The sequence below is a fragment of the Vigna unguiculata genome, chromosome 3 (genome assembly GCF_004118075.2).
Source record: "Vigna unguiculata cultivar IT97K-499-35 chromosome 3, ASM411807v1, whole genome shotgun sequence".
Classification (NCBI taxonomy): Eukaryota; Viridiplantae; Streptophyta; class Magnoliopsida; order Fabales; family Fabaceae; genus Vigna; species Vigna unguiculata.
In genome coordinates, this window is record NC_040281.1 from 57,398,966 (window position 1) to 57,459,913 (window position 60,948).

General features: G+C 29.7%; 4 protein-coding genes and 1 long non-coding RNA gene across 5 annotated transcripts; all 5 read left to right on the forward strand.

The window, feature by feature from the left end:
* The first annotated feature begins 12,682 nt into the window (after positions 1-12,682).
* Positions 12,683-18,613, forward strand: LOC114177934 (probable WRKY transcription factor 32). The gene is made up of 5 exons (XM_028063539.1): positions 12,683-13,097; positions 13,190-13,242; positions 14,632-15,332; positions 15,449-15,604; positions 18,027-18,613. Exons 1-5 carry the CDS (start codon positions 12,854-12,856, stop codon positions 18,382-18,384), a joined length of 1,512 nt encoding a protein of 503 aa, XP_027919340.1. The 5' UTR covers positions 12,683-12,853; the 3' UTR covers positions 18,385-18,613.
* Positions 18,614-26,284: 7,671 nt separating this feature from the next.
* Positions 26,285-28,062, forward strand: LOC114176162. Its single transcript, XR_003602973.1, has 3 exons — positions 26,285-26,495; positions 26,602-26,760; positions 27,794-28,062. It is a non-coding gene; the product is annotated as an uncharacterized LOC114176162 (long non-coding RNA).
* A 4,795-nt stretch (positions 28,063-32,857) lies between these two features.
* LOC114179929 (probable GMP synthase [glutamine-hydrolyzing]) lies at positions 32,858-37,218 on the forward strand. Its single transcript, XM_028066438.1, has 5 exons — positions 32,858-34,076; positions 34,685-34,742; positions 34,845-34,928; positions 35,084-35,225; positions 36,262-37,218. The coding sequence occupies exons 1-5, from the start codon at positions 33,611-33,613 to the stop codon at positions 36,628-36,630; spliced, it is 1,119 nt and encodes a 372-aa protein (XP_027922239.1). The 5' UTR covers positions 32,858-33,610; the 3' UTR covers positions 36,631-37,218.
* Positions 37,219-46,814: 9,596 nt separating this feature from the next.
* Positions 46,815-52,363, forward strand: LOC114178397 (leucine aminopeptidase 1-like). The gene is made up of 10 exons (XM_028064262.1): positions 46,815-47,080; positions 47,343-47,757; positions 47,851-48,045; positions 48,193-48,418; positions 49,899-50,025; positions 50,405-50,500; positions 50,691-50,768; positions 51,203-51,263; positions 51,498-51,685; positions 52,006-52,363. The coding sequence occupies exons 1-10, from the start codon at positions 46,892-46,894 to the stop codon at positions 52,141-52,143; spliced, it is 1,713 nt and encodes a 570-aa protein (XP_027920063.1). The 5' UTR covers positions 46,815-46,891; the 3' UTR covers positions 52,144-52,363.
* A 1,656-nt stretch (positions 52,364-54,019) lies between these two features.
* Positions 54,020-57,104, forward strand: LOC114176458. The gene is made up of 7 exons (XM_028061502.1): positions 54,020-54,267; positions 54,616-54,657; positions 55,724-55,806; positions 55,892-55,993; positions 56,094-56,308; positions 56,389-56,483; positions 56,571-57,104. Exons 1-7 carry the CDS (start codon positions 54,126-54,128, stop codon positions 56,822-56,824), a joined length of 933 nt encoding a protein of 310 aa, XP_027917303.1. The 5' UTR covers positions 54,020-54,125; the 3' UTR covers positions 56,825-57,104.
* Positions 57,105-60,948: the final 3,844 nt, after the last annotated feature.

Below are 60,948 nucleotides of genomic sequence, written 5' to 3' on the forward strand. Positions count from 1 at the left end.
ATATATATATATAATATGATAATCTATTTGACATAAAATTCTAATATAAGAAAATGTATATAAAAGAAACAATTTTATTAGCAATCCATAAATATCTAACTTCAATCAAACAAAAACATACAAAAATCATGTAAATCACACAATGATCTACACATCAAAGAATATTTGACGGTCATTTCTTAAAAGATTTGTATTAAGTGTGTGTTACTAGATACTAATATTTGATCTAATCTTGTACTTAAATCTACAATTAAACCTTAGAATAATGAATAAGTAAAATGTCAATGGAACGAGTAGAATACGGATAATAGTTCTCTCATACTCTACCTACTGGATTCATATATATATATATATATATATATATATATATATATATATATATAATGAGTGAGAACTCCTTCTTAAATTTCTCACGACTTCAATCATTAGTAAAAATAAAGAGATATTTGTTAAAATACATGTGTTTACACTTAATATACAAATCAAACAAAAATTTATATATCATATGAACCTTTGCTATCCTAATCATAATTCTCAATAAACATTATCATAGAATATAACTCCTCTAAACAAAACTACAAACAAATATACTAATTAATATTCACTTTTCTTTTACAGAAATTTTCATATTCAACAATTAAAGAAACTAGAAGAAAAAAAAAGAAAAATAATTGTTTAGCTTAAATGAAAATTTAACCGAATTAAGAGTTGAGTTGCATTGCTATTATAAGGAAGAAATATTTTCAATCTAAACCATAAGGTTCATTGTTTATGAATTTTTGTATACATTACTTACCTTTTTTATTTTTACTCAATAATTTTTTTAACTCAATTATATTATTATGAAATTATACAGGTCCTTGATACATGAATTAATTTGACATGCAAACTAGTTAGATAGAAAAACAAATATGTCCCTGAACATGTTTAAACCTTATCATGCATGGAAAAGAAAATATTAATCAATATATACTTAACTGACCTAACTTTAATGTAAGAATGCAAAAAAGGCATTATATTTTACTTTTGTGTTAAGAATCGCAAAAGGGGTTAGGTTTAAGGAGAGAAATTCGGTTCCCTTTTTTACCAGCATTTATGGCTTTCCATTCAGCAGATTGGACTTCCTTGCAATGATATGAAAAATCTCATCATCATCATTATTATAGTAATATAGTAACAAAAAAAAGATTTTTTTTTTTTTTAAATGATTCCCTCAGTTGATATCATGTTACTGCAACACATTCTTTTATAACAACGATAAATAGACATTTCAATCACAAGCGGAGAAAGTGACATGCAGATTCTAATATTTGATATTTCTCCTAAGATAACTTACTTTCTTTTGATGGGAATTGATGTTCCCATGTTCAAAACTTTCATGTAGGATCCCATGCTCATATTTCATTCAATCACAGGTAACTTAAATTTGAGTTCAAGTAAAAATAGAAAGTTTAGTGTAAGTAGAGAACTCATAAATTTATATTAATATAAAATTTTGAGTTTGAGGTCGTGATAATTCTTTATTTAAGTTTGGATTGGATTTTATTGGTGTTGAGTTTTTCTAATAACACTCTTTTAAAATATTCATTAGTGATATCAGATTCTCGAGTTGATAGGAGTTTCAAGCAAGCATATCTCTTGTAGTATAACGATAATATAAGAAGGTCATCATTAAAGTATTCGTGATTGAGAATATTTATGTTAGAAGAGGAATGTATACATGTCCATCCATATAAGGAAGAAGACTTATAAGTTCATTGTCTTAAAGTTCTGAATTGGAGGTAGTGTCAATCATTTGTATAGATTTGAACTTGTCTTAAGTCTCCTTAGTAAAACTTCCACCAAAAGACTCATAAACAAGGGGTTCAACTTTTCAATCTTGTTAAGAACTATGCAATAATTAACTTTCACAACAAGAAAATATCATAATTGACAAAATTTTACGATAGAAAAATCCATCAGTCAAATAACATTTATCAATGAAAAAAAGTTGTCGATCAAATGAATTTACCAACATGTTTTAGAATTTTAGTTACCGATAAATATTTTCATGGATAATGGATTCATCAGTAAAATCCATTAGTAATGCATACTTTTTATTACCAATGAATATTTTTGTTGATAAATTTTATTGGTAAAATGGATGTTAAAGTTCTCACTTTAGCTTTGACCATGTGGTGGTAAAATCTCTTGGATATTGAATCTTTTAAAAATTTGTCAATAAATCCTTGGTAATTACATTTTTGAAAATTCATTTTTAAATCCTTCAGTAATTGTGTTCTTTAAAATCTCTTGATAATTCTGTAGATAAATCACATCGATAAAATAAACATCAATTTTCTTGCCAAATCTAACGAAATATGTGTTATAAATTAGATGGAGACGAGTGAGAAGAAGAATAAGAGAAAAAGAAGGTGGTGGTTGCGACAACAACAATAGTGACGACGACGACAATGATGGACGACAACAACGAGACGATAGACGAATGACAACAACAGAGGAGAGTGAAGGAAAAAGAAGACTAAAGCGTGATATTTATCGACGGAAAAATTTTGTCGATAATTATTGATAGATAATTACCTATTAATTTAGGTCGTTCATAATTATTGACAAATAATTATCAACAAATTTTTTCCTATTAGTAATTACCGACAGTTTTTCTTATCTATTAGTAAAAAAATTTGATAAGCATTTTATTGACGTTTTTTCCTCGTTAATAATTTGGCTTTACCAACAAATTTGTGTGCTTACTAATAGTTTTATTTGTTAATAAGTTTGTTTTTATTTTATAGTATTATATATACCTCTTTAAGTGAAATTAGTCTGACTAACAATGTCATGTAATCCAAAGAATAGATTATTTTTATTTCTCAATGTTGAACTACTTTAAATATTAAATAATTCACATTATCTAAAGTCACTTCAATCAGGCTTGTTATTTATAAAATATAAATGGCTAAGTATAGCTATGGGAAAATCAGGAAAATGAAAAAATAAGTTGACTTATATATATATATATATATATATATATATATATATATATATATATATATATATATATATGTTGACGTTAGAAATGAGTACTTTTTGTAAAAAAAATATGAAAACAAACAGATTCAGGGTGTGTTCCTTTGTGTGGATAGATTTGAGGAAGACTGTGAAGATGAATTTGTGTAGAATTGAGTGGATGAATATGTGTGGTTTATTAGTGGATTTAGAGGGTAAAGTGAGTGGATTTGGAGATAAGTTTTATGAAAGTTAGTGAGAGATTTGATTGATGTGATAAATAAAATAAATTGTGAAAATAGATAGAATTAGAAAGTTAACAAAATATCTTTGATGGAAAAAGATAATGATTTTGTAATTTGATGTTATTAAAATAATTTGAAATGATTAATACAAATTATATGAAATTTAAAAATAAAAAATTTAAATTTTTATGAATGTGAAAAAAGTTATTCAAATAAATTTAAAATTTGTACCTAATTTATACAAAAAAGGTTAAAAAAAATCAACACACACACGACTCTAGTTACGTAACCGGTGCCATACACAGATCACCGCACCAGTTATGTAACCGGTACGCATCCCTTCACTCAGCCAACCATCTTCCTCCCCCCCACACACAAACCAACACTAGTGTCTTCCTACACTCACACACCCAAAACACACACTAACACCGGTGCATTCAGTCGTGCAAAATGTAATTAGAGAACACCACCACACCAGTGCTTGAATTCACCCACACACCACTGCTTGGAAAGGAGCAGCTGGTTCACATGCATGTTTAAAATAAGGGTTAATTTGATAATGTTACCTATAATACACTCAAATCAGCTCACAAATGGGTGGATGGAATAAACGCTGCATCCCGCAAATCGTCACCCGTAAATCGCTACACATACTCTGAAAAGAACACGCGCAAAGGCACAAATCCGTTCGTGCCGATACACATAAACAGTACCATCAGCTTAAAAGAAAATTGCATTAGGAAAAAAAAATTATAATAGTGGGTAAGTGGTGCTTATGATTTATGACTTTGTATCGAAGAAGTTGTGTTTATGGAACACGATTAATCAAGCAAATTTTATATGATAAAAATGATTTTAGCTTGTTTTTCTTTTTCTACTACAAAAAAGTGATCTACATTGAAGATGATTTTAATTTGATTAATGTTTATCATATTGTTTGAACTTGGGCATCACAAATGTGATTTTAAAACTTTATTAACCGAAATCATGTATGCAAAACACGACATCAATTTATTTATTTTTTAATTGAAGCTGTGTCTCACACAGATCACTTTAATTATTTTATTATGAATTAAAGTTGTGTATGACAAATACAATTATTTTCTTTTTATTTAATTTAAATTGTATATGTGAGATTCCCTAATTTATTTTGCAAACCCTTTTATCTCAAACCCTAAATTTCCCTCGATCATCTTCCTTTTCTCCCTCAAATCTCTAACACATCCATTCTCTTTTTGAAAATCCAACACCAATTGAATGATGTATACGAAAGATTCTACCAAAGTCTCCTATGATCGACCTCTTCCTTCAAGTAATATAATTTTTTGTCATTTTACTATGAAGTAATCAATTTCTCTTCCTCTGCATGGAACTCTTTTCTCATTGCATGTGATTTTTCTTCCTTTTTGTTGAAATCAGGCCTTTGTTTGAAATCAGACCATTGATTGTGTAGATAGAATGGATTTTCATGAGTGACACTGTTTAAGGAAAAAGAGTAAATCTAGACAAACTTTATCACACAAGGGAAGCTAATTTAATTTAAATTTTAAGGTCTTATTATTGAATTTATTTATTTTTTGTATGAATGTTGTATGTTTGTTGGAATTTGGAAAGAATCCGCGTGATTTGATCTGAATTGTGAAATTATAGAGTGTGAAGAGAAACTACTGTTTTGGATAGATGAATTGTTGTTTGGATAATTTCTTTTTATCTTAATGGGGTTGGTATGAATGTGATTAAAGAGAGATTGACTTACGAGAAAAGATGACAGTTAAGTGTGTTTGATAATGTATTAGTATGAAATATCATAATTATGTATGGAAGAGTTAGCCTATAAGATGAGAAAGGAATAAGTTTGACTCTGATGTTGTTATGGTAAAACAATTGTTTGGATTTATAGGATTGGATGTTTTTAGTGTGGTATAATAACTTTTTCTTATAAGCCTTAAGGTAATTGAACACTTTAGTTTAGAAGAGATTAAAAACATGTGAATTTGGAATATTGTTGCAAAAACTATGAATATGTTTGACTGGATGTTTGTATTACAATAATGTAGTATTGAATGTGGCATTATATTTGCATTTTTTAGATTTATGGTACGTCTATATGATTATTATAGAGTGTGAATTAGTAGTGCTTTCTGGTGTTGCTAAATAGTTTCCTTGTATACTACTTAAGTTAATTATGATTGTCTGAATTTATCTTTGTTAGTGTATGTGTGTATATGTAAAGTTTTAGTATAGAGTCAAATTAGTATTTCCAAGAGGAAATACTGATTTTGGTTGAGTCCAAGTGTATTAAAAGAGAATTCCGGGAGTGAGACTATCTTGATTCAATTAGTATCTCATTCACATAGAGTTAGATATCTAGGTTGTGTGAGTCGAAGGAGACTCTACTTGACAGACAATATGATATAAAAGAAGATCATACTTAGGGAGTCAGTGGGATTAACCCTGTCATGGCTTAGTTGAGGACAGTAGCTCTGAGTGTTGGAACACCATGGGAGGATTTTGAAGAAAGCAAGACAGGTGTAGAGTTTCATGAGTCTATTCAATACACTAGTTTGCTAGAAGCATAATCTAGAATTATTTAGTTGTTTGAACCGTTGTGGGCTGAGATACAAGGGTTGATACATTGTATTTGATTTGATGAATATGAACTGTATGCATCTTTGGGCTGGTTCATATAAGGAGATTTGATTTTTGAATGAGTTATTGGATTGTAGTAATGAGTTGGTTTAAATAGAAAAAAAGAGAAGGATTAAGTCATGGGTCGAGTTCCATCAAATATTTGTTTAGATAATCTTTATTATAAGTTAGTTATGTTTTCATATTAAGCTTCTTTTATAACTGCATTAAGTGGGCTTTTTTTTCTTACCTTTAAAGATAACGTTGAATGAGTGGATAATTGAGTTGTGATGCATGGAGAAATGAGACAAAATAATTTAAGAACTTATATTTTCTTTCAAAAGTACTTTGATATTTTTTCATATTTATTTTGATTGGTTACTATGTCTAGTGTATCATTTCTTATAATTTTTTTAATGCATTAGTTTACCCTTATTTTTACAAATCTTATTTTATTTGAAAGTTAGTTGGACAACTTTTGTGATAAGATGTTATCTCTTTCTAATTGAGTTTATTCTTTTGAAAGATTAGCTTACCATTGCAATTTTGTGTGTCTTTTATTTATTTTCTTTTGCGTTGATCCTATTTTAAATACGGGAGCATATATAGAAGTTGATATGATGACGATAATAGCACTAGAGCTAGAACGGGGTCACTAAAAGAATAATATAGAAATATATTAGATGTCATATATATATATATATATATATATATATATATATATATATATATATATATATATATATATATATATATATATATATATATATATATATATATATATATCCTTTTGAAAAATTATATTAAAATCTTAGTTCACATACATTTTTTATTTCTGAGTTATGTTCATTACATTTATTTATAATGTAATGTTTTCTAGTATAAGAACTATAATGAAAGTAAGTTTAATTATAATTACCTATATTATTAAAGTGTTAAAATATTATATATATATATATATATATATATATATATATATATATATATATATATATATATAAATAAAAGTACTAAGTGAATGCTTAAAAAAATAGGACTCCTACAATGTATGTTAAGAAATAAATATAATAATAAGATAGAAATATACATAAAAGAAGATTAATTAATCAAATAAAAAATAATAACAATATAGAATAACATTGTGTAAATGAAGAAAAGATTAAAAAAGTTTGGGTTGAAGCACATACAATTTTATTTTTAGAAAAAGAAAATGTCTCATTACACATGATGATTAGAACAATGTTCGGTTATCTTCTAAAATACAACAATTTAACATTTTGTCAAAATGATTAAGTGTAAAAAATGATCTCTGAATTTTATGAACATTAATATTTTAGAAGATAATATAAAATAGAAAACTAAAATCACTTCTTCATAAGCTATTATGTTTATTATGCGATTTCTTATTTATAGATAGATATAAAAGAGTAAATAGTAATAAATAATAATGAATATAATTAAAATAGAATAACAAAATAACAATAAATTTCACTAAAAGAAAATAAATATAATAAAGTTTAAAAAATGTTCTTTCCTTAAAAACAACATTTAACCCTAAAATTTTCTATCTTTAACATAACAATAGTATAATTTATTTATTGGCTAAGTATGTCGTTAGACCTTGAACTTTGATGCAAAATTGAAATTCGTATTTTATTCAAAACTTTGTTACATTTTGGTTTTCAGACATCAAAAATTAATGAATATAATCATTTTAACCCAATTATGTTAAATTTTAGGTTAAATTGTTCTATTGGTCCCAAATTTCGTATGAAAATTTGAATTTGGTCCCTCATTTGAAAAAAGTGTTAAATAGGTCCCTAATTTTGGAAAGTTGTCTCAATGAAGCCCCTTCCGTTAAAAATGCAGAAACGGCGTTAAGAGCACAGTGACGTGGAAATGGTAAACTGAAACGTGTCATTTATATTTAAATTTATTGAAAAACAGTTCAGAATTGCTATATATAACTGCAATTAATCATCCATAAACCCCTGTGTTCATCTTGCTGTGTCTGCGTGTAGGGGAAATGTCGTGTGGACAATGTTCATCCTACAATGGTGGCGGAAATCAAAACCTAAGTGCGTCGTTTTGTGGTGGAAGATGGATAAAGATTCCATACGGTCACTTAGCTAAGGGAATGAAGATGGATTAAACACCCAAAGTGAGCAGTGCCAAAACAACATGAGTCTCCTTCATGAATACACAAACCCCTTCATATCCAAGAAGGAAACAAAAAAGAAAGGAATCTTCTTTACCAAACTCAATAAAATCAAGGAAGCAAGAACCAAAAGTCCAAATAAGCTTGAAAACAGCTCACTCTTTCGCTTTTTATTTAACAAGGCATAAATAAATCATCAAACAAAGAATAATTTGACTCCATGCAAGCATTACAAACCTTCCATGTTAGCAGAAATCAGGCACAGCGGCTGAATCAGCAATACCCAACAAATGAAACTCAAATCCATCAACTTTCTCTCCATCAACCTATGTACTCGATAACTTCAGATCCAAACAAGACCTCCCACCAATACACCATCACAAAAACACCCCAGTACTCTTCCACCACCACCACTATAAATACAAACTCAAATGAACTCAAACCCTCGCGATGCTTCTGTTCGAAAGCCAAGTTTCCAACACCTCCTCCTCCGATTTCAAAAAACCCTAGACGAACCCTGAATCCCAATTTCGCCCTTTCTCTTTTATTACAACCCTTTCACTTTCAGTTTTATTACACAGCTTAATTACAGCTTAATCCCAAAAATATTTTCTTACATCATTTAATAAATTATTTATTAATAACAGTAATTATTAAACCATTTCATATTTCCACGTGTACCACATTCAATATGCCACCTTACTGTTCAGTTCCGTCTACCATTTCCACGTCACTGTGCTCTTAACGCCGTTTCTGCATTTTTAACGGAAGGGGCTTCATTGAGACAACTTTCTAAAATTAGGGACCTATTTAACACTTTTTCCAAATGAGGGACCAAATTCAAATTTTCATACGAAATTTGGGACCAATGGAACAATTTAACCTAAATTTTATGGACATGTTAAACGCGTTTCATCATAACATTTGAGTTATTTACAATGTTTGACATGTTTCCGCTTCAATGTCAACTAAGAAACATGTTTAACACGGTCAAACAAATTTACTGTAATTAGATTAAAAAAACTATACTCATTCATGTTTAAAATTTGAGATTAAAATGTATCCAAATTTCGAACACAGACGATATTCAATTTTTTATCAAAATTAAGATATTAAAAACGTATTTAACCCTTTATTTATTTTAAATTATCATAAACATGTAAAAATAAATAAAAATATAGTATAATATATTAGAGAAACTTACTTTAATCCTTTTTAATATTAGAAAAACCTAATTAAATCTATTAATAAATCTAAACCATTGATTTTGAGAAAGAAAAAAAAAACTTTTTTAAATCCATAAGCTAAAATAAATTAAATTTGAAAAACAAAAAGAAAATGGAGACATTAAGAAGAAGAAAAACCTCCATGGAAGTTGCAAAACCTTATGCTTGGGATCACTGGTTCGTAGTGGATGCCTCCTTTTCCTTTTATTTAATTCTTTAACATTATGCTTCCACTATTATTTAAAATCAAATAACAAAAATGCAACTACATCTCATAAAACACAATATTAATATTTATTTAGGTCAGATTCGTCATCAACTTTGGCATGAGCTAGCTACGAACTTTATTGACTTGGTCGTACCATTTCTAATCCTATCATAGAATATATTATATTCCTCCCCAAACCTCTTTTATGTCAAATCTAACTTTCATTCTACTATACTATAAGTGCTTTTGCCATTAACTATAAAAGTTGGTAAAAAAATACATAATTCAATTACTGCGATTCATTATCTACATTTTTTTTTTTATATTTCATCATCAAAATTGTTAAATTTTTTATATATATAATATGAGTACATTTCAACTTTGTTCTTATTCAAACGAGACGAGCTTATAATAAATTTTCTCTTTAATACTTCTTATATGTTTATAATTTTCTTTTGACCAATATGATATTTCAAATTTTATAGACGGTGCAGTGATGAATCTACGTGTATATCAGAATGTGTTAGTGTATTTCTTATAATTATTATTAAATATATGAAAAAAATTACTTTATTTCTCCTTATCTTGTATATTTAAATTCACAGGTTGCTGATATATGATATAATATATGATAGATATGTGCGTACTTGAAAATACATAAATATAATTGTCTCTATTGACTTAGAAGTTAAAATCCGTCAATAAACAGGTATATTTACAAACCCCGTGATAAAATTAAGTGATATTTGGTGATAATAATTAATATTTTTTTTAATTAATTAATTTTAATTATCAGACATAATCCTTCCCATTATTTTTTGTTCATGGACATGGATAGGTCGACTAATATTGAACAAACTCATTAGTGTCATAATTTGAATTTATTAAAGTAATTTTACTTTAATTAAGTGATTACTATATAACACTGGTTTAAGGTGTTAGACTGCGTGATTGAAGTGGTGTCGACCCTTATTTTGAATAAGACATTATACTCCTTTCTCGTGGTAAAAAATTCAAAGTGTTATTGCATAAATTTCCTATCATACAATATATATATATATATATATATATATATATATATTATTTTAATTCACTTCAAATGTTAAAAGTTGATATTTTGCCCCAAAAATTTATTTTCAAAAATTAATTTTGTTTAAATTTATGTTGTTAATATTTATTTCACTTGTCACATGAAATAATCGGTTAACATCTTATAATCTTAATCACATGATCAAATCTTGAGTGACAATAATTAAACTTTGACAATAAAGAAAGGCAGAGAAAATGTACACATAGGATTCAAGACCGATTAATGCTCCAAAAAGCAAAAGCAAAAAGCTAGTCAAAGAATCGGGAACATTACACTCAAGAACTGACGGCGTCAACCAATCCCTATTTCAACAAACACTGTTAGTAACGGAGGAACAGACGGCGTATGTTAGTTTCTTTCATAGCAGAAGAGAAAACAAAATGAATTAGGACTTCCTTATTTTCTCATTATATTAATATTAAAAATGTTAAACCCATATAAAATAACCTAAAAGATTATAATAATTTTTATTGATAATTATTAATTTCACTTCTATCATTTTTAGAAATTGACATTTTTTTTTGCTGTGCAAATATGAAGAAAATATGTAATAATATAAGAGTAAGATATTTTCTGAATATTTCATAAAAGTATTAAATGAAGTATTAATGTATTTAGCATTTCAATAAAAGAAACGTTGACTGACATATTTTGAATTTATATTGTAAAAGTCTTTATTGACCATCATTATAAGAGTAATTATTGAAGTTAACAAATATAAAATTAGTATTAAATAAAGTCAAATGAGATTACGTTAAATGTTATATAGCTATTTTTATAGTATTAATAGATTAATCCTTTGTTTATATAAGCGTCTTTAATAATAAAGTGGTTGGAAAATTAGTTCATGATGATGTTATTTTTTGGATAGTTACTATAAAGTACATGAGATTATGAAATTGAATGAAAATATTAAATTGTTAACGCATGTAAAATAATTTAAATAAATAATATACACACTAATTGTGTGCAGTTGTTAAAATAAGTTTACTAGTTTTTATAAATAAAAGATAATCTTTTAATTTCTGTTCCAATTTCTTAAAAGATATGAAAAGTGAAACATGTAGGTCATCGAAATTTCTACGTGACATTGAAGTCTTTATAGGTTGAATCTTAGTCCCACGTTAAAGTCTCTTATTAATATTTTTCATGTACATTGTTGTTTATTACTTATTAACTTAAACGCATTCTCTTTCTTATTCGACATATCATATGCCATGTTGGTTTTATTTTTAATTCTTAGTTTAATATATTTTATTCTCTTAATATTTTAAACACCCAATTCAATATTTGAAAAATATAAAAATCTTAATAGCATAAATTTTAATAATATTTTACCACCCTTTATATCTCTAACTAGCTCAATATATTCTCTTTGTCTTTTACATATTAACGGGTGCCTATTTATTAATTTAGGTAAAATTCACAAAAAATTTTATATATATATATATATATATATATATATATATATATATATATATATATATATATATATATATATATATAAACTAAACAACAACTATAAGTATATGAAAAAAACTCTTTTTTAAGTTCTATGATGTATGAACAGAAAAGACTAACCTTAATTTATTTATTAATATTATTTTCAAAAATATTTTTTTTTCTTAACACATCAAATCTTAATTATTCAAAAAATATAAACTACTTCTTCTTGTTGACATATGATATAATTTCTAATAATACTTTTATGTAAATCAGTATATGCTTGTATAATAATTTGAAGAGTGTTTGGGGGTAGTTGAAACCAAATCACCAAAACACATATTTCTCTCTTAAAACAACCATAATTTAATTTTTAAAAGAAATTTAAACAGACTGATGCTTTTATTTTTAATGAAGTATTGTTTTTCTTATTTATATTTAAAGTAATAAATTAATATGTTTCAGTCAAAATAACGTCTTCCTTGGAAAAATGAAAATAATATATATTTTGTTATTATTATTATTAATGTGTAAAAAATTAATTGAACGATTGACACTGGATTGAAGGAAGTTAGAATGTGATTAAGAACACCCCTAAATATTAAACTGTGGTGTTAATAAATATTTTAGTTTTAATAAATGAAACATTGATTAAGTATTGTTGCTAAGGAAAAGAGGCACCTGAGTCAATGCAGGTCAGAGACACGAACCCACACAGCCTCTCCCCCGCAAACTCTCTCTCACACTAACAGTGGCGTTTCTCGAAACTCGAAACGTTTCGCTTTTCCGCACCATAAAACCAGCAACCGTTCCAAACTTCACTCTCTCTCAATCCTCCGCTACTGCGCCATGGCTGAGCGCCGCAGCCCCCAAGCACTCCCAGACCCGCACCCCAAACCAAACGATTCCGACCAAAAACCGCACCACGCCAACCAGACACAACGACTCACCGAATCGCCCTCCGCCGCCGAGTCGCATGGCGGCGAGTTACGAAGTTCCGATGAGCGTCGAACGGAGTCCAATTTAGAAACCCTAGGCGGTGCCGTTGCCTCTTCGGTGCAAACCCTTGCTGTGCAGCACCATCGCAGTGACGGTAATTATTTCGTTCAGCGGTGTCCTTTTTTTCCGCACACATATATGGAAATGAATATTTATATTTCAGTGACTTATTTGTTGATGTGATAGATTTGCACGGGGGCTCTGCTGCGTTGAATTCCAGTGGCAAAGCCGAAAGTAAGGTTAGAGAGCATTTATCTTAGGATATTTAATTTAATTATTTTGGACGAGGTTTTGAGTGTTGTTTTTTTGTGCGATCGTTTGTTGGAAGGGTTTTCTTGTAGTTGTGCTGTGGTTAGGGATTTGGTATGTAGTGCAAGTGTAACCCGTTTGAAGAGTTTTGCTCAGTTGCAATTCTTACCGGTTGCTACTCCTAGGTTAACTGGATCTTTGAATATTGTTTTAAAGAACCTAGTGTTTCGGAAGTGTTATTGTAGCTTTAAGATCTTAACTTCTTGAAAGGTGGAATGAGTTGTGGGTGTTCCTCTGTTTCATAGGTGGTCAGGATGATGATGGTTAGTTTTGAATGAGTAGTCCGAGAACAATACGGAAAAATCATTCCATCCTGGGATTAGAAATTATGAAACTTATTCTAGGAGAATACTTATCAGGCTTCCTGATTTCCCTTTTTATTCGTTTAAAAAGTGTAAGCAAATGCTTTGTAGTTTCAACATAAAAAAAAAAAAGAGTTCACACGTTCCTTTTGAAGTATACTGTTGATGGATTCCATTGAAGGAGCTTGAAACATAAAAAAAAAAAAAGATAAGAAAAATCAAGAATCTAATAACGGGCTGCTGTAATATAAAATTCTATCAAAGGTGCCTGCTGCAACTTAATTGGCTAGTTACAAAATTGAGACCTGAATCTGTGTATTACTCCTGCAAGACACTTGTGAAATTTTTTAGAATACTTTTCTTATCCCTGTGATTTACCCTGCATTTTCCTATTTTATGATGGATTTAGTTCTAAAAAAATACAGTAGATATATAAACCATTCTTGAGCTTTTGTGTAACTTGAAGAATTTAGGTGAATTGATCCTTGATATTCTAGCTACTAAAGCCCGCATGAGTTTGTCTATTATGACCCTTTTTCGTAATTAAGTTGAATTTTAGTATGACAACCAGGTATGGTCGACAATGCACCATGTTCTGTATGGCTTGTGTGTAAACCATTCTTGGGCTTCACTCAACTAAGGGATTTTTTCGGGGGAGGTACTTCGCCCTTTTGATTTTGGAATTTGGCTTCCTAACCCAATTCAGCCTTGGAGCACTGTTGATGGGTTCATAGTTCTATTCTGGTTTGTGTATCAGTGTACAGGACAGTTCAGATTATGCACTACAATATGAAAATGAAACGCACAACTAATTTCCTTAAACTGATTGTAAAAATTAACATAACCCACGTAGAAATTTATGGTACACCGAACAAACATTAACAATTAGTCACTTGATTGCCTTTCGTGAATTAACAATTCCTAAGGTAAAGAAATATTTGTAGTGTTTGAATTAAGCATCTGAAAGTCACATATATTGCACTTCTTTGGAACTAAAGTAGATAATTTCATACTCAGGAGACAGATGCACCTCCTGAAAAAGAAATTATTCAAGGAGGAGAAGCCCAGCCACTTCCAACTCAGACAAATCGGCTTCAGCTGTCTGTGTGTTCAACTCCATTGTCTGAACTGCCACCAACTTCTGTTACACAATCTTTATCATCTGTTTCTAGTCCAACTGTACCCAAACAAAAATTATCTACTCCAAAGGTCAATAATGCACGTTTGCCAGAGGTAGATAAGAAAAGTTCTTCTGGTGGCAAAACCTTATCTGCTGTTTCTGTTGCAAGGTCATCAGCATCTGATGGATATAACTGGCGGAAGTATGGTCAGAAGCAAGTAAAGAGTCCTACAGGTTCTCGAAGCTATTACAGGTGTACTCATTCAGACTGTTGTGCTAAGAAGATTGAATGTTGTGACCATTCAGGTCATGTGATAGAGATTGTTTATAAAAGTGAGCACAGTCATGATCCTCCACTGAAGACTAATTCTCTTAGGGAAAATAAGATTCCGTCTGCCAGCGAACCTATTGTAGAAAAAAGTGTTCCAGATCAGCCTGTCAGACTTCTGAAGGATCCTGATCCATCCATTTCGTCAAAAGAATCTCTGCAAGAAGCACCCTGCAGCACTGATAAGAAACGGCCAAATGCTTCTAGTATCAGTAATGGTAAAGTTATTTTGAAAGAGGAACATGTAAATGAGCCAGAGCCGAAAAAAAGGTAAGTCTGCATATGAACTCAGACTTTACGGGAAAAAAAAGGAAAGATAATAAGCCCATTTTCTTCTAATTGTGGCAGGATAGTATTTAACCTCTTTCCTTTAATTTCATATCCAGAATGAAGAAAGACTTAACAGACATGGATTCTCCTGTAAAACCTGGAAAGAAGCCCAAGTTTGTCATACATGCAGCAGGGGATGTGGGGATATCTGGTGATGGTTATCGATGGCGGAAGTATGGGCAGAAAATGGTGAAGGGAAATCCGCATCCCAGGTGCATGTCTATATATTGCTTACTTTCTGTTTTCTTTTCCTTTTAATCTGTCCAGTCCTTAGCATGTTTTTTATTTTTTGCATTGACAAGTTAGTATCCTTACACAATGTTAGTGAAAAAATAAGTTCTATTTAGATTTAATGGGTGTCAATTTAAAAAAAAAAAATCCGATAAATTGTAGAGTCCAATAAGAAATTGTATTTGGCGTTTATTTGCTTGCATGCAGTTCAAAGTCAATGATGTGCAATTCGAATACATTATTCTAGCTAGTGCTTCTTTTGCCATTTTGGTTAATATTTAATAGTATTGGCCTTCTCTCTCCATACGCACATTTTTTATTTTCCCCTTTTCTGTGGAAGTTCTTTCTAACTGCTGAGGTTCATAATAACCAGAAAACTGTATTTTCTATTATCTTCAGCTGAAAAGCTGTTGACAGCAAAATTTGTACTTAGTTAAAGAAAACTTTGTAGAGTCTAAAATAACTTGAATTATCTGATGAAAATATAGTAGTGGAACTCTTTTTGTGATAATTGGCACAGGTTTTGTTTTGAAATTGAATGTTGTTGTTCATTTGCGCAAAGACAGGCCTTCTTTTTAGGCCTGCTTCCATAGAACATAGTAAAGTCAATTGTCAGAAATTAAAAATTAGTTGAATTTTTATTTCGTTGTTGATCTTTTGAGCGTGACTAAATTATTAGCAACCGCAGATTAGTTTTTCGGTGATTTTTACAAAAAAAAATGTATTGGTGGATTTTTCTAAAGCATTAGGGTGAGTTTGTGCAATAGAAGAGTTGGAGTCTGTGTATACTTTCCTGTCTCTCATGGATGCAAACCTTCAATCAGTTGTAAATAGTAAGTCAAAATATGAGCCAAATACTGATATATTTTCCCTGCATGAAGATTATCTTTTAACAGTCCAATCAGTTTTGGAAGTTTTTTTAACAGCTCTAGCGAGATATTGGGAAGGTCTATTTTCCAACTTGGTTTGGTGTTTCAGATATATTCTGTATTCTGTTTAGATGCATATTCTTAGCTCCTTGGTGCAACAAGTAATGAAAGAAGCATCTTAATTACATAGAACGTTGATGTATTTTTCACTTGATTTTCTATTCTCAAAATCAACTGGAGTCGATATCTTGGGCATACATCTTCTCTTTATTGTCCAAAACCATTTGGATGCTAATTTTCTCTTTTGGTTTTGCATGTCTCGTTTTCAGTTTGAAAATTAAACAGTGTGTTTTAGCATAATTTGGCCTTGAAATTGAGTTTGATATAGAATTAAAGAGAGCTGTTTTCACAAACTCAGTTTGCAAAAGTAATTTAATGGAAATTGGAGTTTACACAGCCTTAGTTTGTGGTTACATCATTTGCTCTACAATAACTATCAGTACATTCCTTCCAAAACAGGGAGGACGAGATTTCTTGTCTTCTTGAGTGAAAGATGTGTTGGTGGGGTGGTGTAGACCACCTCCACCTTTGGTTTTCATTCTTTTTTGATAAGTGCTGCCTCCTATGGGCAAATGGACAAGGACAGATGTCTAAGTGGTGAAGTAGCAATTCTGTAAAATGCAATATGCTAGTCATTTGGGCTTGTTTGAAATTGCTTTTCTATTCTTTTTAAAATTTGGTTTTTACCTTGATTTCAAAACTTGTTTTGGTCCTTTTAGAATATTTTTCCTTGAAATAATAGTCTGAAAATTGTTTGGATGCAGAACTTCTAAAGCAGTTCTTAAAAACCAAAATTAATGAAAAATGTTCCAAATAACTTTCTAACATTCATCTCCTAACCAAATAACTTTCTAACATTCGTCTCCTAAAAGTCTTCACACCAACATGTCTACGCCACTGGAATTGTGATGCTAGGCGGTGGCAGTTTTTCAGTGAGACTACGGTGGGTAGTAAATGAAATGGCGTGTGCGAGCTGTTATAGGGTAAGGTATTGCCATGCCACCAGTAGCCAAAAGTGATGGGGACAGCTGAGTCACCATTGGTATAGAAAAATCCAAACCATTGAGAGCTTCCCAACTTACTCCATGGGAAGAAAAGCAGGTTCGCAGGAATACTTGCGGAGAAGAGAAACACATTTGCGAGAAGAGAATATGAAGACATGAGTTTTAAGTTTCACAAGTTTACAATTTTTACAATGATATACCACTGGTACAAATCACTTTTAAAATCGAATAAGAATAGCTTCAGATTGCTCTGTTTTTCTTTTCCCTTCTTTGGAACATGGAGCCAGTTTTAAAATCTCAAAATAAAATAAGCGAAAATGATTTTTTCTGTTTGTTTCTGAAAAAGTGACCAAACAGCTGCCCCACTCGTCTTCTATATGGCACAGTGACTTCCTCTTTTTTGTTTTTATAATTTGACGATTGAAGTGGTAATCTATTCCTTTGTTGTGATGAGCTGTTGAATTTTTCAGGAACTACTACAGATGCACTTCTGCTGGATGTCCTGTGAGAAAGCACATTGAATCTGCCGTAGATAACTCAGATGCGGTGATTATAACATACAAGGGAGTACACGACCATGACATGCCTGTGCCCAAGAAACGACACGGGCCACCAAGTGCTCCTCTTGTGGCAGCTGCAGCACCCGCGTCCATGAACAGTTTGCAGGTGAAGAAACCCGATTCCCCACAGAAGAAGAAAGTTTCTACTCAATGGTCGGTGGACACGGAAGGAGAACTAACTGGGGAAGCCCTGGAGCTTGGGGGTGAGAAAGCAATGGAATCAGCTCGAACGCTTCTGAGCATAGGTTTTGAAATTAAGCCTTGCTGAATTGATGTTTCAGAAGCCATGCATGCATGCAGTTGTAACTAAATTAATTGGCGGGTGCTTCCCATGTTTATCCTTTCTTGTTTGTTTTTCTTCCCCACGTAGGGTTGGTTGTAGTGGAACAGTTGGTGTGTATTTTTGCTTGTACACCGCTTCAACTTGTCTGAAACAGTTTGCTAGTAGTGGAACAAATATAGAATTGATTGACATCATTTTATTATCATCAGGCTAACACAATCATTTTGCCATTTTCATTTCCTCTTGTTTTCCACTCCATTGCTTAAATGATCCCAGATAAACACTATCACTGCAAATTCCCCAATTTAAACAAGGATTAGTAGACATACCTTACTTTATAATTCTGTTTACTTAATCTGTAATAAAGTTTAGTTATTGTCTTCCCCTGGGGGCGGAGCTTTGATGCGACAGGGACCACGGCCCCCCTCTCCTATTTTTTAAATTATGTATATTTTTTTAATTTTTTAAAATTATATGATCTTTTTAAATTAATGAAAAATTAAATTAGATATTTTTTTATCTTTTTTATAAAGTACAATATTTTAATATTAAAAAATAGTAAAACATAAAATCAAATATGATAAAGAAAAAAAATTATTAAGATAATTTTCATTTTCTCTTTTCATTCTTGAGTTTTTCATATGTTATACTCATCTTTCACCTTTATCTAATTTTTTTTGTAGTCGAAGAAGAAAATAAGTTAAACAAAAATTCATTATTTTTATTCTCATCTTTTATATTTTTTTCTTTCATTTTTAAAGGAAAAAAAGAAGTAATTTTCTCTTGTCTTACTGCTTAATGAAATACTTGTTTAATACTTAGCACTATTTTTTATCTCATGATATTTTGTATATTATTTTTTATGAACATTTTGTATATTATTTTTTATGAACATAGAAGAGTAAGTCATGTATTATATGATTTTTTATAGACAATTTATAAGTGAACTTGATTATCATAATATTTTTTAGTAATTATGTCTCTCAATTTTTTATTAGATTATGATTATTTTTTAGTCTTAAACTTGTTTTTTAAATAGGTATATTGATGAAAAATAAAAGAATAAATTCCTTTTTTAAAATTGATAAAAGAAAAAGTAAAAATCAAAACAACACAATATCGTTGCTCATCACAATGAAATACATGACTCTTGTATCGATATGTGCACATTAGTAAAATGAAAAATGAACATTTTGTAGATAATATGCTTATTTATATTGAAAAAAAAAAATCTGAAAAATTTAGTTATGATTGAATTATTTGATAAGGTCAAGAATATGAAAAAAACGATAGACAAAATATGTGTAGTTTCTTTTATAGTTATAATTATACTAAATTATGTATTTATTTTTATTGAATTAGTGGTAATAATGTTAAATATATAAATTTTAAATATATTATTTTGACTTCTCCAAAAATTTTAGTCAAGATCCGCCACTCTGAATAGTAATTATAATCGTTACTCACACGCTGGTATGTAATAATTTCTACCATTTCAGTTGAGACTAATAGTCATGTAAATGGAACAAATATTAACACTTTACTTTCTAATGTTTTATTTAACGTAGTTTATATAATTTATTAAAATTATAAAGACATGAATGACGTTATTGAAAAATGTGTTGTTATAATTTTGTGACATTTTCTTTATTTATAATTGTTGAAGGAATATTTGATTGAAAAAAAAAAAGAGAAAGCCAAACATATATTATTTAAACTTCATGTAATAGTTAGCTTTTAATTTAAGCCTGCAAACTATGATTAGTTTTAATAGAAAGTGTTAATTAAAGGTTTAAAGGCCTCCTAATCTCATATTATATATATATATATATATATATATATATATATATATATATATATATATATTATTTTCAATTTTGTCTGCGTAATTTAATGTTATGGTTTTGTATGAAGACAACATAATCTAATTCGTTATATTCATTTTAATAATATTAGTGGAAGCACATGTACTATATATAAATGGGTGTCTACTTTTTTTATAATAATAATCAATAAAAATAGATCATAGGAGGATTGTTTCATGTAAAGGTTTTCTGAATTTTTGGTCTTATGTATATAAACATTTTATATATTTAAGTGAAAAAATATTAAATGATAGATAAAATAAAAAAAAGGGGGCCACTAATTTTTTTCTCTACTTCCAAGTCAAAACTACTTAGTTTTTGTTTAATGTTTTGGTGAATATTGTGGTTAATTGTCCTTGGAGTTGGTATTTGGTGGTTGGTAATATAAAACATGGTTAGTGCATATAATATTCCTCATACATTAGCACAACAATTTGACTTGGAAAACCCATACATAAAGAGTTGTGATTTTGTTTGTCTATTCACAAATTTTTTAATAATAACAAATATATATCTACTTGATAATTTATTTTAGTAATATAATAATAAGTATTACAACTTTAAGTTAAAAATAAAACAAATATCATTCAAATATTATTATTTTGAGTTTTTAAGTTGGTTTCTTTTATTAAGTGTAAAAATATATCCATTCCTTTACTTATTGTGATTTACTTTCGCTGAAGTTATACAAAATGACTTTTACAATTTCAAGCATTTTAAAATATTTTTATTTTTCTAGATGTTTTTAATAAAATAATTGTCACGTCCTCTATTTCTATTATACTCATTCATATATAAAGATTTTCATTCTACTTATAGGAAATTATAGATAATTATAGGTATTTATTACATATTATTAGTATCAAATGTGATAATAAACTGAAATTATATTTGAAAATTTTCAAAATAAAATCTACTTAGAACAATAACTACAACAGTCTAGGATAATTCATATCTAAACTAGTTAGAATTAGGTTTTAAATGACTCACCACACTCCAGAGCTATTATCTTCTTCTTAACCTATCATTGCACGTATTTTGATATGATCATCACAGAGAAAAAGGATAAGAAGCACGAAAATAAAACACTAAGGTGAGCTAATGCATTTAAAAGATAAACAAAAATAAAATAAAGGAATGAGATATAAGGAAATAATAACTATCATAAAAGAAATATACTTTTCATATTTCAAAGTAATATCTTATTTTCAGTCTAAGTTTCTAATTAAACAAATATTCCGTCATACTTAACAAGCTACAACTATCACATAATTTAGTGAACCTTTACTTTAAAGTCCATCAAGACAAAACATATGTGTTTCCCAATTATTGAACATCAAATGTCTCATGTCAAATCATCATGCTCCATCACAGTATCTCATTTAAAATTCAACCCACAAACTCAATCATCAAATCAACTACCAGATATCAGCCCACGCGGCCCAGTCCAATTGCTCAAACAACTACCAGTTACATATGACTCAATAAAAAAATAATACTAGACTCTTACTCCTAGAATATTAGTGTATTGAATGGACTTGTAAAACTATGCACCTGTCATGTTTGCTCTCAATTTATCAGATGATGTTTCAATACTCAAGGTTAGTGTCCCCAACCAAGTAATGACAGAGTTAACCCCACTCTCAATAACTTTCAAAGTATAATCCTCTTTCATAGCATATTGTTTGTCATATGGAGTCTCCTTCGACTCGCACCCAAGGCGGACCTTTATAATGATAAAGAGGGTCATGCTCTCCCAAATTTTTTTTTTTTATATTTATATAATTTAATATATAATTTCAAATATTTTTTTAAAATTTAATATTTTTAATATATTTTATATATTTGATATTCTTAAATTTTTGTATACATCTATATCTATATATAAAGGAAAAATTTTCTTTTGTTTTTCACTTTTTTTTTTCAATTTTACCTTTTAAATATATTTTTTAAATTAAAATAATTATTTTATTAATATTATCTTTTAACTGATGATTTGTTTAATTTAACATTTTTTGATTTGACTGTTTTTTTAAACTTAATTACATTTTATCCATACTAAAAACACAATAATATGAAAAGAAAAAAAAAAAAGGTAAGAATGAGAAAAATGGTAAAACTTATTCATACTAAAGAATTACATTTATAAAGATGAAATCAAAGGAACACCTTACTTTTTAATTTCACTTTCAAGTAAAGTAAAAAATTCAGATACCAACTACAAAACTTCATTGATGAATTAAAAATTCAATTGAGAAGTCCCTTGAATAGTGAACAATTAATTAAAGAGTTATCAGAAACATGAATATATTTATTAAGTTGTATCCATGTAGGGTGGTTGCATGAGAAGGTGGTGGGCTGGGAAATTAGTTAGAGTGTGGTGTTTGTTGGTGAGTTGGGTTGGGCCTAGGGGTTGACTCTGTGAGACAAATTTATGGTAAGAATGAATATTATTGATTTGATGTTTTTAACCATTGAATTTGATGATAAATGTGCTCAGGAGTTAATGTTGTAGCTAATATAGTATTTAGGTTATAATTTTGATGTTTAATGTTCTCTAATTAAGTTTTCATCATCTGAGTTTTGATTATATTTGATAAATGATATATAAAAATATAGTGAGCAGCGATTGAAATGTTTATGCATGTTTTAATTAATTAAAAATATAGATTGGTCAGATTCATGGTGTACTGTAAGCTCAATTTTAAGTTGGTTGATGGGAAACATAACTTATCGTGATTTTAGTAATGTGAATCAGTTTTGAAATAGGTATGACAAAACGAACTGTCTGATCTATTTTGTTTATGGTCTGCCAAAAATAAGTCGGGTTGGGCTGATCTGTTACCAATAAATGGGTTGAATATTGTAACCCATACTGTTTTAGGACAAGTTGGTCCGTCCCTTATTTATTTATTTTTTTAACTTTTTTAAAATTTATGTTTATAAATCTATTATATATAAAAATTTATTTATATAATATAAAAATGTATTATTTTTTAATTGTTTTTTAAATTTAACATAAAAAATTAAAAAAAAAGGGTTGACGGGCTAGGCGGATCAGGTTACAACGAGTTGGTGGATTGGAAATTGCAACCGACTCGTCCTTTTCTTGGCGGCGGGCCTGACCTGCTTTGACATTCCTAATTTTAAATATTAATTTTCTGTGAGATATATTTATTTTTCTATCTAAACCTGGTATAAATTAATGCACCAATCTTGACTCAGTATGACGATATTAACATGAATTAATTTACGGTAGTAACTCTAACTAGTATACATTATACTCGTTTTTTTATTACCTTTTAGAACTATAAACCAAATTAATTATATTACAAATTAAAAAACAACAAGATATATATGTTAAAATGAATTTAAATCTATAAATCAGTTCAATTTATTATGGGTTCGAGTAGTGTTCTTATAAGGCTAAGGATATATTAATATTCGCTTCATTCATTATGTCACAGAGTTTGCTGCTTAATCTTTTTCTCCTGATTCCTTATTTTTTTGTTGTTGGTTTGTTTCATTCCGTCGATAACATGTCAAAATAGTTTGACGCTCAAGTTAGTGTTCAGGTTAAGGCAGAGTTTAAGAAATGTAGTAGACTCAAAAGTATTAAATGTCTTACCTACACAACATAATTATAGGCATTATGAATAAGTCTTTTATCTTAATAACTGTCTAATAGCCCAATTACCTTTTATTATTCTTTAAAATGATAATTCCGTAATTAATTACCAAACTTGTCTTATTTCGCAACTGACTGATCATGAGGATCTAAGCCGAACGACATGAGACTAACTACACCCATCTCATCTAATACTTGAAGTGATATGTACAAGTAGGATTGAGTTGGAAACAAATTTAGTTTTCTTAGACGTGAGTCTGGATTAAAAGTTGGTTGATTCATAATCTACCATCAATAACTTTAATTTTTTACCATATTTTTATAAGTTTTTTTTATTGTTATAGTTATCTATTACTTAATATTATGTAGGTTGATAATTTAATTATTTTAAAAACTATAATGTTGTTGAATAATATTTTAATAGTTTATGAGCTGGTTAATGCATTTGTTTACTAACTTTTATATATATATATATATATATATATATATATATATATATATCTTTATTTTTAAATACTATTTTTATAATAATGTTCGATTAGATAAACTATCACTTTGTTTGTATTTATATTAAAAAATGAGTTAAGTCAAACCACTTTGATTATATTAGAACAAATATATAAAATAAATTGAAAGAATAAAATATTCAAAAGGGATTTAACCAACTGAAGTGGGTCGAGTCAAATTACAAATTTGTTTTGTTTGCAAAAATAAATTAAATTGAACTGATTTATTTTTAACATCATGGTTTTTCTTCCCGATAGGGAAGATTCATTATAGATTACACAAATATGATATGTGTTCAACCTAAATAAGGGATTGACATCACTTTCAACCCTGGACCTCAAAGCAATGAGTTTATGAGTTTTTTTTTTATACAATGCTTAGTTTTCTTATTTTTACTAAATGTAATATTTAAACTCACACTTTGATTTCCAACAATCTCCTCTTCAAAGAATAGAGTCCTTTTTACATTGGTACATTTTTCCTCGAGTGAAAGCATGTAGGACGACATTTACTTATATGGTTGTTGTTATGTTGTTGTTTTTATCATAACGATGTAAGTCAAGCACCAAGATGATTTACATTGTTATATTCCCATTGATTGAAAACATGTATGACAACCTTTAATTATATTGTGTAGTTACTCAGACACCAAGACAAACCAATGCTTCTAATATCATTGTTGTTTTTCTCTTTATGTTGGTAGTCTCACATCGACTATATATAAGGCAATTTCATACTTATAGGTGCAAACCTCGTCTTACAAGTCGGTTTTGTGGCTTAAAGTCCACTTTTAACATGGTATCAAAGCTAGGTTAAAACTTATCCTAACGAGATTTCTCGGGCATATTAGTCCACCCGTTATCAGACCGCTATCAGATCCTTCATTTATAGTTTCACGCACAAGATGTATACACCTTAGCGTGATGGGTGTACGTTGGAAGTCCTACATCGACTAAAGATAAGACAATTTCATATTATATAAGTAAGGTGCAAACCTCACTTTACACACCGATTTTGTAGGGTTGAATTAGGCTTAAAGACCACTTTTAACACTTTACAAGTCCAACTTACATAACACCACTTTCAACAAAAAACCTTAAGATAATAAGTTTATATATGTTTCTTGAAGTAACGACTCTATGTCATTGATGAATTTATAAGAAAAAAGTTTATTAGGAATAACTTACATAATTGTGATCTGACCTCAAACTAGAGATTAAAATGACTTTCAACTCAAAATCTTAAAACAATAATTTTCTTTCTTAATTGATACTTAACTTTTTTTCATTTATATTTACAAATTTAAACTCATACTTAAATTATGAATCTAATTCATAATAAAATAGGAAGATACCAGAACTATTTACCAAGAATAAAATAGAGAAATGTATTGAAGTGTTCTTTCGCATTTATTTAAAATATTTCCTGTAACCAATATTTTATGTGCCAATATTAAGAATGTATGATAGCCTAATTAGTTAAAGTCAAGGAATGAATCTACTTCAAAGAATAAGATATAGCGTTTAATTATTCTTACCAAACTTCTTCCAAATAATATTTATCTCCTTGTAATTATAGAATAAAATAAATTTTAAGAAAAGTGGTTGATTTTATTTTATAATTTATATTTCCAAAAAGGAAAATGATAAACTGACTCCCTAAAAGTTACTACTTTTTTACTCCCTTACGTGTTACTGGCAGGTGGAATTTTGAAAAGAATTTTGATTTATTATTTTAATTGTTGACGTGGCATTGAATACGCGTTGGAACTTAAATTGGGAGAAAAAGAAGGATTTAAGTTTTGAGTTTGTGGTTCCCCTTCTCATCGTCATCTTCTGTTTTTGTACACACAATTGGAACCGAGACAGGGAGAAAAAGAAGGGACTAGGGTTTTGTTCGAAATAAAATAAGTTTTGGGTTTGCTTAGTCTCTCTTGCTCAAAGTAAATCGCTCTTCCCTTTCGCTCACAGTCGTCTTCTATCTCCATACACAGAAACGCAAATCGTCAAATTGTCATACTGGACCAACATCAGATCTCACGTCCTCTCGCCGTTGTGTCGATGAGGACCATTTTCCTCTGTCGCTACTAGGGCAAGGTCTTGCTTCTCCCTCTCTATTTCGTTTTTTAATATCATATTCCTTTTTATAAGCAGTTTCTATATTTCAAGGAAAACACCAACATAGTACTTGAATTTGTTGTAGTTGGTGTTCGTATTTGTTGGTGATGGTAAAGGTACGACGTGGTCTCTCGACACTTTCAAAGGGATTGTAGAAATTGGCAAGTTAGGTAATTACGTGACTATGCCAATCATTCTTACTTTTGCCAACAATCCCCGCAACCTCAGCAAGTTCATACGAAATGTATTCTCCTAAACCCTCGTCTTATTTCTCGTATCTAATCATTTCAAGGTTCATGTACTTTAATCCATGCTCACCAAAATATGTTCTTTTTAAATTTCTTGTTTCTAAATTTCATGACCATTGGGTGGCCATGGTACTGCTAATCCCTTGCCTTCCTTTTTCTTGATGTCGATGGATGCAATTTCAAGGACTTGATAATCCCTTTACTTAGTTATTCTAATGTTTTAAATAATCTTTTTAGGTTAAAAATATAATTCAACCCCTATTTCTGTTAAGATTTTTCTCTTTGATCCTCTTAAAAAACCTTACTAAATTAGATATAATGGTGTAAAGGTTACCGATTTGGTCCTTTGTCAAAGTTAATTTTCTTTATGTATTCTTAATTTGGTCCTATAGATTCTTAATTTAGTTCCTTATAGTTAGGAAGAAATTTTAAATACATTGATAATGTTTGCAGAGAACGATTTCGTAAGTTTTTATATAAAGGAACTAAATTGAGAATTGGCAACATATATAGGCTTTGAATTTTATCTTTAACCATAATGTTCAGATCTCTTGATTCCCTTTCCTCACTCTTCACTTTTTGGAATGCGAGATTCAAAATCAAATGATGTAGGGTGTTCTCCCAAGCATTCCATTTTCTCGATAAAGTCTCGGTCTTTCGCTTGTTTCTCCCAAGGTTTCTAAACTTGTTTTGCTATTGTAATAATTTTTGTTTTGCTGCAATAAAAGCTAAGATAGGCATTCTAAACTTGTTTAGATAGATGTTTTACATTTTCCTTCTCTGATTTAGTGAAGTTCTAGCTTTAGCCTACTCTAAGATGCATTTATATGTCTTAATAGTGAAATTTTGCATTTCTTATTTTTTGGTTATAGTTAGATTAGCTTTTAGCATTCTTTTAGCATTTAGAAGTTGTTTAGAATGTGAGTTTGCTGTTTAGGTAAGTTAGGTATCAATTTTAAATACTAGTAGTAAAGTAGTAATATTAGAAGTAGCTTTGATGCAGGTTGTTGTTGTGTTACTTTGATGCAGGTTGTTGTGAACAAACTTAAAAGGAATGGATTCCAAGGAATCGGGGAATTTCTTGTAGAGGAAACTAGCAATTGTAGCAATGTGCATTCAGGAGGAAGCACATACTCGACCTTTGATCAGTGACATGGTTAAAACCATTAATTTTTTAGCAAAGATGCAACATACAACAGAGACTTTTTTAAAGGACAGAGAATGCAGTTGACAAAAGGAATCTGAAATGGTATAAGATTAGAGAAGATTAAGAACAATGAATGTGTAACATTTTTTTTACTATAGCATGGTGCCACTTGGTGTCATGATGAAAATCATAATTATTATATATTTTTTCTTGTTCGTGACTTACTGATTAATAACATTAGATATTGATAATAGAATGAAAACATCGCTATCATATTTATAATTGCCTAATTAATGTGATTTTCTAATGTAAACATCAGTGCCAATAAATTGTTGGAGAAACAAAAATAACACCAAGTTATTGTTTAATCTAATGTTATTTATTTTCAATTTTTTATGTAATGTATATTTTTGTTGTAAAAAAATGTAATTTTTTTGAATATATTTTTTCATAAAATTAATCAGCAAAATTGTGTATGTTTTTTACAATAAATTATTTCATCAAAAGATGAGTTAAATTAATTTGTAACCTTTTTTCATTAAGTCAATGTTAAATTTTTTGAAATTAAATTAAATATTAAAAAAATATAAGAATATATGTCAGTAAATTAACTTACATTTTTTTTTCACAAAGAATAAGAATATCATAACTTTGTAACCATTAATTGATGACTATTGATATATTAAGTGTTGACCTACGCAATACTTTTTGTACACAATAACAATCCAAGGTCTGTGGTAAGCCACTTAACATGTAAACCAATTTAAGTGAATTAAAACATTTCACTAAGGTACATGGAAGCTATATTGAACATGATGAAATCTGGTGTGGGATAATTGGTTCACAACTCCTACATTATAGACATTATAACTCTGGAACTATCAATTGTTGACCACTGATATATTAAGTGTTAACCTTAACAGTTCTTTTTGCACACAGTAACATTTTGTGGTATGTGGTAAGACACTCAACATGTAAACCGATTTCAGGGAATTACAACACCTTACTAAGGTTTATGGAAGCTATATTCAAAACATAATGAAATCTGGTGTGAGATAATTTGCCCATAAATCCCACATGCCAAACATCATAACTTTGAAACAATTAATTGTTGACCCTTAATATATTAAGTGTTGACCTGCGCATTACTTTTTGCACACAATAACAATATGTGGTCTATGGTAAGACACTTAACATGTAAACCGGTTTCAGGGAATTAAAACACCTCACTAAGGTTTATGGAAGCTATATTCAAAACATAATGAAATCTGATGTGGGATAATTGGTCCCCATGCCAAACATCATAACTTTGGAACAATTAATTGTTGACCCTTGATATATTAAGTGTTGACCTGCGCATTACTTTTTGCACACAATAACAATATTTGATATGTGGTAAGACACTCAACATGTAAACCAGTTTCAGGGAATTAAAACACCTCACAAAGGTTTATGGAAGTTATATTCAAACATAATAAAATCTGGTATGGGATAATTGGCCCATAAATCACACATGCCAAACATCATAACTTTGGAACAATTAATTGCTGACCCTTGATATATTAAGTGTTGACCTAAGCATTACTTTTTGCACACAATAACAATATGTGGTCTGTGGTAAGCGACTCAACATATAAACCAGTTTCAGTGAATTAAAACACCTCACTAAAGTATATGGAAGCTATATTGAACATGCTTAGATCTGGAGTGAGATAATTGGTCCATAACTCCCACATGACAATCATCATAACTTTGGAACTATTAACTGATGACCATTGATATATTAAGTGTTGACCGAAGTAGTACTTTTTGCACACAATAACAATTTGTGGTCCATAACTCCCACATAACAAACATTATAACTTTGGAACTATTAACTGATGACCATTGATATATTAAGTGTTGACCGAAGTAGTACTTTTTGCACACAATAACAATTTGTGGTCTGTGGTAAGCCACTCAACATGTAAATCAATTTCAGTGAATTAAATCACTTCACTAAGGTGTATAAAAGCCATATTGAACATGATGAAATCTAGTGTGAGATAATTGGTCCACTACTCCCACATTATAGACATCATAACTTTGGAACTATCGTTTGCTGACCACTGATATATTAAGTGTTGACCTTAGCGGTTCTTTTTGCACACAGTAACAATTTGTGGTCTATGGTAAAACACTCAACATGTAAACCGGTTTCAGGGAATTAAAACACATCATTGTGGTTTCTGGAAGCTATATTCTACATAATGAAATCTGGTGTGGGATAATTGGTCAACTCCCATACGACAAACATCATAACTCTGGAACTATTAATTGCTGACCCTTGATATATTAAGTGTTGAGCTGAGTATTAGTTTTTGCACACAATAATGGTCTTTGGTATGTGATTGCTCATTACACCAATAGTTTTTGCACACAGTAAGAGTCTTTACTAATTACAAGAATATCACAAAATTATATCAATTCAATTTACAAAATAAAAAAATATAACAATATATACGTCAAATTAGTCTAAGTCTTAATATATTTATCAAATTCTGTGAAATCCACCTCGTGAATTATCATACTTGTTCTTGAATTTAGAAATAGGAATGAAAAAATATAATGAGCTACATGCATCCAAAATGTTGCCTTCCCGCTAATGAATCACCATGTCAACAAAATCATTATCCAAAACTCCTGCACATTCAACAATTAATTGTCTAAGTTTCAGTTTAATCAATTGGACTAAAAAATCTATTGACATTTCTACCTCCAAAAGATTACAACATTGCATTTTAAGAGATTATATATTTATTCCAATGTTCACCAAAATGCAGGAGCAATACCATGTTTGAATCTAAATATACACAGTAAATTCAAAGATTGTATAAAGAGTGGCAAGTAAGATCATCACACCTTACTGCTTACAAGAATATTATCTTATTACTTTGGACTCATTTCCTCTAATGCAAAGCTCAAAGACTCGAAGAGCCATTGTCAATATGAAATACAAGTAGGGCAAAATACAATTTAAAAGATATATTATTATTTCTTCTATGAATGACTACTTCTTGTTATCTTTTAGTCTCACAGTCTTGATGCTTATTTGTTTTCTAACTCAAATCCAAAAATTACACAAGAAACTTAATCAACCACTTAATCCTCAACCTTAATTACCTCAACACCGCTATTCCTTTTCACCAAAGAACCCAATGGATGCAATGTACTACACTTTCTTTAACATTGAATGCAAGAAAACAAAATGAAAATTATTATAAAACAATAACCATTTACACATGCTAGAATCTAATCAATTATGCATCATAAACAATAATAAAAATCCACAAGAATAAGCAACTGTAATTCCTGGTCCAGTGATGCCACTTTTTCAATTGTAATTCCTGTGGCAAGATAAGCAAAATATTTAATTCACAAGAATATCATTCTATTTATTTGATCTCAATGTTGTAAACAGTTTGATTATCAAACTAAATAAGCAATCAAGAATTCATAAATATTTTTCCCCCAACTGAACCAAAAAATTGAAGTAATAAGGAAATCATCCCTTGTTCAATGAATAGGACAAGTAGCATCTCTCAACAAGTACCAAAGAATGATTAAAAACATGGACAAATTTGTGTTCATAAAAGTGTCTGATTGAAGGTGATAATTTCTCCAAACATAATTATATAATTAATCACATAAATTTTCTTATAGTTAACATACATTTCTTCTCACTTTTAATGAATTACAAATTTTTTTGAGTAAATGGCTACCAAATTAGATTATGTGAGATAAAATAGGACCATCTACAGGGAAAATCTACTATCCAATATGGAAAACTATATCTTCCACACAAATAATTACTACATATATGTTGAAAGCATTGTCATCTAAACAGGATATGCAACTGCATCGAACACCACAAATGTTTTTATTCTCTTAAATCATTTAAGTGTGTAAACAGGCTATGCAAGTTATGGTACCAAAAAATTGCATGTAAAGATGTATAGAAAAATGCATAAAAAATAAGTGGTTAAAGTTCTTATAATTACCATAAACAAGCTCGATAGTTAATACTCTTCTACTTGAAATAGCATCCACAACTATTGGAAAATAAAATCGCTCGACCCCATCAAGAAGATCTTGGTACAACTTTTGATTCATTGCCTCCAATCGATAATCACACTCACGCGATAATTCTTCTTTGGCCACCTACAAAAATTACAAGAACTTAAAAAGTAGGATTTAGCATAGAGACGTAAAATTGTCCAATTTGGGGCAAACTACATGGAACATTAGATGGATGCTTGAAAGTTGAAGAGGCATGCTCACTCTTTAGGTGGTGAATATTATCAGAACCCAAACCACACCATTAAAAAATGAAACAGAGATGGAGAAACATGACCTCACGCTAGTAGCGACAGGGGAAAACGGTCATCATTGACGCAACGACTAGAGAACGCGAGATCCTACGTCGGCCTGGAGCGACGACAGTCCGACGATCTACGACGATGAGCGAAAGGGGGGAGCAATTTACTCCGAGTAAGAGAGACGAAGCAAACCCAAAAGCCATTTTCTTTCTAATGAAACCCTAGTCACTTCTTTTTCTCTGAGTCTCGGTTCCAATTGTGTGTATCAAAAGATGATGGTGAGAGGCAGGAACAATTTTCTCTGAGCAAGACACACGAAACAAACTCAAAACCTAGTCCTTTTTTTCTCCCGATTTAAGTTTCAACGCGTATTCAATGCCACATCAACAATTAAAATAATAAATCAAAATTCTTTTCAAAATTCCACCTGCCAATAACACGTAAGGGAGTAAAAAAAGTAGTAACTTTTAGGAGTCACTTTATCATTTTCCATACAAAAAATTGAATTAAGTTATTTTGATTGTGATGATTATGATAAAAGTGTATTATATTAAAGGAAAAGGATGGTTACTGACGTTGCGTCACTCATTCACTCAACTCAAGAGGCCTTGTTCTTCCTCACTCTCCCATTCTCTCTCCCTTCCTCTCATCTCATCTCATCTCCCATATTCTTTTTTGTATCTTCCTTTGTCTTCATCGACCCTCTTTCTCTCTCTCCAATCTTTATCATTTCTGTTATTCTTACTCCCAAACCTCGCCTCTTTTCCCGGAAAATTTCTTTGCTTTTTCTCTGGGAAACAAAAGAAAATTGAAAAAACATAAACTTTGCCGAGGAATGCGTGTAAGCGAGGTTGTAGTGCTGGGAGCAGCCTCCTTCTCTACAATGCAGAATGGAATTTCAACCTTTGAAGACTCTCTTAGCCTCATTTCCAAAACCAGCACCACTGCACGGTGCAACTCAGCTTAAACCCTAGCTCTGCTCAAAAGGGTCAACACCTTGATCCCGTTGTGTCAGCAGCTTCCGTCACCGGCTTCAACCTTTCTGGGTTTTGAGCTGATTTCGGAATCTGGTCAGAGAGGAAAACGGGTTTCGTGTTTCAATGTCTGTCAATTTGCAGGTTTTGGATGTGATTTAAGTGATACCCTGTTCAGTGCATATTTCGGGTGAAATTCTGAGATCTGTTTAGAAACCCTCGTTACTGTACGCCAGGTGTTCGCTGAAAGTTTCACATGTTCATGCTTTTTCTATTGCGTCTTAAGCTTCCAAAAGTGGATAGTTAGAGTTTAAAGAGTCATCTGAAGGGGTGAGTGGTGAATTGAAGAAGAAAAAAAATTGTGTGAATGTCTGGTCCCAGATTGAGGTCTGTGAATGTTGGTGACTCAGAGGCTGCAAGGCCTGTGTTTGGACCGGGTGGGAACAAAACAGGGTCATGGAGTTCCCGGAAGCCCGCTTCTAAGCCACTGAGGAAAGCTGAGAAATTGCACAATGAGGCCAAAGAGAAGAAATCCCAGGAAGTGTCTGCGATTCTTACTTCTCCACAGTCACATTCTGCGAGTGTTCTGCGCCGGCACGAGCAGTTACTGTACAGTAATTTGTCTCTCAATGCTTCATGTTCGTCTGATGCATCTACTGACTCGTTTCGTAGCCGTGCTTCTACTGGAAGACTGACTCGGTCTACTAGCTTGGGGTGCACAAGGAAGCGCTCTGTTTCGAAGCCTAGGAGTGTTGCTTCTGATGGTGTGTTGGAGTCTCCTCCTCATGGGTCACAGTCCAAGAAGAGGTGTGCTTGGATCACTCCTAATACTGGTTCGTATTCCTCTCCATCTTCTTTCACTCCCTCCAAATTTACAGTATGAAGTCTTGTTATGTTGTGATGAAAAATTCATTGTACCATAGGCCTTTCGACAGATAGTTTCTGTTGTCTGGTCTTATTGGAGCTCATGTGAGCGTGAATTGTGTGATTCTCACTCGGTTACAGGATGAATTTCAGTTCTTGATAATTGAGTGTTTAATTCCATTTGTATGTCATTGTATTCTTTAGGATATGAATTATTTTGAAATGAGAGTGAAGTAGAGTTTATCGACACAGATATTCGAGCTGTCTTCATTTTCTTGAAATATAATACAACATGCATGCGTTTGTAGCTGAAGGCGTAATACAGCATGCAACGGATATATGTTTATTTTTTTTTTAGATTTTGGTTTGATATTTTTCAGCCATTAAAGAGAAAATTGGGAATCTTGAGTGAATGCATTATATGAGCCTGATTTAGCTTGATAGGAGCAGAGTCTAATGTACAGAAGCTCTATCTTTCTTGTAAATTCCTTTATAATTATTGTTTTAAGTTTTAAGTTCTGAACTACATAGCCTTTTTCAAAGTTGTTTCCTGACCAAGTTTACTCATTTATATTAGAACCATGTTACGCTACCTTCCACGATGAAGAATGGGGAGTTCCAGTACATGATGACAAGTATGTGATGTGATCCTCAGAAAGTAATCTTGTTATATTGGCCGGAAAAGGAATACGCCTTCTTGTATTATGTTTTTTCTTGACGCTCATTATCTTGTGCAGGAAACTATTTGAGCTTCTTGTTCTCTCGAGTGCTCTGTCAGAACTCACTTGGCCAGCTATTCTAAGCCAAAGGCACATCTTTAGGTATTACCTTTGTAGATGTTCTTAATTTATTTAATTTTTAAAATTATTATTCATTCTTGGCCTCAAACCTATACTGGTTAGCGGCTACATCAGTTGTAGCCCGTTATTTTCTCTTTGACTGTTTACATTATTTTTGTTAACAAAGTTCTTTGCAGGGAAGTTTTTGCGGATTTTGATCCAGTTGCTGTCTCAAAATTTAATGATAAGAAGATAATGGCACCAGGAACCGCCGCAAGCTCTTTACTTTCCGACCTTAAACTGCGTGCTATAATTGAGAATGCACGTCAAATATCAAAGGTATATTAGCCTTCTCATGACTTTTGAACCCTTCGTTATGGAATATGCAAACTCTTGGGTTGGATCATGATTACTTGTTGATTGCTGGACCATTCAAAGACAAGATTACACCCTTGGTGTTTATTGCACCGTCATACCCTAAAATCATTCTATATTAGGTGTCTCTGGATTTAATAACATGTCCAGGGAACAAGTGATCTAGGTGATACTTCGTACTTCCTTATTTATGATCAACGAAATAGAGGAGTATTGGGGTCTGCATGTTTATCCTTATTAGGCATTCTAGTTAGGAATATAATCAGCTACTTCATATTTCTCAAGCATGAAAGCTTTTTTTTTTTTTTAATTTACATCTTTCGGTATTTTCTGCAATTGATCTTTGGGAGAAATTCCTGAAAAGTAAATCAAGTTTAATAATTTTTTTAAAAAAGAAAACAGAAGGTATTTAATTGGTAAAGTATAAAAGTGATCATCTTTGCTGATTTATTTTTCGAGAGTATTAATAATTAAAATACTTTTTTATTTTTAAACAATTTTCCTTTCTGTGATTCAGCATAGTTATCCTAACTCATGTAATTACCCATGAGATGTCTTAAAATTTTTCTGCAAAATTAATGGGAAGACTTTATTTTTTTCATCCCATTTCCCCATGCATTGAAACACTGAATGACTTAAATTGGTGTTTAATGGTGAGTTGATCAGGTAGGTTAGGTAATAAAGGTTGTGTGGTCCTGACCCTTATTCAATTTCTATGACCCATATGGGACAAACCATGATATTAATCCGGTGTACAGCCTGAGCTGCTTTTATTCTAATTTACAACAATGATATGCAACCTAATTATTTTTATTCTTTAACCAGCCAGCATGCTTAGCTGGTATGTCCCTAGTCACCTATCAGTCTTGATACTTTTGTAAACATGAAACGCTACAATGCTTTATTTTTGACTAAACTGTCATAATTACATTTTGCACAATTTGCACCATGGTTATGATTATCATTGCAACTAACTTTTTGCAGGTTTTACTGATGCCAGGTAATAGAAGAGTTCGGGTCATTTGACAAGTATATTTGGAGTTTTGTGAACCACAAACCTATAATTAGCAGATTCCGATATCCTCGACAGGTTCCTGTAAAAACACCAAAAGCCGATGTTATCAGCAAAGACCTTGTGAGAAGAGGTTTCCGAGGTGTGGGTCCCACGGTCATATACTCCTTCATGCAGGTTGTGGGGTTAACAAATGACCACCTCATCAGTTGCTTTAGATTCCAAGATTGTATGGCTGCTGCAGAAGGGAAGGAAGAGAATGTCACCAAAGACGATTCCCAACAAAAGCAGTGTGATCATGTGATGGAATCTGATCTCTCCATTGCCATCGATAATTTGAGTTTATCGTCAGAGTGATTCATGACGACTCAACAAACAACTGTCTTGGCTCATACTCTTCATCTACTGCACCAAATTCATACTACTTAGGCCTTAGATTGAGTCGTGATGGAATAGAAATTGTGTACGTACCCATCTCATCAAACCCTGAAACGGGAACCATAGCTAGTTGAAGAATTAAATCAACTTAGTACCTAACTACTCATCATCTTGTATGTGGCTTCTCCAGGGAGGCCGTAACAAATTGGAGTACAATTTTTTGTACAGTCAAAAAGATTGGTGATTAGAAATATCTTTGACACCGTCTCATTCTGATTACAGTTACATACTTCCATGCACGCATTGTGTTGTTTAGCTAGAGTTTGAACTGAATGATGAGTCCTACTTGTGATGGATGACAATGATAGAACAGTGGCGTGCTTTTTCTTGTCACCGTGGGAACAGGACTACTCATTCTGATAGATATGTGTGCTTCGTTTTGATTCCACCAGCAGTGGTGGGGCATTACTCGCTCTCTCAAACTGATAATTGTGATGGATGCTGCTTTGTCACAACCAATGTTTCATGTCTCTTTCTGCTCCATTTTTATTTCAATCTTACGCAAAATCTTTTTGGTTCCTTTTTTCTAGTAACCAAGAAGTTGATGGGGAGAGATTCATGAACATCACAATTTCACACATCATCATCATCACAAACGTTAGTCTGAGGTTCGTTTTTCGTCACCCTATGTATACCTCCAAAAATACAAAATTAATTTTTTCATGCGTCCTTGCTGGAGTAATTTATACAAACGGACGAACAACAAAACACTATTACTATGTCTCTTCTAGTCTTTCACAACCCTTGAGAATGATGAGCTTTTTGTCTTGTGTTCATGAACTCAATAATTTTCTGCGTGTTAAGGCACGAGGAATCTTGATTTACATTTTCCATGATGACAGCTAAGCCACTTTTTCATTAAAAAACAATATTGCCAGAAAATGGTTAGTATATTTATTGAATCACTGAGAAGAAGACCACCAAAATCTAAGGGAATGTGTGATCTGTATATTTAACCATTTACCACAAACAAAATCTACAAACTAAGAAACCATTAATACCGTGATAAATTTATGAGATGCGCCTATCCTTTGTAAGATTCGAAATTGACGCGGTTACCATTCAACCCAATGCAAGCTTATTAGCAATAGAACACTAGACTCAATTAATTAACAATGCTGGTAAACCAATATTTTCATATATTCTCTTTGTATAACTAAATGAGTCTGTAATAATATATCGTAGATCTATCCTTGGAAAAACATAATTTATATGTTATCCTCTTTTTAAATTTTCTTTCTTCTACGTGAATGAAGACGATAAATGAATATGGTGAATATTATCTCAATCCATCATGAGGAAAGATCTATCGATATAATTATGGATAATATTCAAAATTTTTAATGGAAAAAAATGAATAATATCTCTCCATTTTTAATTTATTAGATAATTTAAAAATTAGATAACATAGGGTAATAATTATGTACTATATATTAATTATTTTCTATTATATAAATAATATAATTGGATAATCAGTTATAGTATTTTATATAATATAATTAAGTATATTATATTATATAACAAACTAATAATAATTATTATGAATTGTAATAATAAATTTATTAATAATGAAATAAAAATTAATAGTAATAGAAAGGGAAATAGTAAAAATAATAAATACATATGATTAAAAATAATAGTAAAAATAATACTAATAATACAATTATCACAATAAAAAAATTATAATTTTTTTTAAAGAGGAACGAAAAGATATTAAAATAAAAGGAGTCAGAAGAAATACTTTTGATCTTTTTCATAAAAGAAAAATAAAATGGAAATTACAAGTAAAAGATAATAAATTCAAAAAGAAGACAAATAGTTTAATAAATAAAAAATATCCTTGAATACTATTATACTGATTTAGTTTCAGAATGTTTTAATATTTTGATGGATTTAGATGCTATCTCGATATTAACGAAATTATGTATTGGCATTGGGTACAACAACAAAATGTAAAATAATGAAGATATCATATAATGCATGTTTGGAAACTTACTAGGATAAAAGAATAATTTTTGTGAAGTAGAAGTTATAAATATTGGCTTTCTAAGATTCGAAACTAAACATGCCAATGCTTTGCATGCGTGCTGATTTTACCTGGATGTGAATTGTTGTAGATGTTAATAAAGGTGATTTTCAATTATTAAAGTATGAAATATATTTGAGAATGAGTTTTAAATGGTGATATTTAAATATAGAATAATACTTTAATTGAGTAGCAACAAAATAATGAGAAAGGGTATAGATGTAACATGAAAACAGAGAAAAAATTATAATAAAAAAGTAAATAAACTAATTTTATAATTTTTTTAAAAGGAGAGAGATGAGGAAAAGAAATAGTGAAAAAAAGGTTGCACCTTCTTTGTTATTTTTTTTTTTCTTTTTAAGTCATATTCTCACGTAAACTCTCATCTCTCAATTTTTTTTCTCAATTTTTCTCTCCATGCTGATCCAATTCAAAATTTGATAGCACCGTTGAGTAGAATAATTTTGAATAGATTGGATTTTAAAATAGAGGAAGTTCAATTTCTAACATTTATTTTTTTAAATAATTTGTTTTCCTTTTTTCATGTAGCATTTTTCAGTTGAATGTGATTTTTCTACACTCTAGGTAAATATTTGTTTGTTAGTGATCATAAAATCATATACTTTGATCATTAATTGGACTCTTCTTTCTGTAGATATGGATATTTTTTTTAAGCATTGAAGTTGTGTAGGAGAAGAGTAGTATTGGAAATATACTTAAGGTAAGAGAAACTAATAATTTTACCTATATGTGATTTGTGTTTATAATTATATGAATACAGATATGGGATACATGTATTCTAATTGCGGAAATATTTGTGTGGAATAGTATACTTAATTGTGTTTGTGATCTACTAATTGAAGATATGTAGAACTGTTTGGAGGATAATTTGCTCAAGAAAAGTTTAAATGTTAGACTTGTTGAATGGTGAGAGAGGAAAGAAAAAAAATGTGTTTTGGATTGTTGAATCATGTAACAATGTATAGTGGTACTGAGAATGTGGGTTATGACTGGACTTTTACCTCTAAATAGATTATAACTGAATATATATGATGAAATGAAATCTCTAAGTTAAACCTACATTAGAATAAGAATAATTTAATGTGTTTTGATCTTTTGAGCAGTTTGAGAATGAATTTTATATGCCATTAATGATATATGTAATTCCTATACACTATTTTAATGTGTGAGAATGCATTTAAATTGATGATTGTTAGAAAATATAGGATTTTGTGAACTTTGTTTAGATTGATATTGTGAGGTTTGAGTTCAGGTAGTATTTTCAATGGAAAATAACGACTATTGTATGTATGTCAAAGTTTATTTTGAAAGGTAATTCCGTGAGTGAGACTGTTTTGACTCTACTAGTATCTAACTCATGTATAGAAGGATATCTAGGTGGTGGCTTCACAAAGCAAACAATATGATATGAAAGATTATCGTACTTAAGGAACCAGTGAAGTTAATCTTGTCATGACTTGGTAAAGAAAATATTCAGGATGTGATTATAATATGAGTAATTTGGAAGTAAGTGTGATACGTGCAAAGTCTCACGAGTCTATTCAATACACTAGTCTTCCAAGAGAGTCTAAATTCTTTGTGTTGTTTGAAAAACTCTGAGTTGATATTTGTTTGAGCCATGAGGGCTGGAATCTAGGTTTTGTTTTGATGAATGTGAATTGTTTATGTTTTTGGACTAGATTATAAAATGAATAGTTTGTTATTTGAGCCATTTAGGTTGAGATTTGAATGAGATGATTATATAGAGTCATGGAGATTGATGTGGATAGTTGATTTTGTTGAATGAGGAATATGTGAGTTTTTAGGTTGGCTCTTAAATAAAATGTTCTTTGATGAGTGAGTAATTGAGTAGGACCTAGAATTGAGACACGTAAATCTAGCAATTGGATCTTCTCCTCTAAAATATAAGTTAATAACATTGTTTTCCATGTTGTCATATCTTATATATTAATTCTCTTCATTTAAAATGCATTACCTTACCCTTATTTTTTTCCTTGTGTTGGTTGGTTTTATTTTTTTTGTGATGATTGTATATTAATATGTGAACGAAGGTGTGTTAGTAGCACATGAGCTTGGGAAGGTCACTAAAGGCCTAAATTATTAGTTTATTACTAGATATTTTATATGTATGTTAATGAAATCTATTTGAGATGTTAGAATGAATTTCAATCTGTGTGAGTCAATTTGACTAACCATGGGTTCGAGCCAGGTTGAAGGTGAGTTGACTCATTTGACCCACTTTTATGATTTTTTTTAATTTTGTATAATTATTTATTACCTCTAATTATATAGGTTTACAATTTCATATTTTTAAATGCTAGAATGTTACTCAATAATATTTGAATAGTTTGAATGTTTAACTAATTTGTTTGTCAAGTTATATAGATCGATCCTTTAGTCTTTAACTATTATCTTTTTAAAATCATATATTTGTCTCTTTGCAAATTTTTGAGAGACATTAATGTTCACCTATGATATATGATGCACGAATACCAGAATACCTTACTGGTATCAGATACGACACGTATCCAATATGCTGATATCTTTATTTTGAAAATAATATGATACAATATGTGATATATGAATATTGAAAAGTGTACAATAATTCTTTAAAAACATGATAAATTTATGATTGTTAGAGTATGAATCCAAACTAAGGTCATATTTATTAAAGTTGTCAACATGAAAAATTATAAATTATTATCATATAAGAGTATTGTTGTTTAATAAATAAGATATTTCATTAATAAGTATCGGTAAAATATCCTAAAATATCATATACGAATATGTGTCAGACTCAAATATATAACTATAATCCAAATTGAATTATCGGTACATCACTGTTTATTAGAGGTGACAAAACGGGCTAGTCCGACTCGTTTTGGCCCGACTCGTATGAGGTCCGTGAAAAATGGATCGGGCCGGGTTAGCCTGTCCAATTTTTGTTTTTTTTTTAAGTTTTTTAATTTGTTTTCAAATTTTTTTATTTTTTAAATTTGTTTATATATACATATAAATTATTATTAAAGTCATATTTAATCAAATAAAGTATTTTTTAAAATTTTAATTGATTAGTTAATGTTTTTAATTAAATAAGTTAAAATAATTATTAAATTATTCAATTATAACTAATAATTCAAACTTAATTTGTAGGTGCTAATGATTTAAATTAAAATATTATTTATACATTTAAAATATATAATATAAAAAATTAATCTTTTTAAATACTTTTATTTTATTTTATTTTTTTAAAAACGGACCAACGGACCAGGACGGACTGGTCCGTACTTTGACCCGTCAAGGCTGATGGGTTGAAATCTTCAACCCAACCCGATTCTTTTAATATAGACTCATGGACTGGCCCGTTGGGCCCAACCCGTTTTCTCACCCTTACTCTTTAGTCAATAACCCACACATATAATTTTTTAAAATTTTTGAACTATTTTTGGTATGAATATTTTATTACTCATGTTTTTTTTCTGTAATTACTATTACAAAAATAATATTTTTTTTAAAATAACCTTGTACCATTACAACAAAAAACAAAAGTTTGTTTGTTTGATCAATATTTCTTAAAATATAGCAACTTTCAATTTTATATTTTGATTGGAAATTTATGAACATTTAATATCATTCAATATGAATTTAATTTTAATTTCTTAGTCTTTGTCATATTGACAAATTGTGTCTGAGTTTAAAAAAAAAATCTTCTTCACTAGAAATCAATCATAAATTAAAACCAAAGATAAAATGGACAAAGCATTCTACCATCATTAAAAATTCCAAGCTTCATCCTATTATGAAAAAAATCAGGATAAACAAACTCTATTGAAAGATGTAAGGATGAATCATTGTCTTCAATTAAAAAATCTTGTGGTATTTTAATATTTTCTTCACTATTTTCATTGAAATCTATGTATCCATCTTCAATATTAACTATTCAATCATCAAATCTTTTATAGTTATTGCACTCTTATTTGATTTTGTAGTCTTTAATCTTATATTTTGTGTAAGTTTTATAACTTTATAGTATTTCCATAATTTGGAATAATTTACTGCTTAGTTTACAATATCATTTGATATTTTTTACTATAAACAAAATTGATCTAAAATTATCTTCCACGATAATAACTTTTCCACCAAAGAGTTTTTGGCAATTATCTTCATTTTGATAAATGAACTCTCATAATATTTTTCAAACTTATATCAATAGTTTCAAATAAAATTCTAGACATAATCTTACTATTTCTTTAACCAGAAAAACTACATTATATTACTTCTTATGGATTAATAAATTTGTTTTCACTAGAGATTTTATTCTAAATTTCTATTATATGCAGAACTTTTAAAATGTAAACTTAAACATAATAATTAAAACGTAAATATTGTAAATAAAAGCGAACTTATTACCACTAAAGTTAAATTATAATAGATAAAGATATTATATAATAAAAATGAAAGTTATTCTATATATAAATTAAATCAAATAGAAATGATTTTTTTTTTCTCTACACTTAGTTTTGGTAATGTCTTTTCTTTCGTCCTCATTTTTTTAACTTAATATTTATACATTCACAAATTTTAAATGACACCAAATAAAAAGATATACGTATTATAAAGTGACATGATATAATATTAAAACAAAATTAAAGAAGTTATAAATATTGATTAAGTATTTAGGGGAAAAAAGTCTGTATGTTGTTGTTTTATTTTAAAGTTGGATGGCTATAATATTGTTATTTCTTCTATCAGTTTGCAAATTTAACTTCTTTTAGTACTTAAAAATAAATTAGAGAATTATTAAAATATTAGGCAGTTTCAATGCAAAAATGGGTTTTCCTTTTCAAATATTTCGATTTTTTTATTTTAATTCAAAAAGTTATATTTTCACCTAGAAAATGTTTCATGGAAAAACTCGTAAAAATAGTTTTAAAACATTATTTCACGGAAATGTTATTTTTAAAATATAAAATTCAACATAACAACTTGAAATTTTTAAAGCACTAAAAGTGTTCTTTCCAACGAATACTTTATTAATACGACGCTGTTTGGGTAGAAATTTAAAAAATAAAATCTTCAAGATTTTATGACAATAATATAATCAATTAAAATTAGGTATTTTTAAATTTAATATAAAAAACAAGATTTTTTTGGAAATATTTCTAGTACATTTTTTCTCAAATTGAATTATTCTTTTCATATATATATATATATATATATATATATATATATTTACTTCAAATTAGTCGAGATATTGTCAATTTAATTTCAGTTGAATATTAATGTTAGTTTAATTAAGGTTAATGTGTCATTTTCTTGAATAATTTTGATGGAGTTGGGAGTATTTCTGAGTCTTTGATATTTTATTTTCGTTAATATGTAGATTATTGTTATTTTTCAATTTGTATTATTTTCTTTAACATTAAGATTTTTTTAATTAATTTTAAATATTATTTTTCGACTAATGCTGATAATTATTGTTGTTAGATGATACCATTTAAGATTATTTTTAATCCATGTCTATCCTTACCATTTAGAATTATTTATTGGTAGCAATAAAATAATTGTTGACAAGTGTAAGTGATTCCTTATCCATTAAGTGACATGTAAGCTCTGAGTAAGACTAACATATTTAATTTGTTATTTTCCCAATAAATATTCACATTTTGTCTTTTTATCCTTAATAGTGTATTTCCATTTGGGTCTTCCATGAATTTTTAACTTTTGTTTTTTATTTTTGTTGTTTGTTGACATCTTTAAGCAATTGGTTGTCCATTCAATAATTGTTGTTTATTTATTTTTTAATTACTCTATTTTAAGGAGAGAAGAAAAATCAATGTGATGCAAGTGTTTGTTACATTAAATAAGATTTGCATATTTTATTTCTTTTAATATTTACTATTTAATGATCAAATTTGGAGAGGACAAATAATAGAAAAAAACGTATGATTTGGTACTGTATATAAAATTCACAAATTTATGCAGACAACAAATTATTTAAGCTTAAATTTAAATTATATAAATAAATATTTATTCTAATGGGATTACTAAAATACTAGGGTTAAATTCTTGAGTATACAAAAATAAAAATATTTCTTTTCGTATTCTTGAGAAATTTATCAAAAAATATTTTTGGATATCTTTTATTCCAAAAATAATTCCAATTTATTTTAGTGGGTATACAAATTTTATTCCTCTATGGTAGGAAAATTATATTATTATAAAAATGTGAAAAATTATTTTAACCCTTTATAATTTTTAACATAATTTAATTTTAATTATTTCAAAAATAATAAACTATTATTACTAATATCAAAATTAAGCAAATAAGTTTCTAGACATGTTTAAAAATAACATCTCATTTATAATGTTCTCAAAAAGTCAATCACTGACATCATAACTTCAAGAAATGCATGCTAATTTTAAAATTTTCCTCATAACTACGCCATATTTAATGAACGTAGATTTGTTCTTTCCTTTGTGGTTCACAACCGTAATTAAATATTTTAATAATTACATTATTCCAAAACACAGTCTCAAACTAACATAAAATAATTGTTTTCAAAGGAACGATTACATAATACACGTGATGTGTACATAAATTTCGAAAAGATGATGTCATATCTTTCCACCTATTATCTCAACAAACATCAACGAACATAGATATTAAAATGTATTTTAATTCCTGAGTGGATTTGACTTATTATAAATTTGAGATAAGTTGGGTTCAAAAAATATAGTATTTTTAAAAGTGAGTAGTACAACTCACTAGGTTTATTTAACTTTTAAATTTAAATGAATTTGAGTTGAATTAAATCAAAAATGGTTTATCCATTTAATTTACATTGTTTTTTATAACTTTTATGGTTGTAATTATTTAATATTTTAATTATATAGATTTAGATTTTCATTGATATTTTAATATTTAATTATTATCTTTATAATAATTTTTCAATAATTAGTTTATTATTATAAAATATAAATTAAGTCAATTTATTTTTATTGTAATAAAATAAATATATAAAATAAATTAAAAAAAATTATTCGTTAATAAGTTAATTTATTAACCCATTAATCTACTGATCATTGTGGGTCGGGTCGACTCATAAAAAATGAGTCGAGTAACATTTTTTAACTCAAATTCATGAAAAAAAAATAAGGATATTGAATATTTAAAAAATAAAATAAACCAACATTTTTCTTTTAAGATATATTAAAGAACATATTAAAGAAAAACATATAGCATAGTTCTCGCTCTATGATATATTAAAGAAAAATAGTTTTTAAGTTTCTTGTAAACTTGTTTTTTTTTTTTTAAAATTAACTTTATTCCTTATATGGAAAAAAAAAATACACATGCATTTACGAAATCATGAAAGAGTGATGACAAAGCATCCAATGAAAAAAAGAAGCATCTATCAAAGCCAAAAGTTACAATAAGCATGAAAATATCTTGTTTCATTAGTCACTAATCACCCTTCCAAAAGAAACAAAAAATAAAAAGAAATCTAAATCAACGATAAAAACAATGTAAAACAATAAATAAAGCGAAATACTAATTCAATTTGTCTAATCAAAATCAAATTTGACATATTTAATTTTGTAAGAATAAGAAACAAACAAAATGCTCTTTGACGAAGTAAAGGTGAAATTTTTTCAGAGGTGTAATAGGCCATTTGTGTAATGGAGTTTAACATAATTGCTAACTTAAACCAATTTGATATAATTTTAACTTTATTGAAACAATGACTAAATATACATATATTTTTATAAGAACTAAAAGTAAATTTGGATGATGTGAGAGGAGCAAAAATTATTTCAAAATATCACATGGAACAATCATAAATCGCAAGACTTGGAATCCATTTCGTTTTGAAACATGAGATTATATTAATGTAGGATTTATAAACCTATCAATTAATTATCAACTTATATGTGCAAATAATGGATTAAAAACATATTTTAAAAGATTATATATACCAGAGAGAGGAATATTAATATTGAAAATATCAAAGAGAAAAAGTCTGAAAAAAAAGTATTTAATTTTGTAGGAAGATGCAAAATTGTTGGGAGTAGAAATTGAGGAAAAATAAAGATGGAAGATTATAAATAAGGAAGAGTTTTCACAGTGGAATGGCAGCCATTGCTACCATCTTCGTTTGTTTCAAAACATCTTCGTCTTCTCCCTTTCTCACTAGATTCCCCTCGCGTTTCCACTTCGCCACATTCCCTCTGCGTTCTCCGGCGAGGAAACTCATGTCGCAAACTCTCGCACGTGCCACTCTCGGTCTCACACATCCTTCTAATATCGAAACCCCCAAGGTCAAAACTCGTTAACACATTTTTTCTCCCTCAATCTTCCGTCCCCATATTTTGTTTAACTTTGCATTTGCTTTAACGATTCAAAAGCTGGTAACTTGTGGATTATTTTTGTTGTGGGGATTCACTTTCGATTTTACTTTTTTGGTTCTGCCAAATTGAATTTGGATTTCATATGTATTTTTAATATGTTTTTTTGGTATTTCTGTGTTAATTGGCGTTATGCTGAAAATGCGTGTTTTGTGTTTGTGGAAATTCGTGGTAGATCTCTTTCACTGCTAAGGATGTTGATGTGACGGAATGGAAAGGGGACATTCTGGCAGTGGGTGTTACGGAGAAAGATTTGGCTAGAGATGCAAAGTCGAGGTTTGAGAATGTGATCTTGAGCAAGATCGACTCAAAGTTGGGTGGTATCTTAGCTGAAGTGTCTTCTGAAGAGGATTTCTCTGGCAAAGTTGGTCAATCAACTGTTGTTAGAATTACAGGACATGGATCAAAGAGGGTTAGCTTGATTGGTCTTGGTCAGTCACCTTCCACTCCTGCACCTTTTAAGGGTCTTGGCGAGGCCGTAGTGGCAGCGGCCAAGTCTTATCAAGCAAGCAGTGTTGCCGTTGTTCTTGCCTCTTCTGAAGGGCTCTCTGCACCATCAAAGCTTAGCACTGCTTATGCAATTGCTTCTGGTATTGAATTTGCGGTTTGTGTTTGTTTGAAATGTATTGAAGCCTGTGATTATGTAGTTGCGCTTGACGATGTGTGGGCTTGAAATGTGTCAGGGGCTGTGCTGGGATTATTTGAAGATAATAGATACAAGTCAGAAGCAAAAAAACCAACGCTTCAGTCCGTTGACATTATTGGTCTAGGGACAGGACCTGAATTGGAGAAGAAACTCAAGTATGCAGGAGATGTTTCTTCTGGAATTATCTTTGGAAGGGAGCTTGTAAATTCTCCTGCTAATGTGCTCACACCAGGTTCATATGGCATTTTGAATGTACATGATATGATATATGATATATTGTTTCTAGTCCTTGTTGGGCAGGCAATTGGCCAGTTTCATATCTGTGAGGGAATTATGGTTTTCTAAAATTGATCTGTGCTTGGTAATTTGTTTATCTCAGGGGTGTTGGCAGAAGAGGCAGCTAATATTGCTTCTACCTACAGTGATGTTTTCACTGCAAAAATATTAAATGCTGAACAATGTGCGGAACTGAAAATGGGGTCCTATCTAGGTGTTGCTGCAGCCTCGGCAAATCCTCCTCATTTTATCCATCTATGTTACAAACCACCGAGTGGACCTGTCAATGTCAAGTTGGCTTTAGTTGGAAAAGGTTTGACTTTTGACAGGTAATTATTTGACCTATTTATTCTTTTATTTTACCAGTAACTCAATTACGGACAAACTGGAAATGGATTTTCCCAGTGGTTCTGATTTTGGTATTATAACTTCAATCTGGCATGACAAAATTTCAAGTGGTTATGATGTTGTAACTTCATAACTGGGGTTTTCCCTTGTGATCATTTGGTTTGGTTCCAGTATTATAACTTCAATACTAGACTGGTCAATTGAAACTTCTTTTCCCTTGCATATCTTGCATGTTTTTGATTCTGGTCTTATAATTTCAAATAGTTGTAAAGTTTATGCTGATGTTCTCATGGTAGATATATCTTGGATATGAGATATTAATTAGATTGCTTCATTGTTTCCACCTCTATATTGAGTGTGTTTGGCAAGACATTTTAGTTAACTTGAACATATTTATGTCATCAGCAGTATTTTTTAAGATACTACTTGAAGCAGCTTTTGAGTATGTAACATTTCTTTCTTTTCCATTTTTATCTTCAATACTTTAATCAAAATTTTCATTTATTATTCCCTTCAATATTTCATTGTTTGTTTTGATGATTACATGATTTATCCTTTTTTTTTTCAATAAATATCTGTTCTGTAAACAAAATGCAAGAATAGTTCAAAAATAACTAAAAAACTATAATTACTTTAAAGTATATATATTTACAAAGTAAAAAAATTATGTAAGCACATTTTTTATGTTATTATACGTCTATCAACTAGTTAAACTATTTATTTACCGAATGCTTAAGTTAGCTTAATCATTTGGAAAATTATACTTTGACTCCTATTTTTTGACTCTCATCCTTTACTCCCTAACGTGGATTAGTGTGGACCATTGATTCTTTCAAAGAAAAAGATAGTGGTACATTAATCAATGACCCACATTAAGTCACGTCAGGGAGTAAAGGATGAGAGTTAAAAAATGGGAGTCATAGTATCATTGTCCTAATCATTTTTAACTTTCAATTAATAATTAACTTTTTAGCTTTTGGCTAGCTTATTAGGTGCTTTTGTCAAACATATTCATTATAAATTCTGAGTCCTCGTTATTGACTAAGAGTGTTTTTTAAAGTTATTTTTATCCTCATTAAGCCACATTAGGCACGACTTCTCCTGCGTTGAACATTTAGTATATTTTTTTTATTAATTTGTTATTCCTTTTAAATTCTCTTTCTGTAAATTAATTTCAATTTTGATGGGATTTCATCATTAAATCTTTGATGCATTGCAATACTGTGTCAGACAAACTAAAATTAAGATTATTGTAATCTTGATCAATCTTTATTTGAATTTATTTTCAATTTTTTTATATGACACTGCAAAATAGCATGTCTCAATGTTAATAATATATTTTCATAATTTCTTCCATAATGTTAAAAGTCTTGTCTTCTTAATTTATTTGTTTTATTCGTTATTATGATGAAAACATTATTTTCCTTAATTTGTATTCTTGTGATGTGTGCATATTATCAGTGGTGGCTACAACATCAAGACTGGACCTGGTTGTTCAATTGAACTCATGAAATTTGATATGGGTGGTTCAGCTGCAGTTTTAGGCACAGCTAAAGCACTTGGTCTAATCAAACCTCCTGGTGTGGAGGTCAGTCATTTATATCATCTGTCATGACTTTTTCTTTCCATAGAATAACATTTGACTTAATTGATTAACATATAAGCCTCTTCCTGTGTCTTTCAATCTTCCAATGTTTCATCAAGGCTTTATACTTAAGGTTATCGGTGATGGGTTGAATGTGTCAAATCATGGCTCATATACATAAAACCGAGTGCAATTTCTGTCGTAGGCTCAGCTAATGTTTTCCATAATGAACCTATGGAATGAGTTTTCATTCTGGTGGCTAATTTCCTGTGGTTTGATTTATATTTATATATAGTTCTGATGAATACTGTGTAGTGTCTTTTGTGGTGTAATAATAATAATATTGCATGCTTGCCCATATTTAAAGATCCTGCATGTGCAGGTTCATTTTATTGTTGCTGCTTGTGAGAATATGATAAGTGGAACAGGAATGAGGCCTGGAGATGTTGTCACAGCTTCAAATGGAAAGACTATAGAGGTGATAATTTAGTATTTTTCTTTTTGATTTCTAGATTTAGTACACTAAGTTTACCTTTTGTGTCATACTGAGTCATGTTATTTGGTCGTTTTATTTGAACATTTGAATGAAAGGCATAAGCTATTTCCATGTGTAATAGCTGTACCTCATTTTGTTATTAAGGATTTGATGGGCTTAACATCTTCTGTAGGTTAACAACACTGATGCTGAAGGTAGACTTACTCTGGCAGATGCTTTGGTATATGCTTGTAACCAAGGTGTTGAAAAGGTATAACCTTATACAGCTACGCATTTGCTTTTTTATGCCGGTAATGTCCCCATAAATCATAAAAGCTCCAGGTATCTCTCCCCAAAAAAAGTGCTTAGCATTTAATAGTTTTTGTATGCTTGATGGATGGTGGTTAATTATTTTTTTAACAAGAGATAGAGATATTGTTATAAACATTATAGAGAAATTTTTATAAACATTATAATTTGTCTGGCTGAAATAAGAAATCAAATAGTTGATGAATATGCATATTCTTTAAAATTATCTGGGTGAGTTCAATCCTGTATACAAGAATTGGAGAAAAGTGCTGACTTGGCATTTTGTATTTAGAAACTCATACCATGTTGGCTTATTTTGATTTTGGTTTCAATTCACTGAAGCTTGAAAATTGTTTGTTTTTAGAATGATGCTAATAGATTGGTACTGTTCTTCAGATTATTGACTTGGCAACCTTGACTGGGGCCTGCGTAGTTGCTCTTGGACCCTCAATTGCAGGTAAACTATAAAGTAGAAACTAATATGTCGTTCATGGAGTTGAGCTTTTAATGGACTGCATACAAATATTTTATTCTGAGAGTCACAAGAGGCCCAATATTTTAGTCAGCAATGGAAGCACTTAAAATACTTCTGTGAAAATAGAAGAAGTAAGCTCTAGGAGAGGCTGGGCCTGAAAGATATATCTGTGAAAATACTTCTGATTGATTACTATGAAAACTATTGTTTTTGAAGGCGTGTTTACACCCAGTGATGACCTAGCAAAGGAAATTTTTGAAGCTTCTGATGTGAGTGGGGAGAAACTATGGAGGCTGCCAATGGAGGAAAGTTACTGGGAAACAATGAAATCTGGAGTGGCTGATATGGTGAACACTGGTGGTCGACAAGGTGGTGCTATTATTGCCGCTCTCTTCTTAAAACAGGTTTGCATTTAGCTTATGTATAAATCCTGTCATTCTTAATTTTTTTTTTCCTCTTCAAACTTGTTGGGAAGTCATGACTAAGGAGGACTAATTATATCATTATATCTGAATGAAATAATTAGTCCAAGGGCCATTTTCTCACTCTGGTTCTCCAAGGGCCATGCAAACTCTTAATAAATTCATACAAACCATTTACTCAAAGGGAATTATTGGAGGAAAAAATATAGCTGCATTAGCGTGTTTTTCTTATTGTCTGGCTTTGTTATGTAGTCTTTTTGCTCATTTATGTGAGGGGTTTCTGAAGCAATTTCCCTTTGCAGTTTGTTGATGAAAAGGTTCAATGGATGCATATTGACATGGCTGGTCCTGTGTGGAATGACAAGAAACGCTCAGCAACAGGATTTGGCATTGCTACTTTAGTGGAATGGGTTTTGAAAAACGGTTCAAATGCCAAATGAAATCTTTCAAATCCTGTTCAAGGCGTGTGAAGCTCACAGATGAGAAAAACTCATCTTGTAATGTTTATGCTTCAATGGGGTTCTTCGGTTTGGTTTGGTTATAATGATATGAATAAGTTATTTGAAGGGAAAAAATGTGATGCGGTGAGCCATGTTTCAGTGTATTCAAACTTTTTTTTGTTAATACAAGAAACTGTTTTGGTTTTTAACAATTCGTCAATAATTCAGATTGCCTCATAATTTGGTTTCTCTGCCCCATGAATCTTGGCTATAAAAAAATTATGAATTGTATATCTTATTTAATGCATATTTTAATCAATGAATAAAGCATTTTAATTTATAAAATAAACATGATAATGTTAAGGTACTACTGGATTACAAAAAAGTAAATTAACAGGGATTGATGAGAAGGAGCATAGATTATGCTGTGCACGATCAAATCATAGTTGTATTTAATTTGAGTCTGAAATAAAGATGTTAGTATGTTGAAAATGAGTGATGTATTAGTTTGAGTCTGAAAAGACTAGAAATTAATACTTCTATATCTCAATTCAACTAATCTACTTTATAAATTCGGATGTTATTTAAGGAATATCCGTAGTTTTCGTTGTGACACAATTAACATCAAAGACAGTTGAGTTTATGATAAAATAATTTGATCTAAAAGAAATTTTACACAAAAATGGGATTTCACACTAAGATAATATCATAGCATAAAAATATTATATGATAATTTAATAATATATGTAAAGAACTAAATATATCTTTTGTATTTTAAAATAAAAACTTTAATTTTGGTAATTTTAAAAAAAAAATATTGTAGTCTCCATGATCTGGTAACATTATTTAATTATCTGTGTCCAACAGATAGGACACATCCTATGCAAGTTAACTTGTGTGGTATGATTGGTCAGTACATGTGTATGTACCTAGTTTATGAACCCTTCATTAAGTATTTGGATTTCACATAATACAATTAGGTCTTAGGTTTGGTTTATTAAACTCGGAGACGGTGAGTTTAATCCTGGACATATTGAATACGAAAACATTTTATACTTAATCAATTTTAAAATATATTTAAGTATTTTTAATTTAGTTATTATTTTTTTATCAAGTATTTAGAATTGTTATACTCGTTTATTTGAAATTTTTTGTTTAATTATTTTATTTAATCTGCTATACTTTTCACCTGTTAAAAATGTAAAGTTTTATAATTAATATGAAATGATGAGTAAAGAACATTGTCATTATAAATAATGATTTGGTATTTTACATTAACTGTGTTATTTTTATATTAACTATATCTTTTTACAATATCAATACCGAAGTCATATTTTATTAATTTTATAAAAATATAATATTTATCATATTTTTATACTTTTTTCAATAGACAACATTTTAGTTCTTTTATTAGCACTAAGTTGCTATTGTTTTGGTCTTAATTTTTTCTTTCTTTTACTTGGATTCTTCTTGTTCTGAAACATGACCTATCCAACATAATTACAAACCTTAACAATAAAAAATTTCATATAAATGTTCAAAACTTTACAGAAAATGAAGTAAGAAACTTTCCATTTTTTCAAAAACCAAGAAAAAAAATTCAAGCTTGTCTCTTTATTATTTTTGTTGGGTAGGAAGAGTAGAACTTGGAAAATGGAAGAATTCATGGCAGAGAACATCACCACCCTAACTTCATTTCACACATGCAATCCAAGTTCAAGTTCTTGTTTACTTCACACCTACCAAAATAAATAAATAAAATTTGAAAAAGAAAAATAAAAAAGATCACCCTTTTTTCCTGTCTGGTGTTTTTTTTTTTTTTTCAAAAAGGGTGCTTCTGTGACAAAGATTATATATTATATCTATATAAGACCATGACATCCTGTTTAGCATTTGTTCTTTCTTGAAGCATTCATTATTCTTTTAAATCGATTAGCTATGAAGTTATGAAGTAGAGAGAAGAACAGAGAGAGAAGAAAAAAATGAGTGTATCATTGACTGTGATGACCTTCAATCTCCATGATGATGAGCCACATGACAGTCCTAATTCGTGGGAGAAGAGAAGGGATTTGTGCATAAGCGTCATTACCAATTACTCACCCATCATCCTTTGTACCCAACAAGGTTTCTCTTATTGATTTCCACTTGGGGTTGCTCAAAATGCTTGCTTTCCTGCTTTTTTCTGCGATTCGGGTTAAGGTTTTGCTAGATTATTCTTGATCCTTCTGGATGAAGCTTGCTTTGAATATACAAGTTCTTTGTCGGCAGAAATGCAGTTTTTTTTAAGGGTGGGGTGATATTCATTGTTTGATTTCAAGATTTATGCTTTCTTTGTATTTCGTGTATTCCCTTTCTCCTCTGATTGATTGATCTGGAATTGTTTAGTCGATGTTATGTTTTCTGTTTCTCCTTTTATAACTGTGATTCAATTTACTCATCCTCTTATTTGTATTGATGTTCATCTGGGTTCAGGAGTGAAAACACAATTGGATTTTCTCCAGCAGGGTTTGCCAGGTGAAGAAACTTTTCAACAAGTTGTTCTTAAGCTTCTGAAAAATTAATTTATGTACTCAAATTTATTGCAGCATGTTGTGATACTAGCATGTTTTGTATCTTTAGACATAATGCACGTTGCATAGGCCATAGCCACGCCCTTGTTGAAGGATTATATGATATAGCTGCTGGTTATGAAGAGAAATATCTCAATAAGGGCATCATGTTGCTTAAAATCTGCATAAATTTTAAGTAAACTACTGTTTGCTACGCAGATGTTCTAATGTGATGTCTCCCAAATAGATTATTTGGTTTTGTTAAAATGACTGAATATTTATTCAAAAGTGACAATAGGTTACATAAATTAATATTCTAACTAGAATAAGAATCTACATCTGTAAATAGGCAGATACACTCAAAGGTTGTTTTGTTTAAATTCAAGGGGAAGTGGAAGAGTAAGTGTTGTAGAAATTTATTAAGATTTCACTTGTTATAAAATGCCGAAATGATCAAAATATCTGAAATTTAGGTGAAAAATCTCATAGATAAGTATAAGCACTGCTATGTATTAGTATGGCCATCTTTCTCCTGACTTCTTTATTTTTCTTTTATCATTTGGTACTTTATTTTGAAGACGAGGAATGTTTTCAGCTGAAGTTGACTAGCTTGTGAACTGCAATAAAATTATTCTGCAAGAAAAGCAAATGGTGAATTAAATCCTAGGAAACCTGGGATCAAGCATATTTATAAACTCAGTTAAAATTATCACAAAACTGTGGTTATCAAGCATATTTATAAACTCAGTGAAACCTGGTGATAACTGGAAACTAGCTATCTTAAGGAAAAATAATGCTCTTCACAAGAATGATACCTAGGATCGTGTCTTTCAATCACTTCTGAAAATCTAGTTTATATAAAAGGGCTTCTTTTTGAATATTAGTGGCAGTGCATGTTGTTCATTTTCATTTACTTGTATTCAGCACTGACTAATGTCACCCTTAGACATTATAAATTCACTTGTTTTTCAAATAAGCAATTCCATTTAAGTATTTTCTGTACTTAATATTTCTTTGATAAAAATACTCAGGTTATGATCAGTTTGGGATATCAAGAAAAGGGCCCCAAGATACTACTGACGAACATTGCACTATCTTCTATGATAAGGAAAAGGTACAAGATTTTTTTCAGTATTATTGTATTATTTTTTGTTTAACCGGCTGAAGAACTAACTGGTTTTGCCTATTTTTTTTCCCAGGTGGAACTTCTTGAAGGTGGAACCTTTTGGTTATCCGAGTCTCCCTCTGTTCCTGGAAGCATATCATGGGGTTCTGAAGTTCCTTGCATTGCAACATGGGCTATATCCTTATGATTTAGAAATGAAATTGCAGCTTCAATCAATTGTATTCAAACTTTGTTGTACTTTGGATCACTTGGTTCCTTGACATCATGATGTCCACACATTTCAACTGAAAGGAGTTGAGCCTCCTGGATTCTCATTCCAGATAGTAAATACAAACATGGACGAGTTCAGCCCTCGCGCTCGCCGGCGAAGTGCTTTGCTTACATGGCAGCACATTGCATCCTTACCCCCTACCCTTCCAGTTGTGTACTGTGGAGGATTTAATACACAAAAGGAATCAACTACTGGACGCTTCCTTCTTGGAAGATCAAGGTACTTTCTTATCATTTACACTGGATTTGTGACTATTGTAGAGTTGTTTGTAATTTGTGTGTTCATGTAACTGATTGCAGAGAACATGGTGTTGTTGGGGATATGAGGGATGCATGGCCTAGTGCTCGTAGGAGAAAAAATGTTGACCTAATCCGCACTTATCATGGATTCAAGGGTACTTTTTTTCTGTGATTTTTTATACTGCCAATTTGTTTTTGACATGAACAATCACTTATTCAGCAATATCTGGTGTTGTTATCAGGTGACAAACAAGGAACCCTTGAATTCTTGAAGCTGATTTTTAGAGCTCTTTGCCTCTGCTGGGATAGGCAAACACAGGATCTTCACATTGATTGGATCCTTTTCAGAGGTAGATCTCTGATTCCTGTTTCTTGTGAAGTGGTAAATGATAACATTGATGGGTATTATCCATCATCACATTTTCCTATATTTACTGAGTTTATGCTTCCTCGCACTGTAAGAATGCTAGAATCACCTGTACAAGAAGATACCTAATATTTTTCCCTCCATCATGTCTTCTATAGTGTAGTGTTATTGAGGAGAAGAATATTCAAGTATGAAAATGTGGACACACCATTATCAGCAAAATTTGTTTGCTGAATACTGGCCACATATTTTTCATTTGCTTCTCATTGCAACTTTGATTTTAGAATGTGATATTTATGAGGTGTGATGTGAGTCTGTGACCACTCCAAAATATGGATGGATTAAATGATATCAGAAACTGAGTTTCTTTATACATTGATAGAGTGTTGCATTTTTTCATTTTTTCCTACCCAACCAGCCTCTTGTATTATCTATTCAAGTAATTCATACAACTTTGTCTTCAAAGTTTGAAAGTGTTTCTGGTTAATGTATCAGATTCCTTTTAATTTTTACTCATGTCATTAAATACTAAGGATTCCATAATAATTACTTGTTTACGGTTATGCTAAATAAAATTAAATAATGTGTTGCATGCTGCATCTGTACTAGTTAAAAGTTTTTGGGGAGTATGTCCTGACCTCTTTATGTTGTGTTTGCATGAAAACTTTTGAACTCAATGTAATATACTAAGATGACTTGTATTCATCTCCTTCACCTTTTCACCCACACCCACACACACACACACACACATATATATATATATATATATATATATATATATATATATATATATATTAATGATGGTTCATCTGATAATACATGATACAATAAGTTTTACAACCAATAAATTTCGTTAGAACTTCATATGACTTTGATTCTACTGATAGATTTTTTCTGATTTTTTACTGATGGATTTTTATCGTGGCAGGGACTATGGTTTTTCCAATTTTTTTTTATATTTATATAATCTTTTTAAAATTTAATATTTTTAATATATTTTATACATTTGATATTCTCAAAAATTGTATACATCTATATTTATATATAAAAGAAAAAGTCATATTTTTGTTAATAGTAGATATAAAAGAAAAAGTCATATTTTTGTTAATATTATCTTTTAATTGATCATTTGTATAATTTAATCATTTTTTTTATTTGATTGTTTTTTTAAACTTAATCACAATAAATAAAAATTAATAAGTAAAAATATTATTTATACTTAATTTTATAATTATAATAATAATTTTATTTTTTTTATTACCATAAAAATAGTAAATATAATTTTTATACTAGTTCATATAAAAGTTTTGGAATTATTATTTTGGTTCTTATTTATTTTTAATAATATTAAGTTGGTCATTTAGTTTTATTAATTTTAATTTTCAGTTTTATTAATTTTAATTTGGTTATGATTTTAATAAAATTGATGCAATTTAGTATTTTTTTGTTAATTTTTTTGAATAATATGAAGGTTTTATTAAAATTAAAGTTGTGAATAAAGATGATTTTTGTTGTTGATATAATTGATATAATGTTAATGTAAATTTTGATGAAAAATTTTCATTATTTTAGAAATTTAACGAAAAAGAATTAAATTGTATTATTTTTTAAAGAAATAGGATTAGATCGAGATTAAAAAATATTAGAGATCAACTTAACCGTAAAACAAATAAATTTTAAGTGGCACCGAAATAAAAAAGTAAAAGTTGAAAATTTTAGCGGTCATGTTGAAGTTGAAGTTTTGGTGTTCATTCTTTTATTTCTGCACCTCTCTTTACATTTGTTTTCTTTTTCTTTTTTTCTCTTATTCTCACTCCTTTTCCATCCTTTTGCACACTATCTTTCAAACAGTCTTAATACCTTTTTGTCTCTTCTTTTTTACCATTCATCCTTCTATGTTTTCTTTACTAAGCTTTTCTTAACACCTTAGTAAAAATGTATTTTAATGCTTTTTGACATTGTTATTCCATCACAACGCTTAGAAAAAGAATTAAAAGAATAATTTTCTTTTGTAAAATAAAAATAAGTCATGGAGGACTAATTTATAAAGATTTACTCATTTAAGTTTTAAAGATTGGTTTAATTTTATACACAAATTATTTTTTTTTTAATTTATTTTATCTATTTTTATTTTATTCTCATGTAAAAACGTATAGACAAATTTATTTAAATAAAACCTAAATCTGGTACGGTAATGGTTTCTGATGTGATTATCCGATTATATACATACATTTCTCCACAAAAGGTTATGAAAAATAAAGAAATAAGCTGCTATATACAACTTATAGATCGACTGTTACAATGTTCTTTACTTAACTTGTTGGTTTTAATTTATGTATAAATTAGTTTTACTTTATGAATTATTTTCATATACATATCCTTACAAAAAATATTAAAATGATGCCATGACTATTTATCTACTCTAAACAGTTATATTAGAAATCATATTTAATAGAAGTGAATTACTAATCGATTAATAGTGCAAAATATTTACATTGATTGCACTTAAAACTTATTTATATATTAACAAATAACCTTGAGGGTGAGTATGGATCGAATACTTTAGATATAATCCATATTCATTTTAGATTTAAATAATTGAATAAGATCTTATATCCGAATTTAATTTTGTTACATGACTAGTTTGAATTTTTGAATTTTTTTTTAAGATCAGTTCCAACTATTTGAATCAAGTTTAAAATCTAAAAATTACTTTTTTATAAAAGAAAATTAAAATTGAATTTTCTATAATTTATGTCAGTGGTCTGACAAAATCCATCTCGATCCTCATCACAGTCCAACTAGTCTCGACCCTCGACTAGGTCAGTCTCGTCTCAATTTTTGACCAAATCCAACCCATCTTGATCTCAAACCCATGTCAGCTAGTCGATCTTTCGACATGAGTCGACTTGACTGAATTCCAGCGGGAGCCAACTCGATCGAATTTCGGTGAAAGTTGACTTGTTCGAATTTGATTAAGATTCAGTCTAGACCAACTTCGCCAAATTTGGTCGGGATCGACTCGACCGAATTCAGCTGCATTTTGGTTAGGATTGACTTGACCGAATTCGACCAAATTTCGGTTAGAGTCGACTCAACCGAATTTGACCGAATTTCAAAAGCGCTTACTAATCTGAGTTCAATCGGGATGAACTCAGTCAAATTCAGCCAAATTTTGTCGGGACAAAATCAGCCAAATTCGACTGAATTTCGGAAAGAACAAACTCGGTTGAATTTGACTGAGTTTCGATAGGGATGACTCAACCAAATTTTGGTCGGGACAAACTCGGCCGAATTTTGACTTGGCCGACTCGAAGATTTAGACTAAATTTCAGTCGAGGCTAAGTCATACAAATTTTGGCTGGATCGACTCAGCTGAATTCTGTCAGGTTTTGGACGAGTTGACTCAACTCAATTCGGCCAAATTTCAGTTTGCCTGAGTTTAAAAAGTAAAATCCTAATCATATATTTGGTCGAGGTTGACAAGCGCAAGCTTTTACCTCTAAAAGAAAACAACTTCAAATTATGCACAACAAATTTAATATATATATATATATATATATATATTAAAATTAATATTTTATGTAAAACGTTTTTTTTTGGACAATAAGGTACCTTTATGGGACCGGGAGGGGGCATAGTCCCAAAATTTTTTAAAGATTTTTAAAATTTTTATATTGAATTTTTTTTTATATTTTTTGAGATTTTTAAATCATATGTAATATATATTGAAACCGATGAAAATTAAGTTAGGTACTTATTTTTATTATGAAAGGCAATATTTAACGGTAATAGATAATTAAATATAACATACAATAAAAATATCCATTAAGATATATTTTTATTTTATTTTACATTGTTTTTTGAGTTTTTTCAAAAAAATTAGAAGAATAAAAAATATTTTTTATCTCACTTATTAGTTAAATATTAGTTTAATAGTTAATATTCTTTTTTTTATCTTATGAGCCTCTGATGTTCATTTTGTATAAATATAGAAGAAAAACAAATATATTGTATGTCTTTTTATAACCAATATTTAGTTTTTATATGTAACTTGATTATCATAAAAAAATTTATGGTAATTATGTCTTTGAATTTTTATTTAAATTATAATAAATTATTTTTTAATTTTAAATTTAAAAAAAAGGTAAATTGACAAAGAATAAATAGATTTTTTGAAGTAATAAAAGAGAAACTACTCCTGAATATGAAAATTAAAATAAATTCAACTACTTTACATAATTTGAAACTAT

Coding starts and splice junctions, on each gene's coding strand:
- LOC114177934 (XM_028063539.1), top strand. CDS start 12,854: ATGGCTGAGCGCCGCAGCCCCCAAGCACTCCCAGACCCGCACCCCAAA. Junction 13,098..13,189: donor GCAGCACCATCGCAGTGACG/GTAATTATTTCG, acceptor TTGATGTGATAG/ATTTGCACGGGGGCTCTGCT. Junction 15,605..18,026: donor AAGGGAAATCCGCATCCCAG/GTGCATGTCTAT, acceptor TGAATTTTTCAG/GAACTACTACAGATGCACTT.
- LOC114179929 (XM_028066438.1), top strand. CDS start 33,611: ATGTCTGGTCCCAGATTGAGGTCTGTGAATGTTGGTGACTCAGAGGCT. Junction 34,077..34,684: donor TTGGATCACTCCTAATACTG/GTTCGTATTCCT, acceptor CATTTATATTAG/AACCATGTTACGCTACCTTC. Junction 35,226..36,261: donor ATGCACGTCAAATATCAAAG/GTATATTAGCCT, acceptor TACTGATGCCAG/GTAATAGAAGAGTTCGGGTC.
- LOC114178397 (XM_028064262.1), top strand. CDS start 46,892: ATGGCAGCCATTGCTACCATCTTCGTTTGTTTCAAAACATCTTCGTCT. Junction 47,758..47,850: donor TGCTTATGCAATTGCTTCTG/GTATTGAATTTG, acceptor GAAATGTGTCAG/GGGCTGTGCTGGGATTATTT. Junction 48,046..48,192: donor TGCTAATGTGCTCACACCAG/GTTCATATGGCA, acceptor TGTTTATCTCAG/GGGTGTTGGCAGAAGAGGCA.
- LOC114176458 (XM_028061502.1), top strand. CDS start 54,126: ATGAGTGTATCATTGACTGTGATGACCTTCAATCTCCATGATGATGAG. Junction 54,268..54,615: donor CATCCTTTGTACCCAACAAG/GTTTCTCTTATT, acceptor ATCTGGGTTCAG/GAGTGAAAACACAATTGGAT. Junction 56,484..56,570: donor CACTTATCATGGATTCAAGG/GTACTTTTTTTC, acceptor TGTTGTTATCAG/GTGACAAACAAGGAACCCTT.